Source organism: Schistocerca piceifrons, chromosome 11 (assembly GCF_021461385.2).
Source record: "Schistocerca piceifrons isolate TAMUIC-IGC-003096 chromosome 11, iqSchPice1.1, whole genome shotgun sequence".
Taxonomy (NCBI): Eukaryota; Metazoa; Arthropoda; class Insecta; order Orthoptera; family Acrididae; genus Schistocerca; species Schistocerca piceifrons.
In genome coordinates, this window is record NC_060148.1 from 18,816,461 (window position 1) to 18,888,549 (window position 72,089).

Consider the following 72,089-nt stretch of genomic DNA (forward strand, 5'->3'; position numbering starts at 1 on the left):
TAAGTTTTCTAAAGAGAGTAATGTTCTCATTTAAGTGCCTGGCAGAGGTTTCATCGAACCACCTTCACAATTCTCTATTATTCTAATCTTGTATAGCGCACGGAAAGAACGAACACCTATATCTTATTTTATCGTTTCTCCCTATGTAGGTCAGTGTCAACAAAACATTTTCACATTCGGAGGAGAAAGTTAGTGATTGGAATATTGTGAGGAGATTCCGTCGCTACAAAGAAGACCTTTCTTTTAATGATGTATCATATCAGTGACACTTTCTCCCATATTTCGCGATAAAACAAAACGTGCTGCCCTTCTTTGAACTTTTTCGATGTACTCCTTCAGTCCTATCTGGTAAGGATCCTACACCGCGCAACAGTATTCTAAAAGAGGACGGACAAGCGTAGTGTAGGCAGTCTCCTTAGTAGGTCTGTTACATTTTCTAAGTGTCCTGCCAATAAAAAACAGTCTTTGGTTAGCCTTCCTCCCAACATTTTCTATGTGTTCCTACCAATTTAAGTTGTTCGTAATTTTAACACCTATGTATTTAGTTGCATTTATGGCTTTCAGATTAGACTGATTTATCGTCTAGTCGAAGTTTAGCACATTACTTTTAGCACTGATGTGGATGACCTCACACTTTTCGTTGTTTAGGGTCAACTGCCAATTTCCGCACCATTTAGATATTTTTTCTAAATCGTTTTGCAATTTGTTATGATATTCTCATGACTTTATTAGTCGATAAACGACAGCGTCATCTGCAAACGACCTAAGACGGCTGCTCAGATTGTCTCCCAAATCGTTTATATAGATAAAGAACAGCAAAGGGCCTATAACACTACCTTGGGGAACGCGTGAAATCACTTCTGTTCTACTCGATGACTTTCCGTCAGTTACTACGAACTGTGACCTCTCTGACAGGAAGTCACAAATCCAGTCACATAACTGAGACGATATTCCATAAGCACGCAATTTCACTACGAGCCGCTTGTGTGGTACAGTGTCAAAAGCCTTCTGGGAAGTCATAAATACGGAATCGATCTGAAATCCCTTGTCAGTAACACTCAGGACTTCATGTGAATAAAGAGCTAGTTGTGTTTCAGAAGAACAATGTTTTCTAAATCCATGTTGACAGTGTGTCAATAGACAGTTTTCTTCGAGGTAATTCATAATGTTTGAACACAGTACAGGGTGTTACAAAAAGGTACGGCCAAACTTTCAGGAAACATTCCTCACACACAAAGAAAGAAAATATGTTATGTGGACATGTGTCCGGAAACGCTTAATTTCCATGTTAGAGCTCATTTTATTACTACTCTTCAAATCACATTAATCATGGAATGGAAACACACAGCAATAGAACGTACCGGCGTGACTTCAAACACTTTGTTACAGGAAATGTTCAAAATGTCCTCCGTTAGTGAGGATACGTGCATCCACCCTCCGTCGCACGGAATCCCTGATGCGCTGATGCAGCCCTGGAGAACGGCGTATTGTATCACAGCCGCCCACAATATGAGCACGAAGAGTCTACATTTGGTACCGGGGTTGCGTAGACGAGAGCTTTCAAATGCCCCCATAAATGAAAGTCAAGAGGGTTGAGGTCAGGAGAGCGTGGAGGCCACGGAATTGGTCCGCCTCTACCAATCCGTCGGTCACCGAATCTGTTGTTGAGAAGCGTACGAACACTTCGACTGACATGTGCAGGAGCTCCATCGTGCATGAACCACATGTTGTGTCGTACTTGTAAAGGCACATGTTCTAGCAGCACAGGTGGAGTATCCCGTATGAAATCGTGATAACGTGCTCCATTGAGCGTAGGTGGAAGAACATGGGGCCCAATCTAGACATATCACCAACAATGCCTGCGCAAACGTTCACAGAAAATCTGTGTTTATGACGTGATTGCACAACTGCGTGCGGATTCTCGTCAGCCCACACATGTTGATTGTGAAAATTTTCAATTTGATCACATTGGAATGAAGCCTCATCCGTAAAGAGAACATTTGCACTCAAATGAGGATTGACACATTGTCGGATGAACCATTCGCAGAAGTGTACCCGTGGAGGCCAATCAGCTGCTGATAGTGCCTGCACACGCTGTACACGGTACGGAAACAACTGGTTCTCCCGTAGCACTCTCCATACAGTGACGTGGTCGACGTTACCTTGTACAGCAGCAACTTCTCTGACGCTGACATTAGGATTATCGTCAACTGCACGAAGAATTGCCTCGTCCATTGCAGGTGTCCTCGTCGTTCTAGGTCTTCCCCAGTCGCGAGTCATAGGCTGGAATGTTCCGTGCTCCCTAAGACGCCGATCACTTGCTTCGAACGTCTCCCTGTCGGGACACCTTCGTTCTGGAAATCTGTCTCGATACAAACGTACCTCGCCACGGCTATTGCCCCGTGCTAATCCGTACATCAAATGGGCATCTGCCAACTCCGCATTTGTAAACATTGCACTGACTGCAAAACCACGTTCGTGATGAACACTAACCTGTTGATGCTACGTACTGATGTGCTCGATGCTAGTACTGTAGAGCAATGAGTCGCACGTCAACACAAGCACCGAAGTCAACATTACCTTCCTTCAATTGGGAGAACTGGCGGTGAATCGAGGAAGTACAGTACGTACTGACGAAACTAAAATGAGCTATAACATGGAAATTAAGCGTTTCCGGACACATGTCCACATAACATCTTTTCTTTATTTGTGTGTGAGGAATGTTTCCTGAAAGTTTGGCCGTACCTTTTTGTAACACCCTGTACATGTTCCAAAATCCTGCTGCACATCGACGTTAACGATATGGGCCTATAATTTAGTGGATTACTCCTAGTACCTTTCTTGAATATTTGTGTGACCTGTGCAACTTTCCAGTCTTTGGGTATGGATCTTTCGTCGAGCGACGGTTGTATATGATTGTTAAGTATGAAACTAATGCATCAGCATACTCTGAAAGGAATCTAATTGGTATACAGTGTGGACGAGAAGACTTGCTTTTATTGAGTGATTTAAGTTGCTGCACTAATCCGAGGATATTTACTTCTACGTTACTCATGTGGGCAGCTGTTCTCGATTCGAATTCTGGAATATTTACTACGTCTTCTTTTCTGAATGCATTTCGGAAGGCTGTGTCTAGTAACTCTGCTTTGGCAACACTGTCATCGATAGTATCTCCATTGCTATCGCGCAGGGAAGGCACTGATTGTTTCTTGCCACTGACACATTTCACATACGACCAGAAACTCTTTGGATTTTCTGCCAGGTTTCGAGACAAAGTTTTGTTGTGGAAACTGTTATAAGCATCTCGCATTGGAAGTCCGCGCTAAATTTCGAGCTTCTGTAAATGATCGCCAATCTTGGGATTTAAATTTGCAATGTTTGCTTTGTTGTTTCTGCAACAGTATTCTAACCCGTTTTGTGTACCAAGGAGGATCAGCTCCGTCGTTTGTTAGTTTATTTGGTATAAATCTCTCAATTGCTGCCGATACTATTTCCTTGAATTTGTGCCACATCTGGTCTACACTTGTATTATTAATCTGGAATGAGTGTTGATTGTCTCTCATGAAGGCGTCAAGTGAATTTTCATCTGCTTTTTTTAATAGGTGTATTTTTCGCTTATTTTTACATTACAGTTACGCGTTTAGGCTGTGTACTTAACATAACTTTATGGTGACTAGTGGCTGTATGTGAACATTATTGGTACTGCATATGAAATTTCTGTGTCTGACGTATCTGCGTGCATTATTACGTAGTCTGAATGCAATCCTCATGAACAAAACGCATCTGAACTATCACATGTGAATTATCTCAACACGTTGACCTCTAATTCAAAACACATTTACAACCACTGAACTATGTAACATCAGAAGATGAATGTAATCATACAAGGGGATGAGGGAAGGTCCCCAAGGGTGGGATCGAAATTTTTGAAACCATTTATAAGTTCCCGTATTTAAGGTCCCAGGAATCACATCTCGCAGCCATTCACCCTGGTGGGCCCCCGTTTGCAAGTAACCGACGAAAGAAAAATTCAGAATTCCGTACGATACAGTAGTGTTGTAAAAATGACTAGTATCGCCTGTAGTCGAAATTCGACTAATTGTGTTTGTAAAACAATGAAAGTTCATTATTTTAAATAATTAACTGGAACTTATTAGTATGTAGATTCTTAGTTCTCAGTTGAACTCTACCTTCCAAACCACAATAGAGTTCCCAGAATATGATTTTTCCCTCTGCAGTAGAGTGTGCGCTGATATGAAACTTCCTGGCAGATTAAAACTGTGTGCCGGACCGAGACTCGAACTCGGAACCTTTGTCTTTCACGTGTAGGTGCCCTACTGTCTGAGCTACCCAAGCACGACTCATGTTCAGTCCTCACCACTTCTACCAGTACCTCCTCTCCTACCTTCCAAACACAAAAGACGCAAGTAATCTTAATAGCCCATCAGAAATTAATAAGTTCAGATTTCCGCGAACGGCTACCTCCTATTCTGCTCGACGGTACTCCAATACCATATCAGAAAACAGTGAAGAACTTGGGTGTAACTTTGGATGAGCATCTCAACTGGGCGGAGAATACAGTCGCAGTGTGCCGAAAGACGTCTGCTTGTCTCTACGCTCTCAAAAAGTTTCGGAACATGTTTCCACAGGACTTGAAACGCCAGCTCGTGCAAGCACTCGTTCTACCGAACCTTCACTATTGTGACGTGATTCAACAAGGCACGAGTAGTGAAAACAAAAGACGGCTAGAGCTAACCATGAATGCCTGTGTGCGTTACACCTGCAAAATCCGCCGATACGATCATGTTAGTGCTTCATACTCCGAGCTAGGGTGGCTGCGGCCGGACAAATTGCGTGACTACCACACTCTATGTCTACTCCACCGACTCCTCGTCGCGCAAGCACCCCAGTACCTTGCTTCAGAGATTAAAAACCTGTCATTCCATCATAATCGAAACACGAGGTCACTCTTATTTGGTATCCTAACTGTGCCCACTCACAAAACAAAAACTTTTGCAAACTCCTTCTCAGTTGCCGCTGTCCGCCTCTGAAACAAACTGCCCCTTACCTTGCGCAAAATTCAATCTCCTGCTGCTTTTAAGAAGAAGTTGAAGCATTTCCTACTATCATCCTCATAAAGTTCTCGACAAAATTAATGTACAAGGCCAATCCTCTCATCTGTCAAAGCTAGCGTCTCGTATCTTGCTCCTGAGATGGCTTCCTCTTCATCTATCTCTATTAGCCACGCAATCACCTCTTCCTTTACATTTCCTTAATTATGTTTCATAATGTCTCTCTATTCTTCTCCTCCTTCACCATGAGTCTCCCTCATACTCCCTGCTGCCAGCACTCCTATCTAAAATCTGTCTCTTCAATAATGTCTAATTATAACAGTACTTATGATCTAAGAATATAAACTCTATATGTATGTATTTTTCCAGGTGTACCTTTCTAATTGTTTATTTCACTTTTTGTACTAGATGTAGTTTAACATGCCTACTAAAATACATTAATGTAAAATAAGTAGAATGCCTGGTTAGATGTAAGAGAGGGCCTGATGGCCCTAATCTTGCCACGTTAAATAAATAAATAAACACACAGTTTTAATCTGCCAGGAAGTTTCAACAATGTTATCATTATCATTACCCACATTATTCCTATTATTTTGCAACACCAAACTTCAATCTCTCTAGCTCCTCGTCTTTCAGTCCGACCCGTTAATGTTGTTTCATGAGGCACAGCCTAAATTATATTAAGGGATGCCGTAGTTACTAAAAATGAAGAAACTGAAAGTTCGAGCTCACTTCAGTTTTCATGGTAACAATACTAACCCTAAAAACGACGACAATAAATAACGTTATGCACACTGTGTTGCCCCCGATAGCTTCGTTGCTATGATGTTATGTTTTCCACCGCCGACAACAGTAACGAGCTAGGAGTTGCGGCACTGTAGCTGCGCGATATGCAAAAGTTACTGCACGTGAACAATCTGCACACATTTAAGCATAAACATCCCTAGAAAGCGATTTTATGAAATATTGTTACTTTTGTAGTGTTGGCAGAAGAGCCAACACTGTGTTGTTAGAGGAGGCCGAAATGCACGCGTTTAAATACACGCAGACCGGCGTGAGGTCTGGAACAGGACAATGTCTTGAGAATTGCAATAAAGTACGAAAATCTTGTAATACTTAACTTTAATCCATAATCGGTGTACATCGCTCGTTACGGTACATGCTAACTGGGGCGAGTGCTAGTAAGTCTCTCTAGACCTGCCGTGTGGTGCCGCTCGGTCTGCTATCACTGACAGTGGCGACACGTGGGTCCGACATATACTAGCGGACCGCGGCCGATTTAAAGGCTACCACCTAGCAAGTGTGGTGTCTGGCGGTGACACCACAACTTTCGTATATCATTTCTATATTACTGAAATATTTCTATATTATTCCAATAATTCCTTCATTACTCTTGTATTCTTGGATCATCTGAAGTGCGTCCTTGATAAAATGACTTGAAATATAACTTTGTGTTGCAAATTAAGTTTCGCTTATGGCACCTCAATGTGAAAGCCTTTCTATCACGTACAGCAATCTCTGATGCGAAATGATTTCCGTTAAAAAACTATAAATTCATCAGGTTGCTTCACTCTACGTTTAAATACACAGCTCAGTAAAACAGTTGCATTACCGCTATGAATGCCCACATTCTTATTACTTTCCCTACGCAAAAATTGTCTCTGTCTAGCTCTGTGTCTTTCAGTCCGACCCATTATCGTTCTCCTTTCAAGCCTAGCTGAAAGTAAATATAATCAGACGTCGTAGATATTCAGAATGAAGAAATTAAAGACTAGCAACTTACTTAAGATATTCTGATAAAAGTGGCAAATGACCGTAAAGTTATTGTTACAGCAAAATAAGCAAAATAACGACGCCAATATAGAACGTTATTTACAGATTTCGTTACTACTATATCTTTATTTCTACTGCTGCCAACATCATCGACCTAGCAGCTGTCGCACTGTAACACCTGGTATGCGTGTGTTATTGCAAATGATCTATGTAAACATGAACGTCTCCAGAACGCCAGTTCACAAAACGTTGTTACTTTCGTGTGTCATTTATACCACAGCAGCTGATGGATACGTAGAACAAAAGTTGGTAGAACGCGAAGTTCATGTATTGGAGATTTTAATGCAGGATTGAGAAGGTATCATCAAATTTACGAATATGAAATTAACTACTTCCTTTCACCTCTCTGAACGGCTATGTATATACATTTTTTTCTTTGTGCGCATCGATGGGAAAGTCCCTTTCGAATTATATCAACTTCATTGGCCTCCTTGTGTAATTAATATTAAAAATCGGTACTTCAATTTCCCTGTTCACCTATAAATATTATGATACAAGTAGACACAGCAATGTTGTGGTGGCATAATGGTTAAAGTGCATTACAGATGTACAAATGTCAGGCGCTTCCAAATTTTTTATTTTCATTTCTTTGTGGAAGTGATTTTAATCATTATATTCATTCCATTAACTGGTTTAAATGTTTTTTTTTTTTACATTTCTCATCCTCTGACAATTCATTTTATTTTTCATTTTAACCATGTCACTTGCTATAATTTTGTCCTCCAATATTCTTTTTTCATTTGAAATCTTGTGCATATCAAATTTCGTATTAACTTTGATTTAATTTCTTCTGTTTTGTCATTTTATATTTTCGTCCATGTTATTGCTTTCTTTATTAATATTCTTCATGTTCCTTCAATTTCCTTTTATTTATAATCCCTTCTTTCGTTTAAATCTTCATCTGCATTTTTCTAGTCCACAGTCCAACAGCAATTTATGTTTCAAATGTTTGTATAACTGTTAAATCTTCGTATGACAGTTGCCACTGAAAAAAAATGTACATCCATTAATGAAAAATACATTTTTACACCATTCCACAGCCAATGTAAATAGATTATTTCGTCTTTTTATTTTTAATCGAGAGACGGGCGTTTTCAAACGTTTAGATATTGTGATAGATAAATAAAAATAATTAAAATCACATGCACAAAGATTTTAGTCATTCTTTTTTCACAACGAAATAAGGGGGAATGAAACTGTTAATACGATGATTAAAATTTTTAAAAACTGCATTCAAACAAATTAATTCAGTGAAAATAACGATGAAAGTCATTCTGATAAAGATTTGTAAATAAAAGATTTTAAAGCACGTGACGATATTCGTACCCACAATCTCCAGTACATCAGGAACATACTTTAACGGTTCAGCCACAACACTGCTCTGTGTACTCTAATCAATACTTCAGAACCTCGAATATCACGCAAAATTTTCTGAATTCTTCTTTCGGCGATTTCTCGCAAATAAGAGTGAATGGCTACAGGATGTGATACCTGGGACCTTAACCTACACCAGCGTTCAGATCATTTCGTTAATTCCATTCCGCGCCTAGAGACTTCTTGTTAGCGGATAATCACTGTACCCTAGCAAGGAGTGATCTGAAACGGTGCAATAGACTTTTTAAAATTATCTTTACGGTGATGTAGGTTGCCATCCTAGGTTTCACACACTGGAGCCATTCACCCTGGTGGACTCTCGTTTGCGAATAATTGACGACAAACAAAATTCGGAATACCGTGCGACACACAGTAGCGTTAGAAAAGTTACAAGTTGTTTCGTTATATGGTATAATGAATAGGATAACAGACTTGAAGGCGAGAGGTTGGGAGTACGAATCTCATCAGGTGGAGTAAGTTTCTTTTACTTTTAAATCTTTCTGGAAATGACTTTCATCGTCATTTTTATTCAATTAAGTTATTTAAATGTAATTTTTTAATTCCATACTCATGTCAAATAATTGTAATCATAACAACTTCCTCATTTGCTCTCATTTTTCTTCCTGGCTTTCTTTCTCCACTTGAAATCTTTATTTATGTGTTCTTAATTAATTATATGTATTAATTTCGATTTAATTTGTCTTGTTTTTTCGGCCACATTGTTGAGTTCGTTATATCTGTTTCTGATTTCGCTTGAATTTAGTTTTACCTATACATACCCGCCTTTCATTTAAATTTTCATCTGCGTTGTTTTGTCCATAGTGGCGTACGTAACTGTGCAAAAAAATGCACATCTGGTAAAAAAAATGCATTTTTCACACCATTGCGCAAATACTAACAGATTATTTAGTCTTCATTTATTAACTGATGGATGGGAATTTTGAAATAATTGAATATAATAATAGACAAATATAGTGAAATACGTATTAAAAAAAATTCCGGCCGGCCGCGGTGGTCTCGCGGTTGTAGGTGCTCAGTCCGAAACCGCGCGACTGCTACGGTCGCAGGTTCGAGTCCTGCCTCGGGCATGAATGTGTGTGATGTCCTTAGGTTAGTTGGGTTTAAGTAGTTCTAAGTTCTAGGGGACTGATGACCGCAGCTGTTAAGTCCCATAGTGCTCAGAGCCATTTAAACCATTTGAACCAAAAAAATTCCGACTGGAAAAAGAATTGTATAAAGAGAAACTGAAACAAATGAAGAAGAAATTCACAATGATGTGTCAAAAGCCACTCCGCCGTCAGGCCACGAGTGGCCTACTGGGACCATCCGACCGCCGTGTCATCCTCAGTGGAGTATGCGGATAGGAGGGGCGTGTGGTCAACACACCGCTCTCCCGGTCGTTAAGATGGTATTCTTGACCAGAGCCGCTACTATTTGGTCGAGTAGCTCCTCAATTGGCATCACGAGGCTGAGTGCACCCCCAAAAAGGGCAACAGCGCATGGCGGCCTGAATGGTCACCCATCCAAGTGCCGACCACGCCCGACAGCGCTTAACTTCGGTGATCTCACGGGAACCGGTGTATCCACTGCGGCAAGGCCGCTGCCCAATGATAGTCAAACAGTAAAGGGGATAGAAATAAAAAATTACATTGAAACCAATTAATCGAATAACAATAACGATGGAAGTAATTTCGACAAAGGATTTAAAAATAAAAAGAATATGTGCACATGATGAGAATCGAACCCACTACCACCTACATGTGAAGCTGTTATCCTAGCCATTATACCACACAAAGAGCCCGTAACGCACAATTCTTATAACGACACTGAGTAGTACAGAAAATTCCGTTTCTTTTTCGCCAGTTACTCGCAAACGAGGATCCACTAGGGTGAATGGCTGGGATGTTGACCTACATCAACGCACAGATAGTTTCAGAAATTCGATCGCACCTCTGCGGACCTTGCATGAGGGCTTAATGAAAAATAAGGAATAAATGCAACAATTTTAGCAGCTGTGTGCCCGGTTACGAAGTCTCGTAACCGGTTGGCCCTGAGTAGTATTAGCACGCAATGTGACTGCATAAAATAAAAATAAAGAATGACAAGAAATTTCCATTAACACAATTGATTAATTAAGTCCCCTGCAACTATAAAAGCTACGAAACAACAAAGCACAAGTGTAACTGTTCTGTGTGTGGTATTGTGACTCAACGTACATGTATCTGGCTCGGTTCTTCCTCAATAAGGCAAGATATTTTAAACACCATTTATAATGAACTAATTGAAAAACCAGAAATACTATAATTGCACATAGAAACCAGAATTACAAGTCTAATACATGAACACGAGCCAGATGCTTTGTTGACTGTACGTGAGACCAAGAGGCATTGTCATTAAATAAATCTGTAATACTTTTTTTTTTACCTCAATATACAGGGTGAGTCACCTAACGTTACCGCTGGATATATTTTGTAAACCACATCAAATACTCACGAATCTATTCCACAGACCGAACGTGAGGAGAGGGGCTGGTGTAATTGGTTAATACAAACCATACAAAAATGCACGGAAGTATGTTTTTTAACACAAACCTACGTTTTTTTAAATGGAACCATGTTAGTTTTGTTAGCACATCTGAACATATAAACAAATACGTAATCAGTGCCGTTTGTTGCATTGTAAAATGTTAATTACATCCGGAGATATTGTAACCTAAAGTTGACGCTTGAGTACCACTCCTCCGCTGTTCGATCGTACACACGTGGTTTCCGTTTCCAATTACGGAGTGGAATAGAGTGTGTCCCGACATGTCAGGCCAATAGATGTTCAATGTGGTGGCCGTCATTTGCTGCACACAATTGCAATCTCTGGCGTAATGAATGTCGTACACGCAGCAGTATATATGGTGTAATGTTGCCGAAGGCTGCCACAATACGTTGTTTCATATCCTCTGGGGTTGTAGGAACATCACGGTACACATTCTCCTTTAACGTACCCCACAGAAAGAAGTCGAGAGGTGTAAGATCAGGAGAACGGGCTGGCCAATTTATGCGTCCTCCACGTCCTATAAAACGCCCGTCGAACGTGTACCTCACCCCTCATGGTAATGTACTTGTGCGTCAGTGAAAAAGACAAATAAATGGTGTTAGCATGTGGACGTAATGTGCTGTTCCAGTCTCTTCTGTACCTAAGGTCCATCACCGTTCCCTTTGGATCCCTACGTAATTCGGTGCTCTCCGATACACACGATCGAACAGCGGAGGAGTGGTACTCAAGCGTCAACTTTAGGTTACAATATCTCCGGATGTAATTAACATTTTACAATGCAACAAACGGCACTGATTACGTATTTGTATATATGTTCAGATGTGCTAACAAAACTAATGGGGTTCCATTTAAAAAAACGTAGGTTTGTGTTAAAAAACATACTTCCGTGCATTTTTGTATGGTTTGTATTAACCAATTACACTAGCCCCTCTCCTCACGTTCGGTCTGTGGAATCGATTCGTCAGTATTTGATGTGGTTTACGAAATATATCCAGCGGTAATGTTAGGTGACTCACCCTGTATATTGACGAAAAATACACTGTGATAATTGCAACATCTTCCATCTATACATTACACCAACTGAACAGCATCTACTCTCTCGCCCAACAGAACAACAACTTCCCTCGACAACCTCTGAACTACTACTGCACCAGTGGAGGCGGCGGAATAATAATCTTTGGCGCAATCTCTGGCGCTGTGACTCAGTGTAGCCACCTTTCAACCTCTCCTTGTAAGTGCATAAATAATGTTCAACTCTGGTTCTGATAATAATTTTGGGTTACCTGTGCGGCAACTGATAAACAGCTATGCCTTGGAACTGCCTGCCTAAAACACATCCCACTACTTTGCGTTTAGTTAATCTTGTGACGTGCAACGCAAAGACATTGTGCCAGCTTAACATACAGTTAAGAATCGGATCTCGCGAACTGCTATACGAGACCAAAATACTTTACAATATAAAGTTTCGAATAGCAACTGGGATGTGGAGGCTTGATGTCGATTAATTTGAAAAAAAAAAAAACTAATTGCACTTTTGGTTTATGTTTGACGTACTTACTTATACTGGCCACAATAAGCACAGTCGCTCCTTGACCTCTCTCACTCCACCCCTCTGCACCTTCCCATCGCCTGCCTCTTCATCTCTCAGTCACATTATCTGCGTGTCTCCCACGGTATTATCCTTCTATCTCGTTCTCGACCGTCCTAGTGGTCTCCTTCCTTCGGATTCTCCATCCATTACAGTCTTTATTACCATGTTCTCCCCCCTTCGCCTCACATGTCCGTACTTTTCACACTCTGCAACCAGGGTCCTCTCAATTATTTGCTGGATGTATTCCAGTCTCTGTTTTCCTCTGCAGTTGTCGCCCTCTACAGCTCCCTCTAGTACCGTAGAAACTCATTCCCTCATATCTTCACAGATCTATCAACCCGTTCCTTCTCCTTTCCACATGTTCCTTCCCTCTCTGATTCTCCGCACAACCTCCTCATTCCTTACCTTATCAGTCTACCTTCGATTCTCCTCTGTTCCAGTTTTCCCGCACTCCATGTTCCACTACCATAAAATGCTGTGTTCCAGATGTACATTTCCAAAAATGTCTTCATCAACTTAAGGCCTGTGTCTGATACTAGTAAACATCTCTTTTTGTCAGTGCTAGTCTGCTTTTTATGTCCACCTTGCTCCGTCATTGGTTATTTTGCTGGCTAGGTAGCAGAATTCCTTAACTTCATCTACTTTGTGACCATCAATCCTGATGTTAAGTTTCTCATTGTTTTCATTCCTGCTATTTCTCATTACTTTCATCTTTTTCGATTCACTCCCAATCCATATTCCGTACTCGTGATATTATTCCTAAAGTTCCTGCCCCTGATAGAGGCATTAAATTTGCTCTCTTCACCCATACGTTCTCTCCTATGTATTTAATAGTGGAATTCCTCTTGCCCTCAAAATGGTGACGCCGTTGCTTTGAGTTTCACTGTAGTTTGTTTAAATTTTTCTGCCATTTCTTTTTAGATTTCTTCATATTTTTCCTGCAGTCATTTCGCTCTGACTTCCTCACATTTCCTATTTATTTGATTCGTAAGTGGCTTGGATTGCTGTGTTACTTTTTCCAGAACATTTTCGTCTTTCCCTCTTTCGTCGACTAATTGCAGAATTTTTTTCTGTTACTCATGGTTCCTTAGTAATCACCTGCTTTGTATCTATATTTGTCTCTCCGTCTTCTGTGATGCGGTTTTCAGATTTCACCAGTTACGATATTTAATTATAGAATGAAACAACGTCCTCAAATTAGTAACCAAAAGTATTAATTGTCCAGTCAAAACGATATTTTAATGCCAAAAACATTAGAAGACAAGCTACAGGATCAAAAAATAATGAGCATGCCGCATGCGTGAAGAAATGTTGTGATCCTATAGTATATTGTAAATCTTTTTAATTTTTTAGTTACTTTCGTTTTTTGTGTTAGGCTTTCAATTTATGAAAAATTTTCACATTTTATGTCACATAAGCAATGTTGTCCTCCATACCCGGATATTTTCATTACACAGTCTTAGTTTCGACTATTACAGCAATTAATTGCACAGTGAAACGAAAGGCTCAAATTTGTGCCTAAAAGTGCCAAAAAAATCAAATGGCTCTGAGCACTATGGGACTTAACATCTGAGGTCGTCAGTCCCCTAGACTCAGAACTACTTAAACCTAACTAACCTAAGGACAGCCGGCCGGGGTGGCCGAGCGGCTCTAGGCGCTACAGTCTGGAACCGCGCGACAGCTACGGTCGCAGGTTCGAATCCTGCCTCGGGCATGGATGTGTGTGATGTCCTTAGGTTAGTTAGGTTTAAGTAGTTCTAAGTTCTATGGGACTGATGACCTCAGATATCAAGTCCCATAGTGCTTAGAGCCATTTGAAACATTTGAACCTAAGGACATCACACACATCCATGCCTGAGGCAGGATTCGAACCTGCGACCGTAGCGGTCCCGCGGTACCAGACTGAAGAGCTACAACCGCTCGGCAACAGCAGCCGGCTAAAAGTGTCAGTTGTGTCCTCAGAATAACATATTAATTATAAGAATGCTTAAAAGACAAACGATAGGATAAGAAAGTACTAATGTATCGGGTACAAGAATAAATGCTGTGGTCGTATATTACATTATAAACAGCGTTGGAAATTCGTAGCAGATTAGAAATGCGAATGAAATCTGGCATCTTTGCCTTTCATCGGCATGCGCTAAGACAGTTCGAGTGGTAGAGCAAAAGACAAAGGTCCCGAGTTCGAGAACCAGTCTAGCACAGAGTTTGAATCTGTCGTGGAGTTCCAATTCAATGCACGCTACGCTGGAAAATCAAAATTCGTTCTGGACGTTATAAACGTCAGTCTAAGGTGGTAACCCTCCAATATATACAGGGCTATTACAAATGATTGGAGCGATTTCATAAATTCACTGTAGCTCCATTCATTGACATATGGTCACGACACACTACAGATACGTAGAAAAACTCATAAAGTTTTGTTCGGCTGAAGCAGCACTTCAGGTTTCTGCCGCCAGAGCGCTCGAGAGCGCAGTGAGACAAAATGGCGACAGGAGCCGAGAAAGTGTATGTCGTGCTTGAAATGCACTCACATCAGTCAGTCATAACAGTGCAACGACACTTCAGGACGAAGTTCAACAAAGATCCACCAACTGCTAACTCCATTCGGCGATGTTATCCGCAGTTTAAAGCTTCTGGTTGCCTCTATAAGGGGAAATCAACGGGTCGGCCTGCAGTGAGCGAAGAAACGGTTGAACGCGTGCGGGCAAGTTTCACGCGTACCCCGCGGAAGTCGACGAATAAAACAAGCAGGGAGCTAAACGTACCACAGCCAACGGTTTGGAAAATCTTACGGAAAAGGACATCACGCACAGCCATGCCCGAGGCAGAATTCGAACGTGCGACCGTAGCGGTCGCGCGGTTCCAGACTGTAGCGCCTAGAAACGCTCGGCCGCTCCGGCCGGCTTGGAGGAGTAAGTTCTGTTATTATTACATTGGACAGTATTATTATATTTATCCTTTTTGCGAACATTATTCTATTATTTTATCTATTAGTGTAGATGTTTAAATAAGTGACATATTGAAACAATGTCCTCAAATTACTAACCAAACTTTTCAAGTGCCAACTATGAATTACATGTTAACGCCAGAAACCTGGACAGAAAAGTTATGTGATCAAAAAACATATGCGATCGCGATCTACAATAAGTACTGGTATCGTATATTGCAGTTATGAGCTAAGTGGTTGCATGTGACCTGGATAAAAACGAAACTACATTCTCTCTCGCAAGATAGGCCGAACAATTTTCATCTTCCAGAATGAGATTTTCACTCTGCACTCTCGGAGTGTGCGCTGATATGAAACTTCCTGGTAGATTAAAACTGTGTGCCGGCCCGAGACTCGAACTCAGGACCTTTGCCAACTGAAAATTACATGTTAATGTCAAAAACCTGGACAGAAAAGATATATGATCAAAAAATATAAGCGTATCGGGATCTTCAATAAGTACTGGTATCGTATATTACACTTATGAGCTAAGTGGTCGCATGTGACCTGGATAAAAACGAAACCACATTCTGTCTCGCGCAGGATAGGCTAAACAATTTTCATCTTGTCCCAGTAGCGCAAGGGCAGATTCGGTGGGAAGGGAAGTGCTGGAGGTTGAGCAACACGTGAGTGGCGAGGTGGTGGGGGAGCGATGATAGCACCTGGCCCCTTCCCCCCGCAGGCACAACTGCGTCGTGGGCCACGTGGAGGGGGTAAGCGGGCTCAGTTGCAGCCGGGTCAGAGGCCCGAGTATCACTGCACGCCCACCGGCAGCTGCGCAGGCTTAAAGGCGGCCATCCGTCCAACCACCTGGTCAACCGCCAACCACCGGACGCGCGCCGCCTGCCCCATATAACCACGCCGGTTGCAGTTGGGCGGGACATCTGTGGAAGGTAAACGCCAGGTCTCGCGTCCACCGGTTCGCCTCGAAACCATCGTAGGCACCCGTGTATATGGCGCTTCGGCAGGAACAGGAAATACGAGATTTTTAGGAGGTCCTAGTGTAGACTAACTCGAAGAAAACATTCCATATCCGAGGGCGACACTGAAAACTTTTGGAAAAATCGGACAAGTACATACTCGTATATATGCAATACCAACACTGTGTTAGTAATAGGATCAGTAACTCAATTCATATTTGTTATTGTTGTTGTGGTCTTCAGTCCTGAGGAGGCTGGTTTGATGCAGCTCCTATCCTGTGCAAGCTGCTTCATCTCCCAGTGCCTACTGCAGCCTACATCCTTCTGAATCTGCTTGGTGTACTCATCTCTTGGTCTCCCTCTGCGATTTTTACCCTCCACGTTGCCCTCCAGTGCTAAATTGGTGATCCCTTGATGCCTCAGAACATGTCCTACCAACCGATCCCTTCATCTAGTCAAGTTGTGCCATGAACTCCTCTTCTCCCCAATTCTATTCAGTACCTCCTCATTAGTTATGTGATCTACCCATCTAGTCTTCACCATTCTTCTGTAGCAGCACGTTTCGAAAGCTTCTATTCTCTTCTTGTCCAAACTGTTTATCGTCCACGTTTCACTTCCATACATGGCTACACTCCATACAAATGCTTTCAGAAACGACTTCCTGACACATAAATCTATACCCCATATTAATAAATTCCTCTTCTTCAGAAGCGCTTTCCTTGCCATTGCCAGTCTACATTTTATATCCTCTCTACTTCTACCATCATCAGTTATTTTGCTCCCCAAATAGCAAAACACCTTTACTACTTTAAGTGTCTTATTTCCTAATCTACTTCCCTCAGCATCACCCGACTTAATTCGACTACATTCCATTATCCTCGTTTTGCTTTTGTTGATGTTCATCTTACACCCTCCTTTTAAGACAGTGTCCATTCTGTTCAACTGCTCTTCCAAGTCCTTTGCTGTCTCTGACAGAATTACAATGTCATCGGCGGACCTCAAAGTTTTTATTTCTTATACATGGATTTCAATACCTCCTCCAAACTTTTCTTTTGTTTCCTTTACTGCTTGCTCAATATACAGATTGAATAACATAGGGGAGAGGCTACAACCCTGTCTCCCTCCCTTCCCAACCATTGCTTCCCTTTCATGTCCCTCGACTCTTATAACTGCGATCTGCTTTCTGTACAAATTGTAAATAGCCTTTCACTCCCTGTATTTTACCCCTGCCACCTTCAGAATTTGAAAGAGTTTTCCAGTGAACATTGTCAAATGCTTTCTCTAAGTCTACAAATGCTAGGAACGCAGGTTTGCCTTTCCTTAATCTTTCTTCTAAGATAAGTCGTAGGGCCAGTATTGCCTCACGTGTTCCAAAATTTCTACAGAATCCAAACTGATCTTCCCCAATTTCGGCTTCAACCAGTTTTTCCATTCGCCTGTAAAGAATTCGCGTTATTATTTTGCAGCTGTGTCTTATTAAACTGATAGTTCGGTAATTTTCACATCTGTCCACAACTGCTTTTTTTGGGATTGGAATTATTATATTCTTCTTGAAGTCTAAGGGTTAGTTCATTAATTAATGTTTCAAAAAAATGGCTCTGAGCACTATGGGATTTAACATCTATGGTCATCAGTCACCTAGAACTTAGAACTACTTAACCCTAACTAACCCAAGGACAGCACACAACAACCAGTCATCACGAGGCAGAGAAAATCCCTGACCTCGCCGGGAATCGAACCCGGGCGCGGGAAGCGAGAACACTTCCGCACGACCACGAGCTGCGGACAATTAATGTTTCCGTCACAGTCGCATATCATATTTTCATTGCTGACTTGTTCGAAGATTTCATTCTCTAACCATTATCTAAAACAGAAGATACAATACTATTTAGAAACTGGACAGGTGCGATTAGGTCTGACGCTCTGTGGGTACTGTACAAACTTAATTATATGTACACAGACAGGTTATCCATTCTGGGAACAGAGGATCTCGGCAATTTTTGCCTGTTATCAGTACTGATACTAGGAATATAACGATCTCAAAGATTCCAAGACTTTCAAGAGTATTTTAATTTCAGCTTCGAAGTCTGATAACAAATGACGAAAGAAATATTTTTTGAATGTGGTGTAATTACGAATTAACAATTTTCCGAACGTTGCTTCTTGTCAAATCTCACGATTCTACATCTACCCTACAGCTTTTAATGAATGAGTTTGCGAGTATCAAAATATGTGACATAAATGGCCGTATCTTTTGACTTCACTGACTGGGAAGCTTAACAGTTTTACTGCACCATCAAACTATAGATCTCAGTACGTGACGTAACTTTGAACTTGCTACGTCTATTGATCCCTGAAAAAAGGGGTCTTAACAGACAAACGGTTAGGAAGACATTCAGATAACAAATTACAAAATGATGTTTTTTTCGTATGATATAATTAATAATTAACCATTTTCATATTTTTTCTTTTACATGTACAGTGAAACTTTGCTTCTTGCCAAAATTTCATGACTCTAAACCAGCTCGAAATACCCACCAGCTTTCGATAATTGAGTTTCCGAGTATGTGGCGTAAATGGCTGTATCTTTTGACTGCACCGAGTTAGAAGATGGCGTTTATTTTACCGCCAGCATGTGACATAAATCATAAAATTCAACTTGGTACATCTAACCGTTCTCTGATAACAAATTACAAAAAAGAAGTAAGTTCACCTGATATAATTACTAATTAACAATTCTCGGATTTTTTTCCTTTGGTTGTAGTGTGAAATCTTGCTTCTTGGCAAATTTCATGGTTCTAGACCGACGGGAAGCACAGTGTATGTTTTAATGAGTGAGATTGCGAATATCAGAATATGTGACATAAATGGCCATATATTTTGATTGCAGTGGCTTAGAACCTTTACTTTTTTTACGTCGCCAAAGGATCGTAGGCCTTAATATGTGACCTGAATTTCAACTTGATACATCAATCCACGAGGAAAAGGGTTTTGAAGAGTCGCGTAAACAGACGAAGAAGCGTACGGAGAAGGAAGTGATGCAATGAGGGTTCAGTTTTTACCGAATTAAGTACGAAACCCTAAAGACATGAAATACAAAATGTTTAGTTACGTAAATGATTATCAGACGTTCTGCATGCACATATTACAATAGCACGAGACATCTTTTATGACATACTTGCATTTGTAATATATGACTGTACATAATTTTGATGGAATATGTAGTTCATTTCTTACATCAGATTAATATAACAACTGTGATTTGTCTGTACCATGATTCTCTTGGTACGTTTAAAATTCTCTATGCCTCTTTACGTACATTAGAATTTGACAGGCACTTTGAATTCTATTTCGTGTTTTTTTTAATAATATAGCATCTTATAATCTACATCTACGTGATTACTCTGCTATTCACAATAAAGTGCCTGCCAGATTGTAACGGTAACGGTAGGTAACGGTTTGAGATGAATGGAAATGTTCGAAAGTAGTCGCCAATAAAAATATTATTTGCAGCTCTGGCGGAAACCTTAATTCATAACCTATAAACGAGGATCAGTTTTTTAAGGAGTAATTTTTTTCCCAAATATTCCCCTTCAATATGACTCCATTGTCGCATTCGATGAAACAGGTCCTTAAAGCAACAATGCCGCTCTTCCTCTGACTCACCAGAAATCAGCTTTTTACAATGCTCCACTGCTTCATCTGATGATGAAAAAAGTTATTCTGCACATTTTATCTTTGATTTTTGCAAAACAAAGACGTGACAAGGTGTTACTACGGAGACGTATGTTGAAGGGCTCGTGATGTTGACATCCAGAAACGAGGGGCGTTTGAAAAGTACGTGCAAAGTCCGAGAGATGGCTCCACCGGCGCGTAGCGAGGTCATGTTTAGTTAGTAACATCTTTGGAAAGAACGCACACCAAATTTCAGCCATATTGGTCTATTTCTTTGTGTCTGGCATTCGTGTGAATCAAGGAAGTCGAGTAATTGTCAAAAAATGGACGAAAAAAATTTCGTGTGATGACTAAGCATTACTTTATGAAAGGCAAAACGCTTCAGGAGACTGAAGAGAAGCGTGATAAACATTACGGTGACTGCACCTTCGATTAGAACAGTTTACAAGTGGTTTCAAAATTTTCGGAGTGGCCATATAGGCACAAGTAGTGCTGAACGTTCTGGACGCCCTGTGGAGGTTACGACTCCAGAAATCGTTGATAAAATCCGCGATACAGTGATGGATGACAGAAGAGTTAAGATGCGTGAGATTGCTAGTGCTGTGGGCATCTCGAATGAACGGGTACATAATATTTTGCATAAACATTTGGACATGAGAAAGCTATCCGCAAGATGGGTTCTGCGATTGTTCACGCTTGACCAAAAACAGAATCGTGTGAAGTGTTGCAAGGATGGTTTTCAGCTGTTCAGGAAGAATCCACAGGACTTCAAGCGTCGTTTCGTCCCTGTGGATGAAACATGGATACATTACTATGCTCCAGAGACCAAAGGACAATCTAAACGATGGGTTACCGAGGCAGAATAGGCGAAGACCATTCTTTCGACTGGAACGGTTCTGGCGACTGTCTTTTGTGATTCGCAAGGGATAATCCTCATCGATTATCTGGAAAAGGGTAAAACTATTACAGGTGCATATTATTATTGGACCGTTTGAAAATCGAGCTGCAAGAAAAACGCCGGTGATTGGACCGCAAAAAAAATCCTTTTCCATCACAACAATGCACCAGCACACACCTCAGCAGTTGTGATCGCAAAAATAATGGAAATAGGATTCCAACTCGTTTCACATCCCCCCCCCCCCCTATTCTCCAGACTTGACTCCCTCGGAATTTGAAGAAATGCCTGGCGAGACAAAGATTTTATACAAACAAGGAGCTGATTGCAGCAACTAATAGCTATTGTTCAGACTTGGACAATTCCTGTTATTCGGAAAGGATCAACAAATTAGAACAGTGTTGGGCAAAGTGTATAAGTCTAAAAGGAGACTATACCGAAAAATAAAAAAGGTTTACCCAAACACTTAAATAGTTTTTGTTTTTGCACAGACTTTTCAAATGCCCCTCGTACTAGGGTTAGTTTTCTGTATGAGACTGTGCACTGTTGTGACGGAAAATTACTTTTCTTTTGTTTCAGGAACGTTTTAAAAGAAATTGCTGTAACAGACATTTGTATACCAGTCGGCTGTAACAGTACATCTATGTTCTGCTGCTATAGTGACAATATGGCCAGATTAGTAAAAAAATAAAACTAGCAACCATCGTCTTTGGAGCTCTGCGAATACGTTGCTAGGGAAGGAGAATGGTCGAATGCGGTTTATTGGGAGAGTTCTAGGAAAGTGTGGTTCATCTGTAAAGAAGACCGCACATAAGACGCTGGTACAACCTATTCTTGAGTACTGCTCGAGTGTTTGGGATCCGTACCAGGTGAGAATGAAGGAAGACGTCGAAGCAATTCAGAGGCGGGCTGCTAGAGTTTTTACCGGTAGGTTCGAACAACACGTAAGAGCTATGGAGATGCTTGGGGAACTCAAATGGGAATTCCTGGAGGGAAGCCGACGTTCTTTTCGAGAAGCACTATTGAGAAAATTCAGAGATGAGGCGAACGATTCTACTGCCACCGACATACATTGTGCGTAAACACCGCGAGGATAAGACGCGAGAAACAAGGGCTCATACGGACAGTCGTTTTTCCGTCGCTCTGTTTGCGAGTGGAACAGGAAAGGAAATGACGAGTACTGGTACAGGGTACCCTCCGCCACGCACCGTACGGTGGCTTGCGGAGTATCTACGTAGATGTAGATGTAGATGCAGACCTTTGCAAGCTTAGGTTGTGTTCGAAAGGCTGACTGAAAGGACTGAGTGTCCTTTTCGGGATCATGAAGACGAATCCAAGATTCACCAGCAGTAAAGATATTCCAACACAATTCTGAGGTGGCGCCTTGGAAGTTACCAAGATTTTTATCCCAACCAATCAATCAATGGGCTCTTATTTTTGATGGAGGGTCTCTTTATGTCGAACACATGTATGAGAAAGTTATCTCACGGCTGTTGGTGTACAGAGTTTTCCATTGGACCCGTACCAATTGTCAATGTTGCCCGACTAAATTCGAATGACCTCCGTCGGACTTCTTGAAGCATGCTCGTACAGCAGCGAAATTTTCTCCAGTATCTGTAGTTCTTGGGCGTCCTTCACGAAATGCATCTTTTAAAAAAAAGTCGATCTCTTTTGAATTCACTGTAGCAGTTATTAATTGCTGCCTTAGATGAAACTTCTCTGCCAGATGCATTTCTAAGAACGGTCATCACATCTTTTACGAATTATTGACGATTTTCTTGCTTTTTGCGGGGGTCCTACAGCTGTCGCCGCACCCTGCATCTCTGTCGCCAAATGCCTCGATTTCTCCACTCTTCTTCATTCTCTTCTATTCCTTTCTCTCCATCACTTCTCGTACACCCCTTAGCCACACATTTGGTCGTCTACCTCTTCATCGTCTCCTTCGCCATGAAAGTCCTCTCTTGGGCTACCTGTCTTCATCAGTTCTGTTTACATACCCAAACCGTCCCAGCTTTTCTTCTGTTCTATCCGTGATACTACAATGGGTCTGCGTTCTTCCTCTAGTTTCCTCATTTCTTACGCGGTCAAGTCAGGTAATTCTACATCCTCATCTCAATTGGTCCATTTCTGCAGCTCTGAATGGTTCAAATGGCTCTAAGCACTATGGGACTTAACTTCTGAGGTCATCACACCCCTACAACTTAGAACTGCTTAAACCTAACTAACCTAATGACATCACACACATCCATGCCCGAGGCAGGATTCGAACCTACGACCGTAGCGGTCTCGCGGTTCCAGACTGTAGCGCCTAGAACCGCTCGACCACTCCGGCCGGCCAGGTCTAATACACATCCATGCCCGAGGCAGGATTCGAACCTGCGACCGTAGCGGTCTCGCGGTTCCAGACTGTAGCGCCTAGAACCGCTCGGCCCCTCTGGCCGGCCAGGTCTAATTAACTTACGTCCAGAAATACGTGGTTTTTGTGCTGGAGACCATTTATTCAATCGTACTTTGTTACAGAGACTGCGGTCTAATACGCATTGTACAATGGAGCTACAGTTACAGTATGTGTGGTTTCCTCCAAGAGGGTGGTACTGTTCCCCATTAAGTCATGCCCCAGCGCCATCTCCTGCCACAGTAATTGGTAATGTTGCGCCAGATTCACTTCTCTTACTGACTCGCTTTGTAGTGGACATGATACAGCGTTGTACACAATGGTTCCGTATTCGAATCGACAGCTTGTCGGCGTGGTGTTTACTGACGGAAAGGCAAATGGCAACGGGTGGTGTTCAGTAAGGTTGTGTCAGGAGAACTAATCCTGTGAACAACAACCACAGCATTCAGTGTATGCACCAGTGTTTCGCCCTTTGTCTGAGACAGGGTCATTTCAGGAAGCAGGAAATCATGAACGACGTACCCGAAATGTTCGGACACTTGGAGGAAAATGTGATTAACACTGTGGAAGGCGACCAGCGTGTCAGTACCAGGCAGCTGGCCCGGCAGTACAGAGTTAGCCAGGCGACCGTGTGGAACATTCTCCATGGCAATTGTTACTACCATTGTTACTTACAGCGTGTGCAGGGCTTACTATCGACAGATTTTCCACATTGGGAGCAGTTTTGTCGCTGGTTTCTTCACCAGGCAACCACGGTTCCAGGATTTGTGTCACCCACCCTATTCACAGGTGAGGCCAACTTTATGAGGAGTGGTATCTTCAACTTTTATAACAGTCATCTGTGGGATACGAGGTGTGACAATAAGGTAATGAGACAGATTTTCTTTGCAAGATGTGGCAACCCTGCAGGCTTGCGTAGGCACAATATCTTTGACCTCAGTCTATAATCTGCTTCTAGTCCAAGTGGCACGTCGATGCAACTGTTCAGTCGTGAGTTGTGCTGCAATACGAGGTGCATTCAAGTTCTAAGGCCTCCGACTTTTTTTCTCCGGACTGCAAAGAGATAGAAACATGCGCATTGTTTTAAAATGAGGCCGCGTTCATTGTCAATACGTCCCAGAGATGGCAGCACCGTACGGCAGATGGAATTTTACCGCTAGTGGTGAGAATGAGAACTGTTTTAAACACTTAAAATGGCGACCTTTTTCTTACTTGAACAGCGTGCAATCATTCGTTTTCTGAATTTGAGTGGTGTGAAACCAATTGAAATTCATTGACAGTTGAAGGAGACACGTGGTGACGGAGTTACAGATGTGTCGAAAGTGCGTTCGTGGGTGCGACAGTTTAATGAAGGCAGAACATCGTGTGACAACAAACCGAAACAACCTCGGGCTCACACGAGCCGGTCTGACGACACGATCGAGAAAGTGGAGAGAATTGTTTTGGGGGATCGCCGAATGACTGTTGAACAGATCGCCTCCAGAGTTGGCATTTCTGTGGGTTCTGTGCACACAATCCTGCACGACGACCTGAAAATGCGAATAGTGTCATCCAGGTGGGTGCCATGAATGCTGACGGACGACCACACGGCTGCCCGTGTGGCATGTTGCCGAGTAATGTTGACGCGCAACGACAGCACGAATGGGACTCTCTTTTCGTCGGTTGTGACAATGGATGAGACATGGATGCCATTTTTCAATCCAGAAACAAAGCTCCAGTCAGCTCAATGGAAGCACACAGATTCACTGCCACCAAAAAAATTTTGGGTAACCGCCAGTGCTGAAAAAATGATGGTGTCCATGTTCTGGGACAGCGAGGGCGTAATCCTTACCCATTGCGTTCCAAAGGGCACTACGGTAACAGGTGAATCCTACGAAAATGTTTTGAAGAACAAATTCCTTCCTGCACTGCAACAAAAACGTCCGGGAAGGGCTGCGCGTGCGCTGTTTCACCGAGACAACGCACCCGCACATAGAGCTAACGTTACGCAACAGTTTCTTCGTGATAACAACTTTGAAGTGATTCCTCGTGCTCCCTACTCACCTGACCTGGCTCCTAGTGACTTTTGGCTTTTTCCAACAATGAAAGACACTCTCCATGGCCGCACATTCACCAGCCATGCTGGTATTGCATCAGCGATTTTCCAGTGGTCAAAACAGACTCCTAAAGAAGCCTTCGCCGCTGCCATGGAATCATGGCGTCAGCGTTGTGAAAAATGTGTACGTCTGCAGGGCGATTACGTAGAGAAGTAACGCCAGTTTCATCGATTTCGGATGAGTAGTTAATTAGAAAACAAATCGGAGGCCTTAGAACTTGAATGCACCTCGTACGTTAACACGTGTTTGTGTCTCTCGTCACGGAAATGGAACCGCGTAATATTCCGCAACGGTATGCCATTTCTTTTTGCGTTAAATTGGGTGAAAACGCCACGACAACTTACAGTAGGCTTCAGGAGGCTTTTGGAGAGGAGGTTATGTCAAGAGCTCAAGTTTTTCGTTGGCATAAAATGTTTAGTGAAGGCAGAACATATGTTGAAGATGAAGGCCGCAGTGGACGACCATCAACATCATGGACGGATGTCAACTCGTACAATCTGATCGAAGATTATCCGTGAAAATGATTGCAGAAGAACTGAACATCAGTCGAGAAACGGTTCGCCTAATAAGAACTGAAGATCTTGGGATTAGAAAGATTTGTCCAAAAATGGTCCCCAAAAATCGCACACCACAACAGCGAGAAACGCGGAAAAATGTGGCAGCCAATCTGTTAGAGAAAACTGAAATCAATCCAGAATTGTTGAACCGTGTTATCGCTGGTGATGAAAGCTAATTTTTTTCAGTACGATTCAGAGACAAAACGCCAAAGTTCGCAATGGTGCTCAAAGGGATCACCCAGATAAAAAAAAAAGCTCGCATGTCAAAGTCAAAAGTGAAGTGCATGCTTGTGTGCTTCTTTGATTCCAAGGGAATTGTTCATAAAGACTGGGTGCCTCCTGGACAGTCAGTTAACCAATAATACTACAAAGAAATTTTAGAAAGACTTCGTAAAATATTTCTTCGTGTCTGTGCCAACATTGCTGATAATTTGATTCTGCATCACGATAATGCGTCATCCCATACTACTCTGTCAGTACAGCAATTTTTAACCTCAAAACAAATTTCAGTTCCACCAAAGGCACCTTGTTCACCAGAAATCGCTCCGTGCGACTTTTCTCTATTTCCAAGAGTCAAAACCATTTTAAAACAACACGAGATGCCCAAAAAGCTGTGGCGAGGGTCTTGGAGGATATTACAGAAATGTTACCATCGATGGCACAGGTGCTGGAAAAAGTGTGTGCAATCAGAAGGGAACTACTTTGAAGGAGACAACACTACACTTGACTAAAACGGTAAGCAGCATTATTTTTCACATCAGTCTCATTACTTTATTGTCGCACCTGGTAGTATACAGAACCTCTACAGTATGGTGAAAGCGAATCGTGGGCATAGGCGCAACTCCAATGTGTGGGCCGGGATAATTGGCGACAGTATTTTGGGACCAGTCTTCTTCCTTCCACGCCGCCTAACAGGAACTGTCGGCGTTTCTTGCGGGTGACTTTGCCTCCCGTGCTGGAAGAAGTTCCACTGATGGTTCATAGGGTTTTGTAGCTGAGACATGATGGTGCTCCAGCCCACTTCACCGCTAACGTCCGGACGCATCTCAATCGTTTGTTCCCAGGTCGATGGACCAGAGAAGGAGGTCCAGTTGCATGGGCTGCTCGTTCACCGGATCTCAACCCGTGTGATTTCTGGTTGTGGCGCCATCTCAAAAGTATCGTGCACGCAGAGCCCATTCCAGATGTGGACACACTGGACCGGCGTTTTCGTGCTGCCTTTGATACTGTTCGGATACAGCCTGGCTGTTGTGAACGTCGCGTTGAGGAACATGGAAACCCTATTCAACTGTGGCTGCATCGTACAGCGCATATCAGACCGCTGTCTCTGTAACAACGTATGATTGAGTGAATGCTCTCTAGGCGCTTCAGTCCGGAACCGCGCGACCGCTACGGTCGCAGGTTCGAATCCTGCCTCGGGCATGGATGTGTGTGATGTCCTTAGGTTGGTTAGGCTTAAGTAGTTCTAAGTTCTAGGGGACTGATGATCTCACATGTTAAGTCCCATAGTGCTCAGAGCCATTTTTTAATGTTCTTTAGCATGGAAACCATGCATTGAAACTTCCTGGCAGATTAAAACTATGTGCCTGACCGAGACACGAACTCGGGACCTTTGCCTTTCGCGGGCAAGCGCTGTACCATCTGAGCTACCCAAGCACGACTCACGCCCCGTCGTCACGAGACGAGGTACTGGTGGAAGAAAAGCTGTGAGGACGGGGCGTCAGTCGTGCTTGGGTAGCTCAGATGGTACAGCGCTTGCCCGCGAAAGGCAAAGGTCCCGAGTTCGTGTCTCGGTCAGGCACATAGTTTTAATCTGCCAGGAAGTTTCATGTCAGCGCACACTCCGCCGCAGAGTGAAAATCTCATGCTGGAAACCATGCATTCCTGGACCATTTCATTAGACCTTTTTCGTCCCACATCCTCTCATCGACCGATACCTAGAGTTTGTACACGGTGGGAAAAATCATCCTGTATAAACTACTGTGATCCAAAAGAAAACGCCTTTTTGTTGCTCCACTTTTTTTTTCATTTATCTTTTGCACCCAGACCCGTTTCGCCTTAATTACAAACCATCTTCAGTAGGTGTCAAAACACGGATCATACATTATTTCTAAGCCAAACAGCTTTCTCCGTTACGAGGCATCTTCAGTGGGTGTCAGATGAGCGTCTATTTCGTTATTGTACTGAAATGCAGGAGGATCTGCAACGAATTGACGCATGGTGCACGGAATGGGAATTGAATCTCAACGTAGACAAGTGTAATGTGCTGCGAATACATAGAAATAAAGCTCCTTTATCATTTAGCTACAATATAGCAGGTCAGAAACTGGAAGCAGTTAATTCCATAAATTATCTGGGAGTAGGCATTAGGAGTGATTTAAAATGGAATGACCATATAAAATTAATCGTCGGTAAAGCAGATGGCAGACTGAGATTCATTGGAAGAATCCTAAGGAAATGCAGTCCGAAAACAAAGGAAGTAGGTTACAGTACGCTTGTTCGCCCACTGCTCGAATACTGCTCACCGGTGTGGGATCCGTACCAGATAGGGTTGATAGAAGAGATAGAGAAGATCCAACGGAGAGCAGCGCGCTTCGTTACAGGATCATTTAGCAGTCGCGAAAGCGTTACGGAGATGACAGATAAACTCCAGTGGAAGACTCTGCAGGATAGACGCTCAGTAGCTCGGTACGGGCTTTTGTTGAAGTTTCGAGAACATACCTTCACCGAGGAGTCAAGCAGTATGTTGCTCCCTCCTACGTATATCTCGCGAAGAGACCGTGAGGATAAAATCAGAGAGATTAGAGCCCACGCAGAGGCATACCGACAATCCTTCTTCCCACGAACAATACGAGACTGGAATAGAAGGGAGAACCGATAGAGGTAGTCAGACCGTCAGGTGGTTTGCAGAGTATGGATGTAGATGTAGATGCAGATTTCTAAGCCAAACAGGTTACTGTCTGGCGGCAAATTGGCTGAAAGTTTTCACTTTTACTTTTTGTCACTGTTCTGAACATATTGCAATTTAAGTGCCACGCTTGTGAGTATACACAAATCAAAAATGCAAACTTTCAACAGAAGCCTGTTTCGCTTAGAAATAATGAATTAGACGCTGATCTGAGACCCACTGAAGATGCCTCGTAACGGAGACAAAACGCGCCTGGGTGCACAGGACAAATGAAAAGACTTTACGTACAGCACGCAAAAGGCGTAATTTACGTTTCATTTGTTTTTAGGAGAATGACATTCAGAAAATTTTCAGTCTGCCCCTTGTAACACGTGTCTAGCTCTTATTGCTGAAAGAGGTGAAACGGTTACAGCGTGGTAGGAGGAAATACTGATAGAAAATTTTAAGCAAAGGCCAATGATTAACTACGAAACTCATCTTCACCAGTTCCACCTCTGACTACGGTCTACTTTCGAAATGTCTTGAAAACACCAAGTGGAGCTCTCCTGAGGTCGTGTTGCGATTCTCTAATGAGGACAGCGCCATTCATCATCTGAACGATCAGTTCGTCTCCTGTGTTTACTCTTTCTTTCGTAGGCTTCACCTTTCGCCATCCCCACGGGTAGAGGTCCAGGTGCCTCGATGCCCAACAAACCACTTGTGCCAGTACATCTCAGGGAAATGACAGGTTTACATTATACAGGGTGGTCAATTGATCGTGACCGGGCCAAATATCTAACGAAATAAGCGTCAAACGAAAAAACTACAAAGAGCGAAACTTGTCCAGCTTGAAGGGGGAAACCAGATGGCGCTATGGTTGGCCCGCTAGATGGCGCTGCCATAGGTCAAACGGATATCAACTGCGTTTTTTTTTAAATAGGAACCCCCGTTTTTTATTACATATTCGTGTAGTAGGTAAAGAAATATGAATGTTTTAGTTGGACCACTTTTTTCGCTTTGTCATAGATGGCGCTGTAATAGTCACAAACGTATAAGTACGTGGTACCACGTAACATTCCGCCAGTGCGGACGATATTTGCATTACTCGTGTTAAAATGGACCGTTTACCAATTGCGGAAAAGGTCGACATCGAGTTGCTGTATGGCTATTGTGATCAAAATGCCCAACGGGCGTGTGCTATGTATGCTGCTCGGAATCCTGGACGACATCATCCAAGTGTCCGGACCGTTCGCCGGATAGTTACGTTATTTAAGGAAACGGGAAGTGTTGAACCACATGTGAAACGTCAACCACGACCTGCAACAAATGATGATGCCCAAGTAGGTGTTTTAGTTGCTGTCGCGGCTAATCCGCACATCAGTAGCAGACAAATTGCCCGAGAATCGGGAATCTCAAAAACGTCGGTGTTGAGAATGCTACATCAACATCGATTGCACCCGTACCATATTTCTACGCACCAGGAATTGTATGGCGACGACTTTGAACGTCGTGTACAGTTCTGCCACTGGGCAGAAGAGAAATTACGGGACGATGGCAGATTTTTTGTACGCGTTCTATTTAGCGACGAAGCGTCATTCAGCAACAGCGGTAACGTAAACCGGCGTAACATGCACTGTTGGGCAACGGAAAATCCACGATGGCTGCGACAAGTGGAACATCAGCGACCTCGGCGGGTTAATGTACGGTGCGGCATTATGGGAGGAAGGACAATTGGCCCCCATTTTATCGATGGCAATCTAAATGGTGCAATGTATGCTGGTTTCCTACGTAATGTTCTACCGAAGTTACTACAACTTGTTTCACTGCATGACAGAATGGCGATGTACAACCAACACGATGGATGTCCGGCACATAGCTCGCGTGCGGTTGAAGCGGTGTTGAATAGCGTATTTCATGACAGGTGGATTGGTCGTCGAAGCACCATACCGTGGCCCGCACGTTCACCGGATCTGACGTCCCCGGATTTCTTTCTGTGGGGAAAGTTGAAGGATATTTGCTATCGTGATCCACCGACATGGCCTGACAACATGCGTCAGCGCATTGTCAATGCATGTGCGAGCATTACGGAAGACGAACTACTCGCTGTTGAGAGGAATGTCGTTACACGTATTGCCAAATGCATTGTGGTTGACGGACATAATTTTGAGTATTTATTGCATTAATGTGCTATTTACAGGTAAACACGCTGTAACAGCATGCGTTCTCAGAATTGATAAGTTGACAAAGGTATATGTACCACATTGGAACAACCGAAATAAAATGTTCAAACGTACCTACGTACTCTATTTTAATTTATAAAACCTACCTGTTACCAACTGTTCGTCTAAAATTGTGAGCCATATGTTTGTGACTACTACAGCGCCATCTACCACAAAGCGAGACGAGTTTCGTTCTTCGTAGTTTTTTCCTTTGACGTTTATTTCGCGAGATATTTGGCCCGGTCACGATCAGTGGACCACCCTGTACGATACGTGAACGCTGCACGTCGTGCTAGAAGTAGTACTGTTGGTATTTTTAAAAATATCGGGAATCCGATATATGAGATTGACGCCATAGTTCATCCACTCAGGAAACCACGCTGTCCATGAATACACGTGAGGTGGGGGTTTGTATATTCAATCTCCTGGTGGGTTAATAACTAACTATTCACGGGGTACTGACATACGTGAGCAAAATTTAAATGCGCGCACGAGAGTACTTCAATCGGTGCCACGTACAAAATTACATTGAAAAATCTGCAGTTAGCGTTTTTTATGATAGAGATGTCATGCGACTTTGACTAAGAATGAAAATAAATAGCACTTGTGCAAAATTCCGGAATAGTTAATATTTAACTAACTTTTAGGACAACAATCGGTGCAAAGACAAAGATATTTCGTTGTCAGTTTTGTCAGACCGAAGATTCTTAGACTAAGTGCATCCGAAGAACCTCTCAACTGCCGGTCAAAGATAACATTTATTAACGTCCAACAAAGGCTATAGAGAGAAGGAAAGATTTCGGTAAAAGCGTAAAGTAGAAACTAAGTTTGTTAAAATATATATGACACAATGAATAAATGAAGAACGTCACAAATATTCATTGCGTTTTGCTGAATTTATTGTTTATTTCTGAAATACTTTTCTAGTTTGTTAGGCAGTTCATTTACGGAATACGCCAGATTCGATAGTTTTTCGGGACTGCAGTCCGTATCCATCTTTCTGTTGTTTTGAGGTGGAGTGTCTTGCTCAGCACTTTGCGTTTTGCATCTACATCTACATCTACATCTACATCTACATCTACATGGATACTCTGCAAATCACATTCAAGTGCCTGGCAGAGGGTTCATCGAACCACCTTCATAATTCTCTATTATTCCAGTCTCGTATTGCGCGCGAAAAGAATGAACACCTATATATCTTTCCGTACGAGCTCTGATCTCCCTTATTTTATCTTTGTGATCGTTCCTTTCTATGTAGGTCGGTGTCAACAAAGTATTTTCGCATTCGGAGGAGAAAGTTGGTGATTGGAATTTCGTGAGAAGATTCCGTCGCAACGAAAAACGCCTTCTTTTAATGATTTCCAGCCGAAATCCTGTATCATTTCTGTGACGCTCTCTCCCAAATTTCGCGATAATACAAAACGTGCTGCCTTTGTCCGTAATTGTAATAACTAGGTATTTAGTTGAATTTATGGCTTTTAGATTAGACTGGTTTATCGTGTAACCGAAGTTTGAGTTCCTTGTAGCACTCATGTGGATGACCTCACACTACTCGTTATTTAGGGTCAACTGCCACTTTTCGAACCATTCAGATATTTTTTCTAAATCGGTTTTATCGTTTTGATCTTCTGTTGACTTTATTAGTCGATAAATGACAGTTTCATCTGCAAACAACCGAAGACGGCTCCTCAGATTGTCTCCAACATCGTTTATATAGATAAAGAACAGTAAAGCACTAGGATATGTTATACATCACCTTTTCTTCTGATTTAAGCATTAGACTTCAGACTTGATAAATGTGCTTTAGTGCCTGATTCTGGTGTGTGTAAGCTCTCCTAAGTTTTTGCGTCCGAATTTTCTGTGCCATCTTCTCTTTCCCTTCTGGTTCATGGATGTCGGCTCAATAGTTGAATATGGGACTGTCTCGATTTTTGCATATCTTCCAGTCGTATTTTTATTAGCACTTTTTGAACAGTGGTACTTGGCTTTTTGAAGGATATTTGCAGGTATTCTCTTTCAGAGCATTCCTTGAGAGTTCTTATCCATTTTACTTCTGTCATATGGTCGTCTGCTAATATTACCAGATCGGAACTTTTATACAGTTGTTACAGCTACTACAGTAAAAGTACTGTTTGTTGCAGTTTCTTCTTCTCGTGCTGTTTATTTTTTAAATCAAGGACATTTTTGCGGGACACAGCGAATACCTAAATTCGCGGACTCTGACGACATAGCGCGGTAGCTTGCATACTAAAAATTTCGTCACGAGTGTATTCTTCGAGCAAAAGAAGCGTCAAGGAAATAGAGTATGGCGACACTATAATCACATATATGACAAGTATCTTCTTCAAGGTGTTAAGTTTGTTCTCAAGTTGAGTTCCATTGCGGGGTCAGGTGTATTTTTCTTATTTTTTAATTGTAGACTGTTTGACATGGTATCTGGCTTCTTAATCGACATAGAGCAATTACAAAAGGTTTAATAGAACACATGTGCACTTTAACACCAGCTCAGAAATGGGACTACAATCGTTTGATTATTCTACTACTGAAGACGTATTTTGCCTTTAAACTTTCACTCAGTTCTCTTCCACGCAACACTTACACCCCTCCATGCTTTCCAGTCCATTGACACGTTGTTTGCACTGCTTCCCCTTTTAGTTACGCCCCCACCTCCAGAGTAATTAAAAATTGGCCCCCCTTACTGAATATAGCTTGTATGTTGTAATACTTCCTGTTCTGTGACAAGCAATTTATTTGTGACTGATCATGAACATTTCTGAGATGTCCGATCGATAACTGTTACGTTAAACATCTGTACTTGGTAATACGTATCGTTTAACAAACCGCGGAGCAGAAAATATAAAATAAAAAATTTACACCCACAACAGAAATCGAGCACTCGAACACAGATATTCTAAGGCAGAAATCTGCCCGTTGTACCAACACGGCCACATAACTAGAGTGTGTTGATTGAAGATACTGGTCGTATATTTGATTACAGTGTTACCAAATTACCTTTCCTTCACATTCTTTTTCTACTGTAAATAAGAGCAGGATGAAATGTTGTTAGTGACGTGTTTGTGCTACTGTTATCCAAGGAACCTCGCTCTCGCGTCGGAAAGTGCGAGTTTTGGTTCAATATATATAATTTTTTATTCATGAATTTGGCCAGCAAGGCACCGCATTCAGCTTAAGAGTTATGGTGTTTCTCTTTCTTCCGCTCTTCCCACTAGTTTTTCACTTTCTCGCAAGCTGTTCGTCTCTGCTCATCTTTCCACACCCTCTTGGGTGGAGGTTTTGGCTCATCTTCTTCATAGTTTGCGTTTTCTATCGGTAGCCTGAAATGATTGGCTCAAATGGCTCTAAGCACTACGGGACTTAACATCTGAGGTCATCAGTCCCCTAGACGTAGAACTACTTAAACCTAACTAACCTAAGGACATCACACACATCCATGCCCGAAGCAGGATTCGAACCTGCGGTTCCAGACTGAAAGTCTAGAACCGCTTGGCCACAGCGGCCGGCCCTGAAGTGATCCCTGTCACGTATGATTTCTTCTGTAACACCTATTTTGTTGGCATCTTTCTTTACTGCTTCTATCCATCCACGGTTATTTTCAGCGTACTAATGTAATTAAAAATTTCCTTTGTAATCCGTGTTTTTTCCATTCTTTTTAAATGTCCATAAAATTTTAGCCGTCTCTTCCTCATTTTATCTGTGATCTTTTCTGTATTTTTCTATAAGTCTTCATTTCTCCTTCTAATCCACCTATTTTCCTTGTTTTTCTCAGGACCTAGAATTTTTCTTAGTATGTCTCTCTCTCTCTCTTTTTTCTAGTTCTCTTAATTCGCCTTTCGTATTCAATGTTAGGCACTCTGATCCATACGTTGCTTGTGTCCTAATAACTGAATTATAATGTCTAATCTTCACTTGTATGGATATTGATTTCTTATTGTAGTAGTTTTGTGTTAATTTATAACCAAAATCTAACTTTTTATTCTTTCTTTACTTATTGTGTGATCCAGTCCATTGGCTTGGATCCACTCCCCCAGGTATTTGAATTTATTAAGTCTTTTAATTTTTCCATACTTCGGTTTCATAAATTTTTCTGTATTATGTTTGTGATCTAGATACACGTTTTTTTTTTTTTTCATACGACATTTTTAGCCAAGTCTTTTCAGCAATCTCGTGTAACAGATCAAGCATAACTGTCTCTCTCTCTCTCTCTCTCTGTCTCTCGCTCCCCTGAACATTACTTACTTCTATGATGTACACATGCAGAATACAGCGGCAAATGAAAATTTGTGCCAATACTCGGTTTCGAACCTGCGCCTTCCTGCTCTCCTGTTTCAATATGGTTCAAATGGCTCTGAGCACTATGAGACTTAACATCTGAGGTCATCAGTCCCCTAGAACTTAGAACTACTTAAACCTAAGGACATCACACACATCCATGCCCGAGGCAGGATTCGAACCTGCGACGTAGCGGTCGCGCGGTTCCAGACTGTAGCGCCTAGAACCGCTCGGCCACCCCGGCCAGCTCCTCACCTGGCACAGTGGCTTTGCACAACTGCACGGATTACCCCAGCACGCAACCCTCCTCAATCCAAATTCCCATCCCAGTCCTGGTACAAATTCTGATGCGTCACTTCAGTCTGCATGTATTCATCGTGGATATTTTAGAGTTGAAACTGTCTGTGGAAGCATACAGTTCCGTTTGATTGTTATTCACTTGTGCTGTGTTGTTTCATTTGACGGACGTTTGCCGCAGAGCCGTCGGTCAGGGGATGCGAGTGGCAGGCGCGGCCGTGCTGCTGCTGCTGGTGGCTCTGGCGCCGCCCCCGGGGGCGGAGGGGCGGCGGGGGCGCCCGCGTGGGCGGACCAAGTCCCGCGCGCAGATCGGCCTCCCGGTCACCGGCCAGTACCGCGACGCCGAGACCGACAAGTACTACAACAACAACAACGTGAGTAGAACCACATGTTGTACTGCAACAACAAGAAAACTACAGCAATAGCGACATGAACACAATGAAGACAACGACCACAATAATACACAAACAAGATCAGCACTACAACAACAACAACTATTATTAATACACTATAACGATCAGTACAACAACAATATGGGGGAACACCAACAACATGGACACAATAACAACATAGGTACTGCAACAACAAGAAAACTACAATAACTATATGAAGACAGTGATGAGAAGAATAACTACAATAACAAAATGAGCCCACCAACAACAACAACATGATCAGTACAACAACAATGCAATGACGGGAAAACTACAGTAACAACAACATGGACACCAACGACGACAATGACCACAATAATCCAAAAATAAGATGAGCACTACAACAACAACTATTATTAATACATCCTTACAACATCAGTACTGCAACAACAACAGTAACATGATCAGTACAATAACAACATTGAGGAACACCACCAACGACATGGACACAACAACAACATAGGTACTGCAACAACAAGAAAACTACAATAACAAAATGAAGACAGTGATGACATGAATAACTACAACAACAAAATGAGCCCAACAACAACAACAACAACATGATCAGTACAACAACAATGTGGGGGAACACCAACAACAACATGAAAACTACAGCAATAACAATATGAACACAATGACAAGAATAACTACAATAACAAGATGAGCACAACAACAATAACAGCAACAATACTAGAACAGCAGTACTGCAGCAACTTGAATACAACAGCAACAATGCGACGACAACAGGAACAGTATGGGCATTGCAACAACAACATGAGTTCTGCAACAGTAAAACAACAACAGTGCCACGAGAACAGAACAAGAACAATATAAGTACTTTGACAAACACATGAGCACTACAGCACTGACAACATGAGTACAACAGCAACATGAGTATTACAGAAATGGGGACTTGTAGAACAAGACCAATGTGTTTACTACAACAGCAACAACACGACTGCTACCACAACTTTTTTCTTGCAGTTAATAAAGCATCATCGTCTCTTCTCTGTGCAGTGTCACCAATATCCTTTCGATGACGGTATGTTGAACACTGAATTTAAACCAAGTGAAAAATTAACTTACCCATCAGTATATATTTATCTGCAGTCTATAACGTTTATTGAATAGAAGAGCATTAATTATACTGTAAATCCAGTCAAGGGACACACAGGTCCTAGCTACACAAACAAAAGTTTGCCGCAAGGATCCACTTTATCGCCTCCTCTGGTCACAACACTCGACTTCTGCTTTAACCACAGATGGTACTGACTGCACCTTAATCAGCTGCAGCTCACTGACACATCCGCATGTTATCATGGCATGCAGGAGAACACCTACCACATCGCACTGTCATATCACGTGAGACCCAATTTTCTGAAGTGTTTACTTCTGTGATTACAACTCCCTACCAGAATGAAGACACTGCTCTTAACACATGATGTGTCACTGTATAAGCATACATACAACTTTTTACCGGCTACACATGTCATGACGTAATTACTATGTTTATAGCCAACGCGACTATTCTGTATGAGTCACTACTGTATGTACGCGTTTGTGTGCAAATATATGTGTCATTTAATTTGTAGTACGGGGTGTTAAAAAGTCTCTGCGCAGTGCCGTATGATTGTTAGCCGCGCGTGCCATATGATTGTTCGCCTGTCTGGGTTACTTTCTTCGACCATAGATATTGGTAGACTGGTCATGACGTATATTTCGTGGCACCAACATCTCTACTGCTATACCACGTGACTATTGGCAAAACAATGGTGGTATCCTGTTGTGCTTATGGTTGTGCCGAGCGTTTTGTGAAGGGAAGTAACATTAAATTTCACGTGTAAGTATTATTAGTTTAATTTAGCGGCATTTCTTGAATGCTGATAAGCTATTGTGTGTATCATATCCTTACCCAGAACGCCACAGTTACGTAAATTGGCGGTTTGAAGTGCTGTGTGTGTTTGCAGGCGCACATTGCAATCGTATATATTTCTTGAAATGGTAAGCTACAAAGCTGCTTTTTCTCTTTCGTATAGGTTTCCAAAGGATGAAGGGCGCAGGCAGATGTGGATACAGGCAGTGAAACGAAAAGATTTCAAGCCTACTGCGCACACACGCATCTGTTCGAAGCACTTTGAAGAATATATATATATATATATATATATATATATATATATATATATATATATATATATTGTATGTGTGTGTGTGTGTGTGAGAGAGAGAGATATTTATTACCAATAACCCTTCCCACTCCAAAAGCAATGGCAATGTGCATTGCTACTACACAAGAAGAAAGGATGATTTTTACTATCCTGGATTAAATCTGACTTTGGTACAAAAAGTGGTGAATTATGCTGGTATTATTTTAAAGAACAATTTGCCAAAACATGTTAGGGGTTTTATTTCTCATCAGGATTTAGTTTTATTTTGTACTTCCCAGTTACAAAACATACGAATATCAGAAACAGATACTGAATACCATTTGCAAAAAGGTAGTTGTATGGCCTATGTTAGTTTCCAGATAATAAGCTGTAATGTTTGGGATAAATAATATGCTGCTACAAAAATCTTTGGTCATTTACCAAAAAGCATTAAAAGCCTGACAGATAGCCAACCAGCATTTAAAATCAAATTAAAATAATCTATGAATGACTGCTCCTACTCAGTAGACGATTTTTTAGGTATAAATAAGTGATTGGAAGAATTATCATGTAATGATACGTCTACCTTTCATTAAACTGACACATCATTGCGAAGTATCGTATTCATGATCTGTGGAACAAGTATTCATGTAAGTAGGTACTGATTTTGTAGATATCTTATTTGATACATCTACGAAACAAACTGTTTAAACCAAAAAAGAGCTTTCAAATGAAACTGCTTTACGTTTTGTAGGTGAACGACACAATTGAGTTCGTTACATTCGATGTGAACACGTGTGTTTACGTTACAGGTTTCGTTGTTTATGCCGATTTATGAAGTCTATAACACTTTCTACAACCACGGCACTAAAACACACACACACGCAATATTTACATTTTATGCAGTGCATAACGCGTATTGTTAGTAGAGAATGCATCTCATAATTGGCAACACTGAAATATTCGCGGCGAATATATTGCCGAACATCGAAAGTGTTTCAACAGTTCACAAAGTTCATTGTGAAGTAATGGCTGTAAAACTAAATTTGTACAGTGGTTACGCAATAATTTATCACTTCTAGCTGTGCTTACTTAAGCTACATTTAATGCGGTGAAGTTAGCAGGAAATCCACTGAGAAATACTGGAAGTGAAATCAGGAATCAGAATGCTGCCTTGAACTCCCGCCGACGTTCTGCCAACAGTCACGTGATTCTATGTTGCAGCCACGGCAGATGTATAGCCGCTGCACTGCTTGCCCAGTCTATTAGTATCTATGGTCGAAGGTTACTTTCCTTCAAGTGGACTTTCCCGACATTCCACTGTTTCGTTTATCTCAGCCAGCGGCAGTAGTATCGTTGGTGTGTGTCGTCTTTTGTTTCGTTTTTGTCACTGTTAAAATGCTAACCATTGAATAATGTGTGTTCTTAGTCGAAATAGTGTTCAAAGCTGGCTGTAAATACACAGTTTTAGTTCGTCAAACATTTAATTCAGTTTTCCCGGAGACAACACTCCCACATCGCGATACTGTGCGAGATTTGATTAACAAATTTGGAAGTATGGGTTCCGCGACAGATGCTCCGAGAAGTGGTCGTCCTAGCGTTTTGTCCGAGGATAAACTAGTCGATATTTCCGATAAAATGTCCACGAGTCCGAACAAGTCAGAAAACTCTCCCAGGAAATCGATGTTTGTGTCGGAACGGCCCACACAGCTGTAAGGAAAAAAATTTAACTTTTCCCATACAAATTGACAGGCGTGCAAGAACTGGAAAATACTGATCATGGCAAGAGACTGCATTATTGTCAATGGTTCAAAAATTTCCTTCAACAAAATGGAAGGGATATTCTTAAAGAAACGTTTTTCACTGACGAGGCATGGTTTCATTTATCCGTGTACATGAACTCGCAAAATTCTCTTATTTGAAGTACTGCAAATCCATTGCGTATTTATGAGGAACCATCGCATTGTGTGAAAATAGGCGTTTGGATTGCAATTTCTAGACGTCGGATTGTGGGTACCATATTTTTTAACGAAACAATAAACGCACAACGATACTGCAGTGATATTCTGTACCAATTCGTAGGAGAACTTGTGTTGAGTGAAATACTGAACGGTTATTTTCAACAAGATGGTGCAAACAGCTCGCGTTTCAATGTCACTGCTTGCTGATGTTTTTGGTGACCGCATAAATGCACAGAGACTTTGGCCTCCACGATCGCCTTACCTAACACAACCTGACTTTTACTTCTGGGGTGCAGCGAAAGCAATTGTGTCTAAAAATCGTCCAAAATCCAGCGACGAATTGAAAACTGCAATATCCACTTTCACTGCTGCTGTTACAGAAGAAATGTTACAGCTTGTGTTGGGAAACATGATTAGACGAATTGAATTGTGTATTAAACAACAGGGGGGACGCTTACAATATTTAATGTGAAAATTCGAAAGTAAAAATGAATATTCGGTAAATTAATAACTTGTAGTTCACTGAGTTTCGTTTCGGTGTATTCACTGCGGCACGCGCGGTTAACAATCATACGGCACTGCAGAGAGACTTTATGAACACCCCGTATATGGTGTATCAAATTCTGGTTGTGTGGATGATATCCGAATGGCCACAAATACACTACTGGCCATTACAGCTGCTACACCACGAAGATGACATGCTACAGACGCGAAATTTAACTGACAGGAAGAAGATGCTGTGATATGCAAATGATTAGCTTTTCAGAGCATTCACACAAGGTTGGCACCGGTGGCGACAGCTACAACGTGCTAACATGAGCAAAGTTTCCAACCGATTTCTCATACACAAACACCAGTTGACCGGCGCTGCCTGGTGAAACGTTGTTGTGATACCTCGTGCAAGGAGGAGAAATGCGTACCATCACGTTTCCGATTCTGATAAAGGTCGGATTGTAGCCTATCGCGATTGCGGTTTATCGTATCGTGACACTGCTGCTCGCGTCGGTCGAAATCCCATGACTGTTAGCAGAATATAGAATCGGTGGGTTCATGAGGGTAATACGTAACGCCGTGCAGGATCCCAACGGCCTCGTATCACTAGCAGTAGAGATGACAGGCATCTTATCCACACGTCTGTAACGGATCGTGCAGCCACGTCGCGATCCCTGAGTCAACAGATGGGGACGTTTGCAAGACAACAACCATCTGCACGAACAGTTCGACGACGTTTGCAGCAGCACGGACTATCAGCTCGGAGACCGTTGCTGCGGTTACCCTTGACGCTGCATCACAGACAGGAGCGCCTGAGATGGTGTACTCGACGACGAATCTGGGTGCACGAATGGCAAAACGTCATTTTTTCGGATGAATCCGGGTTCTGTTTACAGCATCACGATGGTCGCATCCGAGTCTGGCGACATCGCGGTGAACGCACATTGGAAGCGTGTATTCATCATCGCGATACTGGCGTATCACCCGGCGTGATGCTATGGGATGCCATTGCACACATTGGAAGCGTGTATTCATCATCGCGATACTGGCGTATCACCCGGCGTGATGGTATGGGATGCCATTGGTTACACGTCTCGGTCATCTCTTGTTCGCATTGACGGCACTTTGAGCAGTGGACGTTACATTTCAGATGTGTTACGACCCGTGGCTCTACCCATCATTCGATCCCTGCGAAACCCTACATTTCAGCAGGATAATGCACGACCGCATATTCCAGATCCTGTACGGGACTCTCTGGATACAGAATGTGTTCGACTGCTGCCATGGCCAGCACATTCTCCAGATCTCTCACCAATTGAAAACGTCTAGTCAATGGTGGCCGAGCAACTGGCTCGTCACAATACGCCAGTAACTACTCTTGATGAACTGTGGTATCGTGTTGAAGCTGCATGGGCAGCTGTACCTGCACACGCCATCCAAGTTCTGTTTGACTCAATGCCCAGGCGTATCGAGGCCGTTTTTAAGGCCGGAGGTGGTTGTTCTGGTTACTGATTTCTCAGGATCTATGCACCCAAATTGCGTGAAAATGTAATCACATGTCAGTTCTAGTATTATATATTTGTCCAATGAATATCCGTTTATCATGTGCATTTCATCTTGGTGTAGCTATTTTAATGGCCAGTAGTGTAAAATAAAATAAGGTAAAAACGATACATATCATGTCACAGGCTTTGGACATCTCACACAGCTAGGAGTGTCAAACGTTTTCGCAGCCTCTGTGTGATGATTATGACTGTGATGGTGATGATGATGATGATGATGATGATAATGATGGTGGTGGTGTTGATGATGATGATGGTGCTGCTCACAGGATGTGGCCTTTTGTGTTTGCAGGGCGCCAAGATCGTGAACTGGTCGCACTTTGACTATGAGTACACACTGGGCCAGAAGATCGTCTTCATGTGCGTCGCCAAGGGCAACCCGAGACCCGCCATCACGTGGTTCAAGGACGGGACAGAGTTGTACGCGCACTCCTACCTGCATGTGAGTAGCCAACCCCACACGTAACCAGCAGCTACCTCACAAAAGGTGTTTCTTTCACATATAGTTACCTCACACATACAAACACACACACACACACACACACACGTGCGCGCGCGCGCACGCACGCACTAATAACCTGGATGTATCAGCTTCAACCATACACAGTAGATGTTGTTGTGGTCTTCAGTCCTGAGGCTGGTTTGATGCAGCTCTCTATTCTACTCTATGCTGTGCGAGCTTCTTCATCTCCCAGTACTTACTGCAACCTACATCCTTCTGAATCTGCTTAGTGTATTCATCTCTTGGTCTCCCTCTACGATTTTTACCCTCCACGCTGCTCTCCGGTACTAAATTGGTGATCCCTTGATGCCTCAGAACATGTCCTACCAACCGATCCCTTCTTCTTGTCAAGTTGTGCCACAAACTCCTATTCTCCCCAATCCTATTCAATACCTCCTCATTAGTTATCGACCCATCTAATCTTCAGCATTCTTCTGTGGCACCACATTTCGAAAACTTCTATTTTCTTCCCATCCAAATTGTTTATCGTCCATGTTTCACTTCCATACATGGCTACAGAGAAAGAAAACTGGCGTTCTACGGATCGGAGCGTGGAATGTCAGATCCCTTAATCGGGCAGGTAGGTTAGAAAATTTAAAAAGGGAAATGGATAGGTTGAAGTTAGATATAGTGGGAATTAGTGATGTTCGGTGGCAGGAGGAACAAGACTTCTGGTCAGGTGACTACAGGGTTATAAACACAAAATCAAATAGGGGTAATGCAGGAGTAGGTTTAATAATGAATAGGAAAATAGGAATGCGGGTAAGCTACTACAAACAGCATAGTGAACGCATTATTGTGGCCAAGATAGATACGAATCCCACGCCTACTACAGTAGTACATGCCAAGAAATTGAAGAAATGTATGATGAAATAAAAGAAATTATTCAGATTGTGAAGGGAGACGAAAATTTAATAGTCATGGGTGACTGGAATTCGAGTGTAGGAAAAGGGAGAGAAGGAAACATAGTAGGTGAATATGGATTGGGGAACAGAAATGAAAGAGGAAGCCGCCTGGTAGAATTTTGCACAGAGCACAACTTAATCATAGCTAACACTTGGTTTAAGAATCATGAAAGACGGTTGTATACATGGAAGAACCCTGGAGATACTAAAAGGTATCAGATAGATTATATAATGGTAAGACAGAGATTTAGGAACCAGGTTTTAAATTGTAAGACATTTCCAGGGGCAGATATGGACTCTGACCACAATCTATTGGTTATGACCTGTAGATTAAAACTGAAGAAACTGCAAAAAGGTGGGAATTTAAGGAGATGGGACCTGGATAAACTAAAAGAACCAGAGGTTGTACAGAGATTCAGGGAGAGCATCAGGGAGCAATTGACAGGAATGGGGGAAATAAATACAGTAGAAGAAGAATGGGTAGCTTTGAGGGATGAAGTAGTGAAGGCAGCAGAGGATCAAGTAGGTAAAAAGACGAGGGCTAGTAGAAATCCTTGGGTAACAGAAGAAATATTGAATTTAATTGATGAAAGGAGAAAATATAAAAATGCAGTAAGTGAAACAGGCAAAAAGGAATACAAACGTCTCAAAAATGAGATCGACAGGAAGTGCAAAATGGCTAAGCGGGGATGGCTAGAGGACAAATGTAAGGATGTAGAGGCCTATCTCACTAGGGGTAAGATAGATACCGCCTACAGGAAAATTAAAGAGACCTTTGGAGATAAGAGAACGACTTGTATGAATATCAAGAGCTCAGATGGAAACCCAGTTCTAAGCAAAGAAGGGAAAGCAGAAAGGTGGAAGGAGTATATAGAGGGTCTATACAAGGGCGATGTACTTGAGGACAATATTATGGAAATGGAAGAGGATGTAGATGAAGATGAAATGGGAGATATGATACTGCGTGAAGAGTTTGACAGAGCACTGAAAGACCTGAGTCGAAACAAGGCCCCCGGAGTAGACAATATTCCATTGGAACTACTGACGGCCGTGGGAGAGCCAGTCCTGACAAAACTCTACCATCTGGTGGGCAAGATGTATGAAACAGGCGAAATACCCTCAGACTTCAAGAAGAATATAATAATTCCAATCCCAAAAAAAGCAGGTGTTGACAGATGTGAAAATTACCGAACTATCAGCTTAATAAGTCACAGCTGCAAAATACTAACACGAATTCTTTACAGACGAATGGAAAAACTAGTAGAAGCCAACCTCGGGGAAGATCAGTTTGGATTCCGTAGAAACACTGGAACACGTGAGGCAATACTGACCTTACGACTTATCTTAGAAGAAAGATTAAGGAAAGGCAAACCTACGTTTCTAGCATTTGTAGACTTAGAGAAAGCTTTTGACAATGTTGACTGGAATACTCTCGTTCAAATTCTAAAGGTGGCAGGGGTAAAATACAGGGAGCGAAAGGCTATTTACAATTTGTACAGAAACCAGATGGCAGTTATAAGAGTCGAGGGACATGAAAGGGAAGCAGTGGTTGGGAAGGGAGTAAGACAGGGTTGTAGCCTCTCCCCGATGTTGTTCAATCTGTATATTGAGCAAGCAGTAAAGGAAGCAAAAGAAAAATTCAGAGTAGGTATTAAAATTCATGGAGAAGAAATAAAAACTTTGAGTTTGGCCGATGACATTGTAATTCTGTCAGACACAGCAAAGGACTTGGAAGAGCAGTTGAACGGAATGGACAGTGTCTTGAAAGGAGGATATAAGATGAACATCAACAAAAGCAAAACAAGGATAATGGAATGTAGTCGAATTAAGTCGGGTGATGCTGAGGGAATTAGATTAGGAAATGAGGCACTTAAAGTAGTAAAGGAGTTTTGCTATTTGGGGAGCAAAATAACTGATGATGGTCGAAGTAGAGAGGATATAAAATGTAGGCTGGCAATGGCAAGGAAAGCGTTTCTGAAGAAGAGAAATTTGTTAACATCCAGTATTGATTTAAGTGTCAGGAAGTCATTTCTGAAAGTATTCGTATGGAGTGTAGCCATGTATGGAAGTGAAACATGGACGATAAATAGTTTGGACAAGAAGAGAATAGAAGTTTTCGAAATGTGGTGCTACAGAAGAATGCTGAAGATTAGATGGGTAGATCACATAACTAATGAGGAAGTATTGAATAGGATTGGGGAGAAGAGAAGTTTGTGGCACAACTTGACCAGAAGAAGGGATCGGTTGGCAGGACATGTTCTGAGGCATCAAGGGATCACCAATTTAGTATTGGAGGGCAGCGTGGAGGGTAAAAATCGTAGACGGAGACCAAGAGATGAATACACTAAGCAGATTCAGAAGGATGTAGGTTGCAGTAGGTACTGGGAGATGAAAAAGCTTGCACAGGATAGAGTAGCATGGAGAGCTGCATCAAACCAGTCTCAGGACTGAAGACCACAACAACAACAACATGGCTACACTCCATACAAATACTTTCAGATACGACTTCCTGACACTTAAATCTATACTCGATGTTAACAAATTTCACTTCTTCAGAAACGCATTCCTTGCCATTGCCAGTCTACATTTAACTTTCTCTCTACTTCGAGCATCCCTGGTTATTTTGCTCCCTAAATAGAAAAACTAATTTACTACTTTAAGTGTCTCATTTCCTAATCTAATACCCTCAGCATCACCCAATTTATTTCGACTACATTCCATTATCCTCGTTTTGCTTTTGTTGATGTTCATCTTATACCCTCCTTTCAAGACACTGTCCATTCCGTTCAACTGCTGTTCCAAGTCCTTTGCTGTCTCTGACAGAATTACAATGTCATCGGCAAACCTCAAAGTTTTTTATTTCTATGGATTTTAATTCCTACTCCGAATTTTTCTTTTTTTCTACTGCTTGCTCAGTATACAGATTGAATAACATCGAGGAGAGACTACAACCCCATCTCACTCACTTCCCAACCACTGATCCCTTCAATGCCCCTCGACTCTTATAACTGCCATCTTGTTTCTGTACAAATTGTAAATAGCCTTTCTTCATCAAAAAATTCTGTTATATTACAGAATGGATTTTAAGCCAGCCAGTTCTACAGTTTTCTTTGAAACAATTGAGGAGGCTTGCACCATGCTGGCGGTGTTAATTTGATAAAGATTTTTAGGGAGCAGACTGTGGTTGAGTGGGCTGTTTTTACTAGTCTGCATCTCAGAATATCCATTTTCATTTCCCCTCTGTTGTGCTGGTGTATGTCTCGTCTTAGATGAAATTCTTTGATATACATACTAAAAGAATATGTAATAAAATTGGGGTTCCTATTTAAAAATACGCAGTTGATATCTGTTTGACCTATGGCAGCGCCATCTAGCGGGCCAACCATAGCGCCATCTGGTTTCCCCCTTCAAGCTAGACGAGTTTCGTTCTTTGTAGCTTTTTCGTTTGATGCTTATTACGTGAGATATTTGGCCCTGTCACTATCAATGGACCACCCTGTATATATCTACCTCTCTCTCTCTCTCCCTCCCTCCTCCCTTCGCCTTCTGTTCATACACACACACACACACACACACACACACACACACAAATAATAATAACAGTAGTAATAATAATAAAAGCTCACCAAAACAAATACTATTTCACACAAAAACATATGTGCATACACAAACAGGTCACAGATATCTCAAAATTATACTCGAAAGTTGGCAATAACATCCGACAGTCGGCAACACAGACCAAAGCATTGCATCAAAACAAGTGTTCAGTTCCTCGTGCTGTGGAATGTGGAAATCAAGAACCCCAAGTGGCAATTATAAGAAGAGGAACAGCGTTAAAAATGGAACAGAAACATAAAATGCAGAAAATCGTCCACGCAACCTGAAAGTAGAATTTAAAATATTACTACGCCATAGAAAACCAGAACTGTTTATAACCTATAAATACACTGCCCCAAAATGTAAACTAAATAGTAAAACTAAGTAAATATTCCAGGCCACTGAAGAGCACTTGCAGAGAATAAAGGCGAAACGTCTATGCCACGAAAATTGTGCTTCTTTCAGTTTTAGCTAGACGGTTCAAAAGTAAAAATTATCAATCTACCGTAATGTTACTCACAATTGAGGAAGACAGGACTACAAAAGTTGAAGATGAGTTACAAAACTGCTACGGAAGCAAAGGGCACTTCATAGCAAACATAAACATAGCCAAAGCCTTGCAGGCTAACAAAAATTACACGAAGCGAAATGTAGTGTGAGGAGGGCTATGCGAGAGGCGTTCAACGAATACGAAAGTAAAGTTCTATGTACTGACTTGGCAGAAAATCCTAAGAAATTTTCGTATTATGTCAAAGCGGTAGGTGGATCGAAACAAAATGTCGAGACACTGTGTGATCAAAATGGTACTGAAACAGAGGATGACAAACTAAAGTCCGAAATACTAAATGTCTTTTTCCAAAGCTGTATCACAGAGGAAGACTGCACTGTAGTTCCTTATCTAGATTGTCGCACAGATGACAAAATGGTAGATATCGAAATAGATGACAGAGGGATAGAAAAACAATTAAAATCGCTCAAAAGACGAAAGGCCTGTTGGACCTAATGGGATACCAGTTCGATTTTACACAGAGTACGCGAAGGAACTTACCCCCTTCTTGCAGCGGTGTACCGTAGGTCTCTAGAAGAGCGTAGCGTTCGAAAAGATTGGAAAAATGCACAGGTCATCTTCGTTTTCAAGAAGGGACATCGAACAGATGTGCAGGAGTCTAGAAACCTACTCTGTAGGAATCAGCATGGGTTTCGAAAAAGACGATCGTGTGAAACCCAGCTCGCGCTATTCGTCCACGAGACTCTGAGGGCCATAGACACGGGTTCCCAGGTAGATGCCGTGTTTTTTGACTTCCGCTAGGCGTTCGATACATTTCCTTACAGTCGTTTAATTAACAAAGTAAGAGCATATAGACTATCAGGGCAATTGTGTGACTGGATTGAAGAGTTCCTAGATAACAGGACGCAGCATGTCAGTCTCAATGGACAGAAGTCTTCCGAAGTAAGAGTGATTTCAGGTGTGCCGCAGGGGAGTGTCGTAGGACCGTTGCTATTCACAATATATATAAATGACCTTGTGGATAACATCGGAAGTTCACTGAGCCTTTTTGCGGATGATGCTGTAGTATATAGAGAGGTTGTAACAATGGAAAATTGTACTGAAATGCAGGAGGATCTACAACGACTTGACGCATGGTGCAGGGGATGACAATTGAATCTAAAAGAAAGATATAGCAGGTCAGCAGCTGGAAGCAGTTAATTCCATAAATTATCTGGGAGTAGGCATTAGGAGTGATTTAAAATGGAATGATCATATAAAGTTGATCGTCGGTAAAGCAGATGCCAGACTGAGATTCACTGGAAGAATCCTAAGGAAATGCAGTCCGAAAACAAAGGAAGTAGGTTACAGTAGACTTGTTCGCCCACTGCTCGAATACTGCTCACCGGTGTGGGATCTGTTCCAGATAGGGTTGATAGAAGAGATAGAGAAGATCCAACGGAGCAGTGCGCTTCGTTACAGGATCATTTAGTAATCGCGAAAGAGGTGCGGAGGTGATAGATAAACTCCAGTGGAAGACTCTGCAGGAGAGACGCTCAGTAGCTCGGTACGGGCTTTTGTTGAAGTTTCGAGAACATACCTTCACCGAGGAGTCAAGCAGTATATTGCTCCCTCCTACGTATATCTCGCGAAGAGACCGTGAGGATAAAATCACGAACAATACGAGACTGGAATAGAAGGGAGAACCGATAGAGGTACTCAGGGTACCCTCCGCCACACACCGTCAGGTGGCTTGCAGAGTATGGATGTAGATGTAGATGTAAATTTTAATGACAATTTCTTCTTACGACTGCCGTATTTAATTTTTTTTTTTTTCGCAGGTTCACGAGTGGGCAATCGGCAAGGACCAGATAAAGTCGAAACTGGAGATCGATCCCGCAACGCAGATGGACGCTGGCGTGTACGAGTGTACAGCCGACAACATGTACTCCATAGACCGGCGCAGCTTCAAGACCGACTTCAGCATCGCCTTCGACTAGCCACGCCTCCACGTGCGAAACGGGTCGATGCCCGGAAGTAGCGCTTTTGTCGCGATACAGCCTCCCGACAAGCTGTTGAGCATTTGTTTTCCTAAAAAAAAAAAAACAAAAACAACAAAAACACCAACGCTGCGCTGAAAAAGTGTTGTTAGTGCACGAGAGCAACTACCGCAAGTACAAAGTGTAATTTTTTCCTTCAACGGTCACGTAGGACTAATCAGTACGGCAGGATGCTGTCCTTCAATGTCAACAAGTGTAACCATTGTGTAAAATTGCGTCAAGTTGAGAGTAATCGAAATCTGAGTTTCTTCTCACATTCGCAAGAATTACGCAGTAATATTTTCATCAGCTTATGTCACTTTTGTACAGCAATTCCTGCAAAAAAAAAAAAAAAAAAAAAAAAAAAAACCATTAGTTTCTGGCTACACGTTAGTGCGCCACTGCAACGAACAAAGTACCAAAGTACAGTCGAAATCGCTTATAACGACGTCAAAGGGACCTGCCATTTAAGCTCTTTATTGCAGATCCTCGCGCAAACCAGAATTTTTGTTTTGTTTTTTGATAAAAACCTCGTTTCTGTAAATTTTAGGCTGCTATATAGTTAGAACATCAAAAAGTAGTAGAAGTACACCGCACCTACAGTATTAATAATTGAGTATTTATGGAGAGTCACAGAAGAGGAACTTTTCTTATGTATTGCGATACATGGAGCAATAACATTCCAACAAAATGTAAAAACAGTCAATAAATGGAGAAATAAGTAGCAACGATTTAAACTGTTCAATAATGTCGAACATGGCCTTGTATAATGAATTAGATAAAATGTTAAGCATGTTTAAAACTTACTGTAAGTGCTGTTTAGTGTAATAGTAGTGAATGACAACTTCGTCCCTTATTATTTTATTGTACAATGTCTCTGTTTACAATCCACATTATACAACGATCCTTGTGCATGTCTGAAGCTTCGACCATAGATACTAGTAGACTGGCCCTGCTGTGCAGAAGCTACAGGGCTGGTGTGGCTCCAACGTAAACCACGTGACTGTTGGCAAAACGTGGCGGGATTTCAAATCAGCGGTCTGCCATCCTACCGGGTGATCAAAAAGTCAGTATAAATTTGAAAACTGAATAAATCACAGAATAATGTAGATAGAGAGGTACAAATTGACGCACATGCTTGGAATGACATGGGGTTTTATTAGAACCCAAAAAAATACAAAAGTTCGAAAAATGAAGGCGCTCCATCTGATCAGAATACCAGTAACTAGCATAACAAAGTATGACAAAGCCAAGATGGTGTTCTTTACAGGAAATGCTCAATATGTCCAACATCATTCCTCAACAATAGCTGTAGTCGAGGAATAATGTTGTGAACAGCACTGTAAAGCATGTCCGGAGTTACGGTGAGGCATTGGCGTCGGATGTTGTCTTTCAGCATCCCTAGAGATGTCGGTCGATCACGATACACTTGCGACTTCCGGTAACCCCAAAGCCAACAATCGCAGGGACTGAGGTCTGGGGACCTGGGTGGCCAAGCATGACGAAAGTGGCGGCTGAGCACACGATCATCACCAAACGACGCGCGCAAGAGATCTTTCATGCGTTTAGCATTATGGGGTGAAGTACCATCCTGCATAAACATCGTACGTTCCAGCAGGTGTTTATCAGCCAGGCTGGGGATGATGCGATTCTGTACCTGTCACGGTAGCAGTTTTGCTGTCCAGCTCCATCTGTCGGACATTTTGTGAACTTTTTTTTTGGTTCTAATAAAACCCCATGTCATTCCAAGCATGTGTGTCATGTTACCTCTCTATCTACATTATTCCGTGGTTTATTAAGTTTTCAAATTTATACTGACTTTTTGATCACCCTGTATGTTTGTATCGTATTTTCCCAACATTTGCCAAACGCTTCCAGCAAAAATTACTTTTTTATTTGCGAAAAATTATGCCAGAACTACATTTGACCTGGTTTTGTTCACAGTACCATTTATAAAATCTAACAAATACATCGAACGCCCCTCTGGTGGGCAGCGGGACGAAATTACTATAAACTATCAATTAAAGTAAAATGTTGTTAAAATTCTTTTAAACAGTAAGACTGGGCTCGTGTCAAAACTTTAAACATTGGATTCGCCGCGTTTTGAGCTATAGTCACTTATAAGAGAAAATGGGATATGCGAATTATGTCAACTATAGGTGCCAAAATTGTCGACTTTAGGAGCAGGTCCATTTTAGAGTATCAATTTTAGGTGCCCTTCAAAGGTTCAGTTCCCACTATTTTTACAAAAGTTTAAAATATCGGTTTAAAAAAATGACATTTTAGATGAAAGGTGAGACTTTGAAGTTTCAGAAAATAATTTTGGAGCCTAGGTTTAAAAATGTCAGACACTGTAAATATAAATTATAAATATACATTGTAAATGATAACTAACCTATAAAAACACTTCTCCGCAAAGTGCTTCGAGCAAAGGGGCGTATGTGCAGATGGCTTAAAGTTTTTCCGTTTCAGGGCCTGTAGTTAAAGCTGCCTTTGGTTTTCATCCTAAGGGAACCTATGAGTAGGAACGAGAAACAGTTATACTTACTTCTGTAACCGAATTATCGCAGATACTTTCCAAGGTGTAATATGAGTCTAGCTTTACGAGCATCACTTTTAACACTTTAAATTACGGGATACTCTATTTCAAGTGTAAAAAGCATATTAAAGTCACTTCAGCAGATTTCAATAAACGCATCTGCACTATCACAGAAACACTTACACGTGAAATGTAACGCCATTTCCCCCGACAAAACGCTGAGTACAGCCATAAGCGCAACACGAAACAACCATGTTTTGCCAACATTCACGTGGCTTCAGCCCGGAGATGTTGGAGCCACGAAAATGACGTCAGGGCCAGTCTACTATATTTATGGTCGAAGGTCTGAAGTAACAAACTTGCTGACAATCCACAGCAGCTCTTTAAAATATCACAGAATTTTTCTTTTATACCATTGTGCGCAGATGACCTCACCCGCTTGATTTCCAAGGAATTGTGTTCGAAAAGAAACCGCATTTCCCCTCTATCCTGCCAGATTGTAGAAATAGTTGTGTGTGAGACATCCAATTCCTTTGCGACGGTAGCGTTTGCTTCGTCATTTTCTAATCATCATATTTTCTTCAATACTAAATACTTCCCACTTTTCCGACATCGTTGACTGTTTAATATGCATATTAATTTTAAACCAACAATCTGCAGTAAACAGGATTTTGAAAATAAGCGTTCCATTGTTGTTGGTAGCCGATATATTTTTCTGAAAATAAAAGTGCAATATGCGATGCCGTACTAAGCGATTTTTTTTAGATATAGTATTTACATAGGATTTATACGGGACCGTTAGATTTCACTGTTATAGCTAGTATCTCGTTAAAAGCGATATCGCTATAAACGGTATTGACTGTATTTACGTTTTAATCACGTTGAAACCACCACATACTGCACTTTTGTTCGACGAATATTTAATCCAATACGGCGACTGCACCGTTTGCTTCCATGAGCACAGAACAAATAACTGACGGTGAGTTTTCTTTGACAGCCATTAACATAGCGTAGGAATTACCATGGAGCAAGCACTAAGATGCGCACAAAATAACTTCTGATGTCATTAGACATCAACTCCAAAAGTTACGTGAATATGGCGCAGAGAAAGGTTTATCCAGAAAACCCTGCAGATTCTGAATGTGACTGTCGACAGTACAAACAGATCCTGCGCAAAAGTAGAGTGGATTTTGTACACCTGATTCATTAAAAAAGCTTAAATTGCGTTGGAGATCTGGACTGGATGTAGCTGAAAACTTTGGAGAGATAAACGCAGAGGCGTTTCCCTTGCTTGTGACAAGTGTCACATCTTGTAGGGAGTAGAAAGAACAACCACCACTATTCTTTAAGGTTTTATCCTGCAGCTGTTTTATTTTTGAGCTCGAGTTTTTATAAATTATTCTGCAGCAATCCAGGATTATTACAAATGATTGAAGCGATTTCACAGCTCTACAATAACTTTATTATTTGACATATTTTCACAATGCTTTGCACACACATACAAAAACTCAAAAAGTTTTTTAGGCATTCACAAATGTTCGATATGTGCCCCTTTAGTGATTCGGCAGACATCAAGCCGATAATCAAGTTCCTCCCACACTCGGCGCAGCATGTCCCCATCAATGAGTTCGAAAGCACCGTTGATGCGAGCTCGCAGTTCTGGCACGTTTCTTGGTAGAGGAGGTTTAAACACTGAATCTTTCACATAACCCCACAGAAAGAAATCGCATGGGGTTAAGTCGGGAGAGCGTGGAGGCCATGGCATGAATTGCTGATCATGATCTCCACCACGACCGATCCATCGGTTTTCGAATCTCCTGTTTAAGAAATGCCGAACATCATGATGGAAGTGCGGTGGAGCACCATCCTGTTGAAAGATGAAGTCGGCGCCGTCGGTCTCCAGTTGTGGCGTGAGCCAATTTTCCAGCATGTCCAGATACACGTGTCCTGTAACGTTTTTTTTTTTTTTTTTCGCAGAAGAAAAAGGGGCCGTAAACTTTAAACCGTGAGATTGCACAAAACACGCTAACTTTTGGTGAATTGCGAATTTGCTGCACGAATGCGTGAGGATTCTCTACCGCCCAGATTCGCAAATTGTGTCTGTTCACTTCACCATTAAGAAAAAATGTTGCTTCATCACTGAACACAAGTTTCGCACTGAACGCATCCTCTTCCATGAGCTGTTGCAACCGCGCCGAAAATTCAAAGCGTTTGACTTTGTCATCGGGTGTCAGGGCTTGTAGCAATTGTAAACGGTAAGGCTTCTGCTTTAGCCTTTTCCGTAAGATTTTCCAAACCGTCGGCTGTGGTACGTTTAGCTCCCTGCTTGCTTTATTCGTCGACTTCCGCGGGCTATGCGTGAAACTTGCCCGCACGCGTTCAATCGTTTCTTCGCTCACTGCAGGCCGACCCGTTGATTTCCCCTTACAGAGGCATCCAGAAGCTTTCAACTGCGCATACCATCGCCGAATGGAGTTGGCAGTCGGTGGATCTTCGTTGAACTTGGTCCTGAAGTGTCGTTGCACTGTTATGACTGACTGATGTGAGTGCATTTCAAGCACAACATACGCTTTCTCGGCTCCTGTCGCCATTTTGTCTCACTGCGTTCTTGAGCGCTCTGGCGGCAGAAACCTGAAGTGCGGCTTCAGCCGAACAAAACTTTATGAGTTTTTCTGCGTTATCTGTAGTGTGTCATGACCATATGCCAATGAATGGAGCTACAGTGAATTTATGAAATCGCTTCAGTCATTTGTAATAGCCCTGTATTTAGAAATTGCTTCCTAGTACAGCAAAGTGAAAATATTCTGAAAAATTGGAATGTGGGTCTACGTCATTCAGTACATCAGGATTTAACACACATTGAGAAGTTGTTACAGATTGTATTATTCCGTTTTTACTTTCTGCTGCAAGTTTTATAGGCGTCTAATCGAACTGCACTCTATTTCCGCTGTGAGACTGGTGTAAGGCTTGGAAGGCATAAATGTGAGGGCATTTCGCTCATATGTGATAGGTCTCCCTCCTAACAAGGTGAGGTCTTCGGGGGGTGGGACTGGACTTTTTAAAATCGACTATACGGTAGCGTTGTTGAGGGTCCCAGGTATCAAATCATGCAACCATTCACCGTGGTAGGTCCTCATTTGCAAGTAATCGATCAGAAATTCGGAATTTCTTCTGATACGCTAAAGCCTTGAAAATAGTGCCGGTATTACAATCGCGTTTTAGTGCAGTGGTCAAGGAATTCCACTGATATGCTGCGGCTTGTGAATTCGAATCGCGTGATAGAAATTGGTTTTTACATCTTTACCGAAGTATCTGCGGTCTTTATATTTATCCAACTAACTGGTTCAAATTTTTTTTAAAATCCTTTGCTATGTTATTTTGTGCGCAACAGCCAGTGGATGCACCGGTTCCCGTGAGATCACCGTAGTTAAGCGCTGTCGGGCGTGGTCGGTACTTGGATGGGTGACCATCCGGGCCGCCATGCGCTGTTGCCATTTCTCGGGGTGCACAGCCTCGCGGTGCCAATTGAGGAGCTACTCGACCGAATAGTAGCGGCTCCGGTCAAAGAAAACCATCATAATGACCGAGAGAGCGGTGTGCTGACCCCAAGCCCCTCCTATCCGCATCCTCAACTAAGGATGACACGGCGGTCGGATGGTTCCGATGGGTCATTTCTAGCCTGAAGACGGAGTGCATACTGCATATGTTATTTTAACCATGGTATTAACCTTTTTTATTTGAAATTTTTATCCGTGTAATTTCAAACAAGTACCGACCGATCTGCTTTTTTATTCCAGTCCCTGATCACAAATGAATTCTTTAGATGATAACCGGTTTCAGTCTGTAATGACCATCTTCGGATCTTTTTACACCATGTCCTAAAGTGATACAGCCATAATGGCATTGTCAAAACATATAAATATAATCAGCATAGCAACGTCGCATAGATTCATACTATGCTGATTATATTTATATGTTTTGACCATGGCATTATGACCGTATCACTTTAGGACAAGGTGTAAAAAAGATCTGAAGATGGTCATTACAGACTGAAACCTGTCATCGTCTAAAGAATTTATTTGTGATCAGAGACTGGAATAAAAAAGCATTTTACAGTATTGGATCACTGTTTGTACACGCGATTATGTCGCAGTTGGTGAAAGTACCGATCTATCTATAAAAAACAAAATACGAAATAGTCTGTTTTGGCTGTGCAGAGGTGCCAAAAATTTATGCATCGTCGTAACACAAATGAACAGTAGGAATCAAAATTACAATACCACGGACAATAATATAAAATGAAGAAAAAGAAGAAATTAAATCAAAGCAAATCTTAAAATGCAGGACGAAAAGATATCAATGATACGATTCACTGATGTCATTGCTATCCTGGGTGAAAGTGAAGAAGAATTATGGATTGGGAGTAAAACGAAGGAAGACGAAAGTAATGAGAAGTAGCAGAAATGAAAACAGAGAGAAACTTAACATCAGGACTGATGGTTATGAAGTAGATGAAGTTAAGGAATTCTACTAGTTAGGCAGCAAAATAACCCATGAGTGGCGGAGCAGGGAGAACATCAAAAGCAGACTAGGCCTGACAAAAAGGACATTCCTGGCCAAGAGAAGTCTTCTAATATCAAACATAGGCCTTAATTTGAGGAAAAAATTGCTGACAATGTGCGTCTGGAGCACAGCTTTGAATGGTAGCGAAACATGGATTGTGGGAAAACCGGAACAGAAGAGAATCGAAGCACTGCAGACGTGGTACTACAGACAAATGTTGAAAATTAGCTAGACTGATAGGGTAAGGAATGAGGAGGTTCTGTGCAGAATCGGAGAGAAAAGGAATATATGGAAGACACTGACAAGGGACAGGATAACAGGACATCTGTTAAGAATCAGGGAATGACTTCCATGGTAATAGAGGGAGCTGTAGAGGGCAAAAACTGTAGAGGAACACAGAGAGTTGAATACGTCCAGCAAATAATTGAGGACGTATGTTTCATGTGCTACTCTGAGATGAAGAGGTTGGCAGAAGAGGGGAATTCGTGGCGAGAGGCATCAAAACAGTCGGAAGAATCTTCAAACCAGTTAATTTAATAATAATAATTAATAATAATAATAATAATGAACATAGTCGTTTCCATAAAGATAGAAAATGCACCCAACACGATTCGAACCGACAACCTTAAGAAAGCAGCCATACAATTTACCTGCTACGCTGGAACACCGTTTTGAAAGCAGTGCTTTTTTAAGACCCTACCATATCACAAGAAATTCTGAAACTTTTTTAATCAATTTCTTGCAGACAGGTATCGCCGGCGTATAGCTGGTCTGAAAGAGTCCAATCCACTACTGGGAGTCTTTCATTGTAGAATTACCCAGTATTGTTTGTTACAGGAAAAGTAAGAATGACCACCATTATTGTTTGCGTTTTGCACTACACTTGATCGCATTTCCAAGTCTCTGTATTCACGAACTATGCTGCTCCGTCATTGCGAAATGGTCTCCTGGCGCGCCAAAGTGGAAGTGTCCCGAAAAATACGAATCGAATATGGAGCTGCAACGTGTAGGAAATCGGCCACACCCTGAAATATTTTTACAGACGAAATTCTCCCGCTTTTACTTTCTAGCACAATATTTGTTCATCCTTAGGGAAACTAAAATATCAGTCACACTGAACTTTATGACCATTGTAAAATAAAAGCGCAGTGCTTTGGAGAACTGCATAAGTTTATCGATTGGCAGCACACTCTCGCGCTAGCCGGCCGGAGTGGCCGAGCGGTTCTAGGTGCTACAGTCTGAAACCGCGCGACCGCTACGATCGCAGGTTCGAATCCTGCCTCGGGCATGGATGTGTTGATGTCCTTAGGTTATTTAGGTTTAAGTAGTTCTAAGTTCTAGGAGACTGATGACCTCGGCAGTTAAGTCCCATAGTGAAAAAAAAAACTCTCGCGCTACGGAATTTATCCAGCACTTGTAAATATGTGAGCATACGGCAACATAAATTAATCCTACGATTTTATGCCTTCATTACACTATGTCTCGATCTTGTTAAAGTCATAAAGCTCCTACTAGCAATATAATATAGTATTCCTTATCTCGTCCGGGTCAGTATGGTTCATTTAACAAAATATATAACAATGGCTGACTTATTTGACTACTATTTGCACATATATACTTCAAATAACTAAAAATTATTCTCTCCTTTCACCGACAGCTACAAGTCCTTTCGCAAAGACCACCAGCTGAAGCATTTCTTAAGGTTTTTCTTATGAGCGTTTCATTTTCTTACACCTTTTTAATATACTTCTTTTACCTCTTCTGTCCCGTATAAAATTTAGCGATTATGTACCGTGTTGTTGACAACAACATGTGAAATCGTGGCGGATACTTATGCTTGACTGACAAACTATACAAAATGCATGTGTTAGAGCAAGAAATGACAATACCACAAGAAATAAGTACTTCAACACAAGCAAGTGAAACACCATAATACCGAAAAGCGTGACAGAATGTGTTGTAGAATTAAAGCTCCCCTCATACAAAAGTAACACTGTCATGTGACAAAGAAAATGAACACTAATCACACTTAAGACAGCACATATAGAGCTGAAACATGTCTGACTAAAACAAAGCTAAAACTGTGTCGTACATAAGACGGAAATCTTGTACAGTTTTTCTTAGCAAGCACAAACATAACAAGAGCTACAACATCCATAAGATGATAATGCCTTTTGTTTGTTTACTGTCCTTTGAAGTATGGCGAATGTGCTCTGGTAATAAAATGCATTACATTTCATTCTTTCATATTAATTTTAAGTACGTCACATTATGTTGATTATGACGCATTGTAATGTTGGACATCAGACAATGGCGGACCTGCCAGCAAAAAAGTCTTTCTCTTCTCCATGACGAACCAGAAATAACTTCTCTGGCATCGTCTCCGCCTTCGAAGCGAAGAAGACAAAAGAATGTGCAGGGAGTAATGCGAGTCTTGTCTCTTATTTTCCGTAAGTGGTAAAATCTGTTTAATGTTCTGATATCGATACGACTTGTTTGCCACGTTTGAGCCAGAAAAGCAATAACTATGATCAGATTTTTGTATAACGTACTGATGAAGAGTAACTTTTCTTTCTTTTGACAAATTTCGATTTGCATCTGTTGTAGTAACAATTCAGCACCATTGGAGTTACTAATAAACAAACATCTGAAAAATGGAAAAAGTTTGTGTAATATTGAAGCTTCAATCTTTGCGCGAAACGTAAATAACAGCTGGATTCAAAACTAGGCGAATACCAAGGTGGATTCAGAAAAGATCGATCATGTGTAGAACAAATCCTTAACTTGAAAAACTCAATGAAATATTTTCATAGTACTTCAAACAAAAGTTATGTCATCACGTTTGTCGACTTTAAAAAAGCACATGACAGTATAGACGGAGAATCCCATTTTGAAGTATTAGCAGAATTTGGACTAGATCAAAAGGCAACAATCATCATAAAAGAAACACTCACGGAGACCAAATCCAAAGTAAAGTATATGGGAGAATTGAGCACAGAATTTGAAATAGACACAGGAGTACGACAAGGGGATGTACTGTCCCCAGTGCTCTTCAATTGTGCTCTTGAAACCAAAACGTAAGGGCATAGAATTAGACTGTTTAGCATTTGATGATGACATGGCACTGATCGCACAAGACATTACCGATGCACAGAAACAGCTAGAATTATTACAAGAGCAGGCAGCAAAAATAGGATTACAAATTTCATTTGAAAAAACAAAATTTATGACTGACATCAAAGATGCACCTTCTGATCTCAAAATTGGTAATAACTACATCTCTCGAGTAAAAGAATTTAAATATTTAGGTGAATGGATTGTAGAAAATTGTAATGAAAAGAAATCTGTCAGATCAAGAGTCCAGAAAATGGAGACGGCGTTTCAATTAACAAAAAACATTTACAACAAAAAGAGTCTCTCGTGGAACTGCAAAATACGACATTACACAACAGTAATTAGACCCGAAGCTCTCTACGCATCTCAGACACTAAACCTTCAACACGGAACACTAAAAGAGGAATCAGAAGTGCAAGAACGTAAAATAATGAGGAAAATCCTAGGACCAAGAACTAAAGATGGTGTGCATTATCCAAAGCCCAATGCAAAAATATATAAAAATATCTCCAAAATAACAGACACAATGCGCATGAGAAGAATCCAATTCATGGGGCACTTAGAAAGAATGGACTCAAACAGGTTAACGCACAAAATCCATACATTTTTAAAGAACAAAACTACAAGACCGAACTGGTACAGGCAGACAGAAAAAGACCTGAGAGAATTAGGGTCTCCAAATCTACACGATAGAAATGATATCAGAAAAATCACAAACACACGGGGTTTTGAGGAAGAAGACAGAAAAACTAACCGACATACGTGGTCTCCGCAACGAAAGCTAATCCATTCGGTGTTTATGAAGGAATACTGGGCGAAAAGGAAGGCCAACAAATGTTGATTACGCGTGGTCCTAAGTGATCCATCCGCGAAGAAGAAGTTTCACACCAACGCCACTTGAATATTTCACCAGACGCTATACTCAGTCAACTGATGCTCCCACTCTACGCTATGCACCCGCCATGTTAATTACTTTCTCTGATACCTGCACGGTGCTAATAAGCAGTCTACAGCGAATACGGCAAGAGGGATTGCATGAGATGAAAGAGACAAGCTCTGTAAACTACAAATAGAGAATCCGATGCAACCAAGGATGGAGTTTTTATGAGGTATCGAAGGTTTAAGGATAATACGGGCATTAGAAGTTGCAACAACTGCTGCACTGTGTTGAGAAATATGGAACTAGAAGTGCAATCTCACAGCGCTACCACTTCCCCATTCGGCAGCTCTTTGGAAAATTTCCATATCAGCGCTGCTTCGACAGCCCACCATCCGAATGGTAGACTGTAATTCAGTGCTCCACAAAGGCGACAAACGAAACGTAGCAGAAAACTTACATCCACCGATCTCCCGACGTTTTCTCAAAACGTCTCCCAATGGGTGAACTGGAAAAGAAATCACGTTTTTAGATCCTTTCTAATCTTGTTCTTTTACCAAGATTCGGAGTTACATATTTTATATCTTCAATCTTTCGACTCTTTCCATTCTCTACCTGTTCTCCAATCTAGTTCAGATTTTCCCAAGTTTTAGTAACTACTACACTCCACACCCTCTAAAATCTGTTCCCAATATTCTACTATTTTTATTCCCTATTCCTCAATTCCCTAGCAGATGCGCTACTACCTCTTCCTTTTCCTGGCAGCGTTATAGTGCAGTCGTCACGGAATTCCACTGATATGCTGAGGCTTGTGAATTCGAATCGCGTGATAGAAATTGGTTTTTACATCTTCACCGAGGTATCTGCGGTCTTTATATTTATCCAACTAACTGGTTAAATTTTTAAAAAGTCCTTTGCTATGTTATTTTGTGCGCAACGGCCAGTGGATGCACCGGTTCCCGTGAGATCACAGAAGTTAAGCGCTGTCGGGCGTGGTCGGTACTTGGATGGGTGACCATCCAGGCCGGCATGCGCTGTCGCCATTTTTCGGGGTGCACTCAGCCTCGCGGTGCCAATTGAGGAGCTACTCGACCGAATAGTAGCGGCTCCGGTCAAAGAAAACCATCATAATGACCGGGAGAGCAGTGTTCTGACCCCAAGCCCCTCCTATCCGCATCCTCAACTAAGGATGACACGGCGGTCGGATGGTTCCGATGTGCCATTTCTAGCCTGAAGTCGGAGTACATACTGCATATGTTATTTTAACCATGGTATTAACCTTTTTTATTTGAAATTTTTATCCATGTAATTTCAAACAAGTACCGACCGATCTGCTTTTTTATTCCAGTCTCTGATCACAAATGAATTCTTTAGACGATAACCGGTTTCAGTCTGTAATGACCATCTTTGGATCTTTTTACACCATGTCCTAAAGTGATACGGCCATAATGGCATTGTCAAAACATATAAATATAATCAGCATAGCAACGTCATATAGATTCATACTATGCTGATTATATTTATATGTTTTGACGATGGCATTATGACCGTATCTGATTCTTCCCACCTGCTGTTGCACAAGAAATTATCACGTTCTATCACTGCTGGATGTAGAAACATACCCGTATTTCTCTATAACGTCTCTGTGTTTGCCATGAATTGTGAATATACATATATATACACATTACATAAAAAGTATCTCTGACAACGATATTTTGTTTACGTAATTGAATTTCCCACGGTAAAATGGTCTACAAGCACATACGTTAATATCAGAAATAGAACCCATGTCGAGCAGTGTAATTTAGCACCATTTGAGTTTCTTTGATACCTGCACAGTGCTAATAAGCAGTCTACACCGAATACGGTAAGAGGGATTGCATGAGATGAAAGAGCCAAGTTCAGTAAGCTACAAATAGAGAATCCGATGCAACCAAGGATGGAGTTTTTATGAGGTATCGAGGGTTTAAAGAGAAGATACTTGGTTTCACAATACGGATATTAGTATTTGCAATAACTGCTGCGTTGTGTTGAGAAATTTGGAACTAGAAGTACAAATCTCACAGCACTACCACTTCCCCATTCGGCAGCTCTTTGGAAAATTTCCTCGTGATCGGTGCTTCGACAGCCCACCATCCGAATGGAGGACTGTAATTCCGTGCTCCACTCAGGCGAGAAACGAGACGTAGCAGAAAACTTACATCCACCGATCTCCCGATGTTTTCTCAAAATTTCTCCCAATGAGTGAACTAGAAAACAAATCCTTTCTAGTCTTTTTCTTTCACCAAGGTTCAGAGCTACATATTTTATTTCTTCAATCTTTCGACTCTTTCCTTGCTCTACCTATTCTCCAATCTTGTTCTCATTTTCCCAAGTCTTAGTAACTACTACACTCCACACCCTCTAAAATCCGTTCCCAATAGTCTACTATTTTTATTCCCTATTCCTCAGTTCCATAGCAGATGTGCTACTACCTCTCCCCTTCCATGGCAGCGTTCTTCATTCCTTGCCTATGCTTGTTAGTACTTTTCCAATTCTTTCCTAATCTGCCCCACTTTCAACTTCATTCCATGACACCCGATTTCAATTTCTTCGATTTCTGTTTTTTTCAGATTTCCGATGGTTTACTTCACACCCAATCTTGCACTCCACAAGTACCTCTATATCCAGATGATTGTCTTGCAATCCACATTTAAGCATCTAGCAATGCATAGGCCCATTTGAAGGCTATTTCTCTAGGATATAAATACAGATGTCTGGGGACGGCCATGTTTGAAATATCTGTTTAGTCCTATACACTGGTTTCCGAATTTGTTTCGGCCCTCCATCAGATGGGGCGTACAGAAGAAACATGCATTTGTTTCTGTAGCGTGATTCTGGGTGCTGGCTCTGTGAGAAGAAAATAGATAAAGAAACCTTCAATGTGTGACCATGACTTATACGGCGAGTTGTTTTGGGAAACGAAGTGTTTTACTTACTGTGGCAGTAGAAGCGCCATTGTAGTTAGGATCACCTGGTGGCTTCCATTTTAATTGTTTATTGATCACAGATTATTCACTATAAATAAAAAAATACCTATCGTCATCATACATTCTTCAACTAGAGCTGGACAAGTGATGTACATTAGAAAGCTCGTAACTCAAGGATATAGTATACTTCGCTCAGAAACAATTCATTAGTTTTTACGCATATAATAAATACAATCGATGTGTGAGTAAATGCATTGGTCTAAACTAAAGTTAACACGAATGCCGAAAAATAGTGCTACACGAATTACAGGTTCAGAAAATTGCAGGTCATGTACACGCACTACTGGCCATTAAAATTGCCACACCAAGAAGAAAAGCAGACGATAAAGAAGTATTCATTGGACAAATATATTATACTAGAACTGGCATGGGATTACATTTTCACGCAATTTGGGTGCATAGATCCTGAGAAATCAGTACCCAAAACAACCACCTCTGGCCGTAATAATGGTCTTGATACGCCTAGGAATTTAGTCAAACAGAGCTTGGATGGCGTGTACAGGTACAGCTGCCCATGGAGCTTCAACACGATACCACAGTTCATCAAGAGTAGTGACTGGCGTATTGTGACGAGCCAGTTGCTCGGCCACCATTGACCAGACGTTTTCAATTGGTGAGAGATCTGGAGAATGTTCTGGCCAGGGCAGCAGTCGAACATTTTCTGTATCCAGAAAGGCCCGTACAGGACCTGCAACATCCGGTCATGCATTATCCTGCTGAAATATAGGCTTTCGCTGGGAACGAATGAAGGGTAGAGCCACGGGTCGTAACACATCTGAAATGTGCAGAAGAGTGTGCACTGACACGAAACTTCCTGGCAGAAGTTATCAAAGTCGGAAACGTGATGGTACGCATTTCTCCTCCTTACACGAGGCATCACTACAACGTTTCACCAGGCAACGCCGGTCAACTGCTATTTGTGTATGAGAAATCGGTTGGAAACTTTCGTCATGTCAGCACGTTGTTGGTGTCGCCACCGGCGCCAACTTGTGTGAATGCTCTGAAAAGCCAATCATTTGCATATCACAGCATCTTGTTCCTGTCGGTTAAATTTCGCGTCTGTGGCACGTCACCTTCGTGTTGCAGCAATTTTAATGGCCAGTGGTGTACATTTCTGTGTGTTGGGCCGAGACTCGAACTCGGGACCTTTGCCTTGTGCGGGCAAGTGCTCTACCAACTGAGCTACCCAAGAACGCCTCACGCCCAGTCCTCACAGCTTTACTTCTGCCCGTACATCGTCTCCTGCCTTCCAAACTTTACAGACGCTGGCCTCCGAACCTTGCAGAACTTGCACTCCTGAAAGAAAGGATATTGATTAGCCACAGCCTGGGGGATGTTTCCAGAGTGAGATTTTCACTCTTCAGCAGAGTGTCCGCTGATGTGAAGCTTCCTGGCAGATTAAAATTGTGTGCCGGACCGAGACTCGAACTCGGGACCTTTCCCTTACGCGGGCAAGTGCCCTAAGGTCCCGAGTTCGAGTCTCGGTCCGCCACACAGTTTTAATCTGTAAAAACGTTTCCTTCTGTTTGGCCCAATGAAGGATGGACTCCGCAGCAAGCAGTACGTGAATGATGGAGGGTTATTGACGCAGCAAATTGTTGGGTTCGATGTAGACGACCAGACTGGTCCCATGCGGATATACAGGGTGTTACAAAAAGGTACGGCCAAACTCTCAGGAAACATTCCTCACACACAAAGAAAGAAAATATGTTATGTGGACATGTGTCCGGAAACGCTTAATTTCCATGTTAGAGCTCATTTCATTACTCCTCTTCAAATCACATTAATCATGGAATGGAAACACACAGCAACAGAACGTACCAGCGTGACTTCAAACACTTTATTACAGGAAATGTTCAAAATGTCCTCCGTTAGCGAGAATACGTGCATCCACCCTCCGTCGCACGGAATCCCTGATGCGCTGATGCAGCCCTGGAGAATGGCGTATTGTATCACAGCCGTCCACAATACGAGCACGAAGAGTCTCTACATTTGGTACCGGGGTTGCGTAGACAAGAGCTTTCAAATGCCCCCATAAATGAAAGTTGAGAAGGTTGAGGTCAGGAGAGCGTGGAGGCCACGGAATTGGTCCGCCTCTACCAATCCGTCGGTCACCGAATCTCTTGTTGAGAAGCGTACGAACACTTCGACTGAAATGTGCAGGAGCTCCATCGTGCATGAACCACATGTTGTGTCGTACTTGTAAAGGCACATGTTCTAGCAGCACAGGTAGAGTATCCCGTATGAAATCATGATAACGTGCTCCATTGAGCGTAGGTGGAAGAACATGGGGCCCAATGGAGACATCACCGACAATGCCTGCCCAAACGTTCACAGAAAATCTGTGTTGATGACGTGATTGCACAATTGCGTGCGGATTCTCGTCAGCCCACACAAGTTGATTGTGAAAATTTACAATTTGATCACGTCGGAATGAAGCCTCATCCGTAAAGAGAACATTTGCACTCAAATGAGGATTGACACATTGTCGGATGAACCATTCGCAGAAGTGTACCCGTGGAGGCCAATCAGCTGCTGATAGTGCCTGCACACGCTGTACACGGTACGGAAACAACTGGTTCTCCCGTAGCACTCTCCATGCAGTGACGTGGTCGACGTTACCTTGTACAGCAGCAACTTCTCTGACTCTGACATTAGGGTTATCGTCAACTGCATGAAGAATTGCCTCGTCCATTGCAGGTGTCCTCGTCATTCTAGGTCTTCCCCAGTCGCGAGTCATAGGTTGGAATGTTCCGTGCTCCCTAAGACGCCGATCAATTGCTTCGAACGTCTTCCTGTCGGGACACCTTCGTTCTGGAAATCTGTCTCGATACAAACGTACCGCGCCACGGCTATTGCCCCGTGCTAATCCGTACATCAAATGGGCATCTGCCAACTCCGCATTTGTAAACATTGCACTGACTGCAAAACCACGTTCGTGATGAACACTAACCTGTTGATGCTACGTACTGATGTGCTCGATGCTAGTACTGTAGAGCAATGAGTCGCATGTCAACACAAGCACCGAAGTCAACATTACCTTCCTTCAATTGGGCCAACTGGCGGTGAATCGAGGAAGTACAGTACATACTGACGAAAATAAAATGAGCTCTAACATGGAAATTAAGCGTTTCCGGACACATGTTCACATAACATCTTTTCTTTCTTTGTGTGTGAGGAATATTTCCTGAAAGTTTGGCCGTACCTTTTTGTAACACCCTGTATGGGCCCCTCCAGGAAGGTGGCGTAAGGTCGTCACATTGAATGGAGATTGTGTCGCAAATAGGGTTTTGTAACCCAAGCAGAGGGGAGCGATATAGACTATTGGAACCCTGAAAAAAAAACGAACCTGCTTTCAGAAAAAGCCTCGAAGGTGAACTACACTTTCCCACAGTTTTCCCAACAAATCGAATCCGAACATTCACCTTCCCTACAATCCACCATACGTGTACCTTCGATTTCATATCACTTTGTACAGTTACGCCTACATATTTATTCTATGTGACTGTCTCAAACACCTCCAGAGTAATACGATGGTCACTGCAAAAGAAATGCACGCTATTTTCGTAAAAATACAGTTTCCATTCTGCATGTGTGAAAGTTTTACAGTGGGCAAAAATGGTTCAAATGGCTCTGAGCACTATGCGACTTAACTGCTGAGGTCATTAGTCGCCTAGAACTTAGAACTAATTAAACCTAACTAACCTAAGGACATCACACACATCCATGCCCGAGGCAGGATTCGAACCTGCGACCGTAGCGGTTGCTCGGCACCAGACTGTAGCGCCTAGAACCGCACGGTCACTCCGGCCGGCTACAGTGTGCAGATACAGCCTTCCCGCCTGTTTTCAAAATTAGTTCAACCTGTTCCCGCGAGTGGCGCCATGTCTTCAAGATGGCTGCTACTCTTGACGTTCGTCAGAAGCAACGTGCTGGCATAGAACTCCTGTGTTGTGAACACGAGACAGTGGGAAACATCCACAAGAGGTTGAAAAAGTTGTACGGAGATGCTGCTGTCGATCGCAGTACAGTTAGTCGGTGGGTGAGCAGATTACGTGACGAAAGCGGGCTCTGCAATATTGAGGATTGTCCTCGCAGCGGCAGGCCTCGTACTGCACACACTCCAGACAATGTGCAGAGGGTTAACGAATTGGCAACTGCTGACAGACGCGTCACAGTGAACGAATTGTCACGCTACGTTGGGATAGGGGAAGGAAGTGTTTGCACAATACTGAAAGTGTTGGCGTTAGAAAAGGTTTGTGCCACGTGGGTTCCCAGGATGTTGACAGTGGCTCACAAAGAAACAAGAAAAACGGTATGCAGTGATCTTTTGGAACAGTACGAGAATGGTGGAGATGAATTTCTTGGAAGAATTGTGACAGGTGATGAGACATGGCTCCATCAATTTGACCAGAGACAATCAATGAAGTGGCATCATGCAAATTGACCCAAGAAAAAAAAAAAAATTCAAAAGCACACCTTCTGCTGGAAAAGTTATGGCTACGGTGTTTTTCGATTCTGAAGGACTCTTGCTTGTGGACATCGTGCCAGGTGGAACCACGATAAATTCTGATGCCTATGTGACGACACTGAAGAAACTTCGAGCTCGACTGAGTCGTGTTCGACCACATCGGCAAAAGCAGGATGTTTTGCTGTTGCACGACAATGCACGGCCACATGTCAGTCAAAAAACCGTGGAAGCGATCACAAAGCTCGGATGGACAACACTGAAATACCCGCCTTACAGTCCTGACCTGGCTCCATGTGACTATCATCTCTTTGGGAAACTGAAAGACTCTCTTCGTGGAACAAGGTTTGAAGATGATGACTCCCTTGTGCACGCTGCCAAACAGTGGCTCCAACAGGTTGGTCCAGAATTTTACTGTGCGGGTATACAGGCGCTGGTTCCAAGATGGCGTAAGGCAGTTGAGGAGGATGGAAATTATGTGGAGAAATGAAAATATTGTTCCTAAAGGATGTATCTACACGCTGTAAGACTTTCAAACATGTAGAATAAAAGATGGATTAAAAAAAAATAGTGTGCATTTCTTTTGGAGTGACCCTCGTAACTTATTCGAACATCGCCGAAATGTTTTTCCTGCTCGTCTGTATTAACTTCAGCACATTTACGCTAGGCGCAAACTGAGACGCGTATAGCGCGTGTGGCGAGGCGCAGCGCAGCGCGCGTTTTTGTCACTTCACGGGTTCAAATGGGACCGCGCTACTGCGACGCGACGCGACTGGGACGCGACACGCGTCTGCACCAGGTCGCGTGACATTGCGGTTGCGTCACAGTATCTCGCACCGCGCGTCGCGTGAGTACTGCGGGAGGGGATGAGGAGGAAAGCGGGAAGGCAGTCCTACCGTATGTTCACTTCGGCATGGCGAATATGGGGAGTGGAAGTATTGCCCATCCGAAAAATACGGCCTCTAATTACATCAAATTTTATGATCACTGAGGAATGTATCGTTTTTCGCCATTGAAGCGCTCCATCCCGTTTTTTTGGTGGCACATAATGCTTTTCAGTTACATATAACTGTACAGTTCTTTTGTTTTGTTTATTCTTTTCTCAAGAACAATGCACAGTTCAATAACTGGTGAGCCAATTAGCCACTGGTTCAAATGGCTCTGAGCACTATGGGACTTAACTTCTGAGGTCATCAGTCCCCTAGAACTTAGAACTACTTAAACCTAACTAACCTAAGGACATCACACACATCCATGCCCGAGGCAGGATTCGAACCTGCGACCGGAGCGGTCGCGCGGTTCCAGACTGTAGCGCCTAGAACCGCACGGCCACTCCGGCCGGCTAATTAGCCACTGGGATTATATCTTCTGCCTCCACAATGTTTTCACATCGTAAGAATGGACAGACGTTTCATCGTGAAGGTAGTGAACAAGGAAGTAAGGAATATTATAAAATCACGTGATTTAGAAGCAAGACAGGAAAGTAAAACAAGGTTATCTACTTCTTGCCTGTTTCGCTGAAGTATCTTTACGGTCTGTTGCAAAACGTGGAAAAGGCGTAATTTCCACATATATGACCCCTTTGTGCATCTGGAAAAAATCGTCCATGGAATGAAGTACGTAAATTTCGCTATCGTTACTTGGATATGGATGTAAGAAGAGACATTATACTATGTACTTGTGGACATCACATTTCCACTGCAAGCTAGGAAGTGTCGAAAAGGACTTGAAAAAAATGGTTCAAAATGGCTCTGAGCACTAAGGGACTTAATATCTGAGGTCTTCAGTCCCCTAGACTTAGAACTACTTGAACCTAACTAGCCGAAGCACATCACACACATCCATACCCGAGGCAGGTTTCCAGACTAAAGCACCTGAACCGCTCGGTCACACCAGCCTGCCGAAAAGGACTCACAAATAACAGTGTTGTAATTGGTTCGCCGTGTTGAGAAAGCATTTCAATTGTTGCATACATCTTACCAGCATTAATAAACTAATTATACAACAGGCTACACAGATGAAAAAAATGGTCGGTATTACGAAAGTAGTAGTATCCTGAAAGTGTGTGGTGAGTACATATATTTAATTTGTTGAAATGTACCGCTGACAAAGGCAGCTCTACTTTCATGACAATGTTTCTCGAACCCCCGCTCACAAGGCACACATGGTCAGCTTCCGCATTCCTTCTGCGCGAATTACGCTCAGCTGCTGGCAATGGACTGACCATTGTGTTTGCGACAGATCGATTGTTTATTTTTCTCAGTAACAACTATTTCATCCGCGAATCACACATTGTCACGTTGGCAAGCCGAAGGTGAGTAACCAGCACCTGGGATCTGACATCTGACTTATCATTCCACGTGAAGGCAATGGTTGTCATTATTTTAATACTGCTCATATCAGGAGAAGGAATAAAATACTTTGGTAAGTTTTTCATTCCAGTCGTTCAGTGTTAAAAATACGATTGGTTACGGGGATTCAGCCAAAATTCCATCAGAACTGGCAATTTATTTTTGTGTAAATAGTTAACCTTTTCTCATTCGAAGAAGCATCACCATTTATGAGTAAAGGCTCCATTTCTCTTGTTGACAGGTTTAATTGTACTTCCTTTGCCAAAACATGGTGTAATTTGCACAAACTCGTCTCGCAGCAGCTATTGCGACAGAATTATCAAACAGACTGCCTCATTAAACAAGTAATTGGCAAACAAAGAACTCAGTACCTTACGAAAAACCTCATGGTGTAGATTTGCAGTAACATATGAGAAGAAATTTCATGTTAATTTTCATACTAGGAAAATCTTGCTTCACTAGCTGTCGATAACTTGGCTCAAATGGTTCAAATGACTCTGAGCACTATGGGACTTAAATTTTGAGGTCATCAGTCGCCTAGAACTTAGGACTATTTAAACCTAAGGACATCACACACATCCATGCCCGAGGCAGGATTCGAACCTGCGACCGTAGCGGTCGCGCGGTTCCAGACTGTATGCCTTGAACCGCTCGGCCACAAAGCCGGCTGTCGATAACTCCTAAAAAATTAAAGTGACTGGACTGAAAAAAAGGGAGGTATAACTACTGCTATATCACCATAGATAAGAAAGTTCGGTGTGTTTACAAATTCGCAAAATACTCTCCTCCTTGTGTACTATCACACGCAAAACTTTCGCCGGCTGCTATGGCCGAGCGGTTCTAGGCGCTTCAGTACGGAACACACGGCTTTTACGATCGCAGGTTCGAATCCCGTCTCGGGCATGGATGTGTGTGGTGTCCTTAGGTTAGTGAGGTTTAAGTAGTTCTAAGTCTAGGGGAGTGATGATCTCAGATGTTAAGTCCCATAGTGCTTAGAGCCATATGAACCAAGTTTTGAGTCGTTTCGATGTCTACGTCAACATCTACATCCACACTCCGCAAGCCACCCTACGATGTGTGGCAGATGGTACTTTGAGTACCTCTATCGGTTCTCCCTTCTATTCCAGTCTCGTATTGATCGTGGAAAGAAAGGTTGTCGGTATGCCCCTGTCTGGGCTCTAATCTCTCTGATTTTATTCTCACGGTCTCTCCGCGAGATACACGTAGGAGGGAGCGATATACGAGGTGCATTCAAGTTCTAAGGCCTCCGATTTTTTTTTCTCCTGACTGGAAAGAGATAGAAACATGCGCATTGTTTTAAAATGAGGCCGCGTTCATTGTCAATACATCCGAGAGACGGCAGCACCGTACGGCAGATGGAATTTTACCGC

The 72,089-nt window shown here is 42.2% G+C and overlaps 1 protein-coding gene, 1 non-coding gene and 1 pseudogene across 2 annotated transcripts; 1 reads left to right on the plus strand and 2 right to left on the minus strand.

The window, feature by feature from the left end:
- Positions 1-9,766: 9,766 nt before the first annotated feature.
- LOC124720599 lies at positions 9,767-9,884 on the minus strand (annotated as a pseudogene).
- A 6,259-nt stretch (positions 9,885-16,143) lies between these two features.
- LOC124720191 (immunoglobulin domain-containing protein oig-4-like) lies at positions 16,144-49,842 on the plus strand. Its single transcript, XM_047245514.1, has 4 exons — positions 16,144-16,299; positions 35,819-36,011; positions 42,520-42,669; positions 49,560-49,842. Exons 2-4 carry the CDS (start codon positions 35,835-35,837, stop codon positions 49,716-49,718), a joined length of 486 nt encoding a protein of 161 aa, XP_047101470.1. The 5' UTR covers positions 16,144-16,299; positions 35,819-35,834; the 3' UTR covers positions 49,719-49,842.
- Positions 49,843-64,991: 15,149 nt separating this feature from the next.
- Positions 64,992-65,071, minus strand: Trnav-cac. The gene has a single exon. It is a non-coding gene; the product is annotated as a tRNA-Val (tRNA).
- Between the last annotated feature and the right edge of the window lie 7,018 nt (positions 65,072-72,089).

What these genes read in the sequence shown, in the direction of transcription:
- LOC124720191 (XM_047245514.1), top strand. Translation starts at nt 35,835, where the DNA reads ATGCGAGTGGCAGGCGCGGCCGTGCTGCTGCTGCTGGTGGCTCTGGCG. An exon ending in AGTACTACAACAACAACAAC is followed by an intron (nt 36,012 to 42,519) that starts GTGAGTAGAACC and finishes TTGTGTTTGCAG; the next exon opens with GGCGCCAAGATCGTGAACTG. An exon ending in ACGCGCACTCCTACCTGCAT is followed by an intron (nt 42,670 to 49,559) that starts GTGAGTAGCCAA and finishes TTTTTTTCGCAG; the next exon opens with GTTCACGAGTGGGCAATCGG.